The 54,181-nt window shown below is 43.9% G+C and overlaps 1 protein-coding gene across 1 annotated transcript; it reads right to left on the bottom strand.

Moving 5' to 3' along the window:
• Positions 1–24,992: 24,992 nt before the first annotated feature.
• HSD17B2 (hydroxysteroid 17-beta dehydrogenase 2) lies at positions 24,993–47,528 on the bottom strand. The gene is made up of 5 exons (XM_030582203.1): positions 47,216–47,528; positions 33,985–34,197; positions 32,808–32,993; positions 27,520–27,657; positions 24,993–26,096 (listed from the first exon to the last, which is right to left on the bottom strand). The coding sequence occupies exons 1-5, from the start codon at positions 47,526–47,528 to the stop codon at positions 25,738–25,740; spliced, it is 1,209 nt and encodes a 402-aa protein (XP_030438063.1). The 3' UTR covers positions 24,993–25,737.
• Positions 47,529–54,181: the final 6,653 nt, after the last annotated feature.

Below are 54,181 nucleotides of genomic sequence, written 5' to 3'. Positions count from 1 at the left end.
CCAGCTCTGTTTTCTGGAAAGTTGGTAGGACTCTGGTTCTTTTTGGAGTTGGGTCATTGCTGCTTGGGCATACATGCCTTTAAAGAATTCAGCCAACACTACTTGAGTTGATTACCGTGCAACTGTGTGTTTTGAATATGGCCAGTAATTATGTTGTGAGCATGGCTGTCACCAGGTCCCATGTGCGCCTCAGAAATACATGTTAAACCTGTAGGCTGAGGATACTCATCTATCTTGTTGATTTGTTCCCTTTTTTAACCTTTTCCTGTCCTTGAGAGTTCTTGAAAGAGCCTTGGGGCGCAGTAGCGATGTCACAGGGTGATATTTCCAAGTTGCTATTTGTGTTTCTTTTATAACCCTCCTTCTTGCGCTGATCACCAAGTCCTCACCCCCTCCCAGGGCATTAAGCTGTTACCAGAGGTCTTGGGGATAGGAGGTTTAAGGGATATTGGGCTCGTGCATGTGCATATGTTTCAAAGGAGACTAGAAAAGAGCAGACTTCCTGCATGAATTTTTGACAAGATTTTCTGTGATAAAAAAGATTTGGAAAATTGCTGAATTTTTTAAAGCTCCAATTAGTCTTCTAATTCGTCTTTGTCAGGCACCCAGCAGGATTCCACAGCTGCATGCATATATATTAAAGGACAATAATTACATCATATTTGCTCTACTTTGGAGCCTTTTCTTCATCATCTTTTAATTAAATTAGCCCATCAGGAACTTCTCCTTAGGGCTATGAATTGTGTTTCTGTTGGAAATTAAAAGCATGAAGATATTTTCTGAGATACAGAATCATCTAAATGAAGGACTGGAAGGGACCTCAGTAAGTCATCTGGTCTAATCCCCTGCACTGAGTCCGGACTAACTATTATCTAAACCATCCCTGACAGGTGTTTATCTAATCTGTTCTTAAAAGCCGCCAGTGATGGAGATTCACAACCTCCCTAGGTAATTTGTTCCAGTGTGCAACTACACCTACAACTAGGAAGTTTTTCCTAATTTCTTAAATCTCCCTTGCTGCAATTTAAGCCCATTGCTTCTTGTCCTGTCCTCAGTGGATAAGGAGGATAATGTATCGCTCTCCTCTTTATAATAATCTTTTACATACTTGAAGACGGTTACCGTGTCCCATCTCAGTCTTCTCTTCTCCAGACTCACTCAAACACACCCAGTTTTTTCAGCCATTCCTTAAAAGGACTTTTTTTTCTAGGCCTTTAATCATTTTTTGTGGCTCTTTTCTGTACTTTCTACAATTTGTCCACGTCTTTCCCAAAGTGTGGTGCTCAGAACTGGACACAAAGTACTCCAGTTGAGGCCTTATCAGTACTGAGCAAAGTGGGAGAATTACTTCTCATGTCTTGCTTACAAAACTTCCACTAATACATCCCATCAGTTTTACATTGTTGACTCATGTTTAGTGCATAATCCGCTCTACCCCTAGATCCTTTTATGCAGTACTCCTGCTTAAGCAATCGTGTCTCAGGGCTTGTCTACATCACAAAGTTGCAGCGCTGGTGAGGGGGTTACAGCGCTGCAACTTAGGAGGTGTACACATCTGCAGGGCATCACCAGCGCTGCAACTCCCTGTTTGCAGCGCTGGCCGTACTCCCGTTTTGTCTCGGGTGTAGAGGATCCAGCGCTGGTGATCCAGCACTGGTAATCAAGTGTAGACACTTACCAGCGCTTTTCTTGACCTCCGTGGAATAAGCAGGTATCCCAGCATACCTGAGGAAGCCTCTGGTAATCAAGCAGGTCTCCTTCCCCAGTTTGCTCTCGCGTTCCCCGAACCCCCGAGCAAGCAGGTCTCCTTCCCCGCGGTTTGCTCTCGCGTTCCCCGAACCCCCGAGCAAGCAGATCTCCTTCCCCGCGGTTTGCTCTCGCGTTCCCCGAATCCCCGAGCAAGCAGGTCTCCTTCCCTGCGGTTTGCAGGGGGGTTCGGGGAACGCGAGAGCAAACCGCGGCGAAGCTGGTCTCCTTCCCCGGTTTACTCTCGCGTTCCCCGAACCCCCGTGCAAGCAGATCTCCTTCCCTGCGGTTTGCAGGGGGGTTCGGGGAACGCGAGAGCAAACCGCGGCGAAGCTGGTCTCCTTCCCCGGTTTGCTCTCGCGTTCCCCGAACCTCCGTGCAAGCAGGTCTCCTTCCCTGCGGTTTGCTCTCGCGTTCCCCGAATCCCCGAGCAAGCAGGTCTCCTTCCCTGTGGTTTGCAGGGGGGTTCGGGGAACGCGAGAGCAAACCGCGGCGAAGCTGGTCTCCTTTCCCGGTTTGCTCTCGCGTTCCCCGAACCCCCGTGCAAGCAGGTCTCCTTCCCTGTGGTTTGCAGGGGGGTTCGGGGAACGCGAGAGCAAACCGCGGCGAAGCTGGTCTCCTTCCCCGGTTTGCTCTCGCGTTCCCCGAACCCCCGAGCAAGCAGGTCTCCTTCCCCGCGGTTTGCTCTCGCGTTCCCCGAATCCCCGAGCAAGCAGATCTCCTTCCCCGCGGTTTGCTCTCGCGTTCCCCGAACCCCCGTGCAAGCAGGTCTCCTTCCCTGTGGTTTGCAGGGGGGTTCGGGGAACGCGAGAGCAAACCGCGGCGAAGCTGGTCTCCTTCCCCGGTTTGCTCTCGCGTTCCCCGAACCCCCGAGCAAGCAGGTCTCCTTCCCCGCGGTTTGCTCTCGCGTTCCCCGAATCCCCGAGCAAGCAGATCTCCTTCCCCGCGGTTTGCTCTCGCGTTCCCCGAACCCCCGTGCAAGCAGGTCTCCTTCCCTGCGGTTTGCAGGGGGGTTCGGGGAACGCGAGAGCAAACTGCGGCGAAGCTGGTCTCCTTCCCCGGTTTGCTCTCGTGTTCCCCGAACCCCCCTTGAAGCCGCCCAACAGTGCTGCAGTGTGGCCACATCTAACACCACTTGCAGCGCTGGTTGCTGTAAGTGTGGCCACTCTGCAGCACTGGCCCTATACAGCTGTACTAATACAGCTGTAACAACCAGCGCTGCAAAATTGTAGATGTAGACATACCCTCATTTTGTACTTGCACAACTGAATATTCCTTCCTAAGTGTAGTACTTTGCATTTGTACTTATTGAATGTTATCCTACTTATTTCCAGGGCCACCCAGAGGATTCAGGGGCCCTGGGGCAAAGCAATTTCAGGGTCCCCTTTCATAAAAAAAAAGTTGCACTACTCTAGAATACTATATTCTCATGGGGGCCCCTGTGGGGCTGGAGCAAACTGCCCCACTTTCCCCCTCCCCCTGGCGGTCCTGGGAAAAATAAACATTTAAAAACCTTCCGCATCTCGGCACAAACCCAGTTTTTGAGAAAACTTCTTTTCAAGTCACCTTTACAAGGTATCACTGGTTCTCAGCATCAGCTAGTGCTAAAAGGCACTAAAGCTCATTAAAAGATTTGGACAAATATTTTCTGTCAAAACTTTTTTTGGATCAAAAACTAGGGGATTTTAAAAAGCAGAAAAAATCAAGGACAATGTCTGCTTTCCTTCAGTGGAAAAGCTGAAATTAGTCTGCCAAAACCTGAACATGGTTTGGGGTTTCAGAAGTGTGTGGACAAATATTTGCTGCTTGCTGTGTTTGATTGTTTAAAGAAACAATAAAAAAATTCTGCTTAAAAAAAATATCCAAAACTTTTGAACCACCTCAGCTTGTGACCAAATGCCTGAGCCATCCAGTCAGTGATTTTTCCAGGTTTCTGATACTCTACTGGCTTCGTTGACTCATATCTAGCTCCATAACTTTGGGTTCATTTAGGTTAGAACATAAGAATGGCCACACTGGATCAGACAAAAGGTCCATCCTGGCCAGTATCCTGTCTACTGACAGTGGCCAATGCCAAGTGCCCCAGAGAGAGTGAACCTAACAGGTAATGATCAAGTGATCTCTCTCTTGCCATCCATCTCCACCCTCTGACAGACAGAGGCTAGGGACACCATTCCTTACCTATCCTGACTAATAGCCACTAATGGACTTAACCACCATGAATTTATCTGTTTCCTAAAGACTGGCTCCATGGGGTCCCTCACAAACTAGAGATAGTTACTGTGGGTTTGTTTTTAGTATAGCTTATGTACATACTGCACGAACTGAGCATTTGAGTTTGTTTCAGAATCTGGGATGAGCCTATGTTGTGAAAACTGAAATGCTCAAAATAGCACATGCATGTGAACAGACACAGGGTGCTAAAATTAAATTAACCCAGGGGGTCTCAAACTGGGGGTTGGGACCCCTCAGAGGGTCATGAGGTTATTACTGGGGGTCATGAGCTGTCAACATCCAGCTCAAACCCCGCTTTGGCTCCAGCATTTATAATAGTGTTAAATATATAAAAAAGTGTTTTTAATTTACAAGGGGGGGGTCACGCTCAGAGGTTTGCTATGTGAAAGGGGTCACCAGTACAAAAGTTTGAGAATCACTGAATTAACCCCTCTGGAGCCTCGGGGAATGCGGGGGAGCAGGGGTCTCCCTTGGTAGGGTTGGGAAGGAGGTAGGTGGTATAGGATATTGCTCTTCTCACCCTTCCTCATGACGCTCTTGGCTCTATCACTGTTAATCTAAAGTGGCTAATTTGAAATGAAGCTACCATCCTCTGACATGAATCTCCCTATGGCACTGAAATTAAATGTAGACTATAATTTGGCATTTGAGAAGTGAAAGGGATGGTAGCCCTAAGGAAAAGGATAACAGCTTGACTCGTTGTGTTAAATAGCTGTCTGCAAGCCTCAAACTGCTGAATGAGCTTTAGGTTAGGAAAGGCTGTGCCTCCCCAAACAGCCTGGCCCTGCCCCCTTTCCGATCCCCACCCACTTCCTGCCCCCCGACTGCCTCCCTCAGAATCCCCGACCCATCCTGCTCCTTGTCCCCTGACTGCCCCCCCAAGACCCCCTCAACCACCAACCCCGGGAACCCACCCCCCACAAACCCCCTCTGCTCCCGGACTGCCCCAACCCCTATCCAACCCCCACCTAGTCCTGACAGACCTGCAGAATGCCCACGATCCAACTCTCCATTTCCCATCCCCTGACTGCCCCCCCCCAGAATCTCTGCCCCCTCCCTGGCCCCTGAGTGCCCCATATCCAACCCGGCCCCCGCCTGGCCCTCGTCCCCTACCATGCCGCTTACCCCCACCTCCCGGAGCCTCAGCGTGCCACGTCCAGCAGCAGCCCTGGACATTGCTGCAGCGGCCTACTCCGGTGGGACCTGAGGTCACGGCTGTGCCCCCTTACCATGCAGCTCCAAGCAAGAGGAGCTCAAGCCCCTGCCCAAGCCATGCCACTTTAGCGCTGTCCAGGGCTGCTCTTGGACGCGGCACGCTGAGGAGCCGGGGGATAGGGGAAGGCAGAGGCGGGGCCGGGCCAGGGCCGGGGCCGGGGATGGGGAGAGACTCTGAAATTTTTGTGGGGGCCCCTGTGGGGCCTGGGACCTGGGGCAAATTGCCCCACTTGCCCCCCCCAGGCAGCCCTGCTTATTTCAGACCATTTCTCCAGTTTGTCAAGATGATTTTGAATGCTAGTTCTGTCCTCCAAATAGCTTGCAATCTATCCCAGCTCAATATTGTCCACAAACTTTAGAAGTGTACTCTTTTCCATTATCCAAATCATTTATGAAGCTACTGAATAAAATTGGGCCCAGGACAGATCCCTGTGGGACCTCATTCAATATGCACTTCGAGCTTAACTGTGAACCATTAATAACTACTCTCTGACTACGGTTTTCCAAACAGTTGTACAGTCACCATATAGTAGGTTCATCTAGGCTATATTTCCCTAGTTTGCTTATGAGAAGGTCATGGGTGATAGCATCAAAAGGCTTACTTAGGTCAAGATATGTCACATTTACTGCTTCCTCTCCATCCACTAGGCTTGTTAAGTTGGTTTATCATGATTTGGTCTTGACAAACCATTGTTAACTCTTGCTTATCACCTTATTATCTTCTAGATCTTACTAACTAATCGTTCAAATATTTGCTCCACTATCTTTCCAGATAAATTAAACTAACTGGTCTATAAGTCTCTGGGTTGTCCTTATTCTTGTTTTTATAGATAGGTGCTATATTTGCCCTTTTCCAGTCCTCTGGAATCTCTCCCATCCTCCACAAGTTCTCAGAGGCAGGGCCGGTGCAACCATTTAGGTGACCTAGGCAGTCACCTAGGGCACTAGTATTTTGGAGGGGGATCATTTTCTTCAGCAGCGACAGCGGAGGCCAGATATTTGGCCGCCCTGGTTGCCGCCGGCATTTAGGTGGAGGGAGTTGGGGCAGAGGAGCACGGGGAGGCCGCCTGCAGCAAGTAAGAGGAGGGAGAAGCACTCAGGGGACCTCCCCGCCCCAGCTCACCCCTGCCCCATCTCCTCCCCAAGCACGCTGTGGCTGCTTCACTTCTCCCACTTCCCAGGCTTGTGGCGCCAATCAGCTTAGATGTAGCAAGCCTGGGAGGCGGGAGAAGTGAAGCAGCGATGGCGTGCTCGGGGTGGCGACGGAGCAGGGGTGAGCTGGTGCGGGCAGAGGTGCCTCAGGGCGGAAGAGGGGGGAGCTGCCATGGGGGGGCGCCTCAGGGCGGAGGAGGGGAGCTGCAGCGGGGAGGGGGCACCTCGGGGCAGGGGCTCGGGGACGGTGGAGGGCGCAAGGTGGAAGTTTTGCCTAGGACGCGAAACATCCTTGCACCAGTCCTGCTCAGAGATAATCACTAGTGACACAAAGATCTCTTCAGCCAGTTCCTTAAGTACCTGGAGACTCTCATTAATAACCAAACTTCTATACAAACGGACTTCACTAGAATAAGACAGGAGATCTACATTACTCACTTCACCTCTCTTCAAAGGAAAAAGGACTGTAAGCTGTCTAAACTCCTACCTGCCACATGGGGCCACAACAGTGGTACCCCTAACCCACCCAGCAATATCGTCAATCTATCCAACTACACACTCAGCCCAGAAGAAAAGTCTGTCCTATCTCGGGGACTCTCTTTCTGCCCTGCCACCCCCACCAACATGATACAGTTCTGTGGCGATCTGGAAGCCTACTTTCGCCGTCTCCGACTCAAAGAATACTTCCAGGACAACACTGAACAGTGCACTGATACACGGGTGCCCTCCCACCAACAGCACAAGAAAAAGAACTCCACATGGACTCCTCCTGAGGGTCGAAATGACAGCCTGGACCTATACATTGAATGCTTCCGCCGGCGTGCACAGGCAGAAATCGTGGAACAACAACATCGCTTGCCTCACAACCTAAGCCGTGCAGAACGCAATGCCATCCACAGCCTCAGAAACCACCCTGACATTATCATCAAAGAGGCTGATAAAGGAGGTGCTGTTGTCATCATGAACAGGTCTAACTATCAAAAGGAGGCAGCCAGACAACTCTCCAATACCAAATTCTACAGGCCACTTCCCTCAGATCCCACTGAGGAATACACTAAGAAACTACAGCAACTACTCAGGACACTCCCTACACTAACACCAGAAGAAATCAACATACCCCTAGAGCCCCGACCAGGGTTATTCTATCTACTACCCAAGATCCACAAACCCGGAAATCCTGGACGCCCCATCATCTCGGGCATTGGCACTCTCACTGAAGGACTGTCTGGATATATGGACTCTCTACTCAGACCCTATGCCACCAGCACTCCCAGCTATCTCCGTGACACCACTGATTTCCTGAGGAAACTACAATGCATTGGTGACCTCCCAGAAAACACCATCCTAGCCACCATGGATGTAGAGGCTCTCTACACAAACATCCCACACACAGATGGAATACAAGCTGTCAGGAACACCATCCCTGATGATGCCACAGCACAACTGGCTGCTGAGCTCTGTGCCTTTATACTTACACACAACTATTTCAAATTTAATGACAATATATATCTCCAGATCAGTGGCACTGCTATGGGCACCCGCATGGCCCCACAATATGCCAATATCTTCATGGCCGACCTGGAACAACGCTTCCTCAGCTCTCGTCCACTCACACCCCTTCTCTATCTACGCTACATTGATGACATCTTCATCATCTGGACCCATGGGAAGGAGACTCTGGAAAAATTCCACCATGATTTCAACAGCTTCCACCCCACCATCAACCTCAGCCTGGACCAATCTACACGAGAGGTCCACTTTCTTGACACCACGGTGCAAATAAGTGATGGTCACATTAACACCACCCTATATCGAAAACCCACCGACCGCTATGCCTACCTTCATGCCTCCAGCTTCCATCCCGGGCACATCACACGATCCATTGTCTACAGCCAAGCACTGAGGTACAACCGCATCTGCTCTAACCCCTCAGACAGAGACCAACACCTACAAAATCTCCACCAAGCATTCTCAAAACTACAATACCCGCATGAGGAAATAAGGAAACAGATCAACAGAGCCAGACGTGTACCCAGAAGCCTCCTACTGCAAGACAAACCCAAGAGAGAAACCAACAGGACTCCACTGGCCATCACATACAGCCCCCAGCTAAAACCCCTCCAACGCATCATCAAGGATTTACAACCCATCCTGGACAATGATCCCACACTTTCACAGGCCTTGGGTGGCAGGCCAATCCTTGCCCACAGACAACCTGCCAACCTGAAACATATTCTCACCAGTAACTGCACACCACACCATAATAACTCTAGCTCAGGAACCAATCCATGCAACAAACCTCGATGCCAACTCTGCCCACATATCTACACCAGCGACACCATCACAGGACCTAACCAGATCAGCCACACCATCACTGGTTCATTCACCTGCACATCCACCAATGTAATATACGCCATCATATGCCAGCAATGCCCCTCTGCTATGTACATCGGCCAAACTGGACAGTCTCTAAGGAAAAGGATAAATGGACACAAATCAGACATTAGGAATGGCAATATACAAAAACCTGTGGGAGAGCACTTCAACCTCCCTGGCCACACTATAGCAGACCTTAAGGTGGCCATCCTGCAGCAAAAAAACTTCAGGACCAGACTTCAAAGAGAAACTGCTGAGCTTCAGTTCATCTGCAAATTTGACACCATCAGCTCAGGATTGAACAAAGACTGTGAATGGCTTGCCAATTACAGAACCAGTTTCTCCTCTCTTGGTTTTCACACCTCAACTGCTAGAACAGGGCCTCATCCTCCCTGATTGAACTGACCTCGTTATCTCTAGCTTGCTTGCTAGCACACATATATATACCTGCCCCTGGATATTTCCATTACATGCATCTGAGGAAGTGGGTATTCACCCACGAAAGCTCATGCTCCAAAACGTCTGTTAGTCTATAAGGTGCCACAGGATTCTTTGCTGCTTTTACAGATCCAGACTAACACGGCTACCCTCTGATACTATTCCTTAAGTATGTATTTCATCAGGACCTGAAGGCTTTGCTTATCTAAATAATTCTTAACTTGTTCTTTCTCTATTTTAGGCTCAGGTCCTACTCCATCTACTCTGATGTTCACTGTCTTAGTTATCTGATCACTGCTAACTGTTTTTGGTGAAAACTGAAACAAAAAAGCAGCAAAGAATCTACATTGTAACTCTACTCAGGAACCAATCTATGCAACAAACCTCGATGCCAACTCTGCCCACATATCTACACCAGAGACACCATCACAGGACCTAACCAGATCAGCCACACCATCACCGGTTCATTCACCTGCACGTCCACCAATGTAATATACCCCATCATATGCCAGCAATGCCCCTCTGCTATGTACATCGGCCAAACTGGACAGTCGCTATGGAAAAGAATAAACGGACACAAATCAGATATTAGGAATGGCAATACACAAAAACCTATAGGAGAACACGTCAACCTCCCTGGCCACACTATAGCAGACCTTAAGGTGGCCATCCTGCAGCAAAAAAACTTCAGGACCAGACTTCAAAGAGAAACTGCTGAGCTTCAGTTCATCTGCAAATTTGACACCATCAGCTCAGGATTGAACAAAGACTGTGAATGGCTTGCCAATTACAGAACCAGTTTCTCCTCCCTTGGTTTTCACACCTCAACTGCTAGAACAGGGCCTCATCCTCCCTGATTGAACTACCTCATTATCTCTAGCTTGCCTGCATATATATACCTGCCCCTGGAAATTTCCTCTACATGTATCTGACTCAATGGGTATTCACCCACGAAAGCTCATGCTCCAAAACGTCTGTTAGTCTATAAGGTGCCACAGGATTCTTTGCTGCTTTTACAGATCCAGACTAACACGGCTACCCCTCTGATACTTGAAACAAAAAAGACATTGAATATTTTGGCCATTGCTGCATTTTCTGTTTTTGACTTTCCCGCCTCACTGAGTAAAGGGCCTATCCTGTCCTTGGTCCTCCTCTTTCTTCTAATGTATTTGCAAAATGTTTTCTCATATCCTTTATGTCCCTAGCTAATTTAATCTTGACTTGTGCCTTGGTCTTTCTAACTTTATCCCTGCACGTTGGTGTCTTTTTTTATATATTCATCTTTTGTAATGTCCACTTTTTGTATAATTCTTCTTGAGTTTCAGGTCCTTGTCAATCTCCTGTTTAAGCCAGGGGTGATTTCTTACCTTACTTCTTATCGTTCCTACACATTGGGATAGTTTGCCCGTGTGCTCTTAATAATGTCCCTTTAAAAAACTGCCAACTCTCCTAAACTGTTTTTCCCTTAGGCCTGTGTGCCATGGGATATTACCTACCAATTCGCTGAATTTACTAAAGTCGGCCTTCTTAGAGTCCACTGTATTTATTCTGCTGTCTTCCCTTCTACCAGTTCTTAGAACCAGGAACATGCTCACTTTCACCCAAGCTGTCTTCCATGTCCAAATTCTCTACCACTTCCTCCTTATTTGTCAGACCTAGGGCAGCCTGCCCTCATTCCTTTCTTCACCTACTGTAATAAAAAGTTGTCTCTAGTGCATACAATAACTAGCTGAGTAATCTATGCTCTGCTGTTTTATTTTCCCAACAGATGGCTGAGCAGTTGAAATCCCTCATCACTACCAAATCCTATGTTTTGGATGATTTTGTTGGTTGTTATAAAAGGCCTCAGCCACCTCTTCTTCCTGGTTAGGTAGTCTATAGTAGACTCCTACCATCACATCACCCTTGACTCAGGGCAACACAACTCCACACTAAAAACCAAGAAGACAGACCCAGCACCTTGACAGTACACTCACCTCCCTGCTGCATTGAGCAGAAGTTGGGCACGATAGAAACTCTGCACCAACAGGGTCAACTTATTCAGGGTTCCTGAGAGCCTGAGTATAATAACGCTATACCTTGAAGAAGCATGGTATTTGCTTTTAGTCATACTCCCAGCTGCTAGGGCAAGTTAATTTGCAAAACTTGTTGGAAAACTGACGTCATGAGGCTAAGTCTTCAGGAAGCACTCTGAAAATAAAATTGCCAGAGAATATAGCTACCTTCAACCTATTTTTGTCTTCACTTCCGCATGCAGTGTTCATTTAATCTAGCTTCAAATGCAGCGCATGCACACACACACACACACACGAATTCTTCAATGCCCTTTAACCCCCATCACCACCACCACTTAAAATTGCAATGCCTGAAATAACCACAAAAAGCATATTCCCCCCCCCCCCCCATCACCACCTAACAAGGGTCAGTCAGTCAGGACAAGCTGCCACTTGCTTTACATGGAATGCTAAGGTGATATAATCAATTAATTCCTAATGTTAGGGCTATAATAGGTCAGGTTACAATGTCCTAACATTATAAGGTGCTAAACAAGTTTATGGTGTTGCCAGGAAGCTATGGGAAAAAACCATTCTAGGTTAGCATGACATGGGGCATGAGGTGTGAACACTGCTAAGCAGGTTCAAACATATTGCAGAAATGTCTATTTTAAATGCCTTGTTATCTTTCATCATTAATCATTTCTGTGCTTTAAATTTGTTTTCTTTATGGTTTAATCCTTAGCTCCTTTTATTTTTGTTTCATCTTTCCCTGTTATTCCAAAGCAGGAAATGCATGCTTTTTAAACTGTGAGATTATAGGGCCAATTATCCTTGAAGGGTAGGTGGTTATGGTTTGGGGGGAACTTTACCACAGAAGAAATCACCTAAATACAACTTTGTTTTTGCCTGAAGAAAGATCCCATCATTAGTATGTCAGGAGCAATCTCCAACTCTGAACTAACTTTGCTGAGGCCAAAGCAGTGAATCCAGGTGGGAGAAGTAAAGATGAAGCGCAAAAGAGTTGGCCACAGAGTGGGAGGCTGGCAGACAATTTTGGCATACAAATGTATGTGAAATCGGGGTCCTAAGTTATGTGTGACTACGTATGTAAATACACCCAGTTAGCTGATTTTGGTGGTGACTGATTCTCCCAGCGGATGGCGATTCAATCTGGATAAATCTGTGCACAAAGAATCTAGCAATCTGGCACAAACAAGTTCTTTTATGAATCCAGGTAGCTGTTGACTGTAATAAATACTGTAAGGTCAAATGAGCCTTGTTCATAAACTTTCAACACTCTCACAACCAGCTGCAAGTGGGAAATGTAGAGTTGCACGTACATAAACAAAGACAAAGGTGAGTCGATGCCAATGAACAGGGCACTGGCCCAAGAACAGAGTGCTATCTCAGGGCACGTCTACACTACAGCCCGGATCAATGCGCTGAGATAGAGCCACCAGCGGTCGATTTAGCGGGTCTAGTAAAGACCCACCAAATCTACTGCAGATTGCTCTCCAGTTGACCCCTGTACTCTAGCCCCCTAGGGGAAGAGTAAGGTAAGGCGACAGGAGCCTTTTCTCCTGTTGACCCCCCCCATGTTGTAGACCCCACAGTAACTCGACCTAAGGCACGTCGACTCCAGTTAAGTTATTCACAAGCAAGTCACTTCGCAGCTCTGCTTCCCCTCCCACCTTTGTCTATCTTGTGTATTTTGACTGTAAAATCTTCAGGGGGAGAAGAGGCATCCCTTGTCCACTACCTAGCACAGCAGAGTCCTGAGATTGGTTGATTATGTTACATCTAATTCAGATAGGGCAAGAATATCCATCTGAAATGGGGTAAGAGAGTGGGGTTTTGGTAGAAGGGTTAGGCAAGTGGGGTGACCAGGTCGTATGTTACCCAAACTGTCTACTGAATGTGCAAATATCTAGTCACTTATAATTCATTGTTACGGTATGCTCGGAGGTCAGTAAGTATTGCAATTTTCAGCAACATTGAATCTGATCTGTGAAGCATCTGAGGCGTTGCTATGAAAATGATCCCAAAACCCTAAAAAAAAAAAACATACCGCTCAAATTGGGGAGGAGGGGGCATATAATTTATACTTGGTGGAAGTGAGAAGGCAGAGTGGAGAGTGGAGGCTGCCAGCTGAACATCCAGCTCTGAAGGCATTGTTTGAATCAATGCTTACTGCTTTTAATGTTTACTGAGCGTTGCATGTTGATTTTTTTAAAATTGGTATATGTGCTTCTGTGGCCTGAGTATGTATGTGTAAACTACTACAGACAGAAAAAAGGGGGCGCAATCAAATAAGTTTGTGAACCACTGGTTTAGCTGTGTGTGTGTGTGTGTGTGTGTGTGTGTGTGTGTGTGTGTGTGTGTGTGTGGACAGTACCTTCCCTGTTAAAGGGTCTTAAAGTGACCCCCTAACCTGTTTACATCGGCATGTTGAAGTGTCTGAGGAGAGGCAGCATTGCCTTGGGGTTCCAATCTGGGTCCATTCGACAGTGCAGCCATGATTTCAGGTGGGAGTGGACGGCAGCGGTTGCCTAGCACAGAACATTCTGCACAATGGACAGGGAGGGGAAAATATGGCCAAGCACACTAGGGCAAACATAGCTGCTTTTACAAGGCCATGTCAGTGTCTGAGAAGGGGAGAGCAGACCACTTGCCTTAAAAACTCAGATGAGAGCCCTACACACTGAAGTGACTGGAACTCAGTTCACTTGCTTTGCCATGGCTGGTTTACTGTGACCCTGTTCCTTAGGCGCTAAGCCTGCTCCACTTGCATCCTTCTCAGTTGGCGCGGAGACAAATATTTGGTTCTTATGTTCCTCCTTGGACTGTGTTCTCAATTGACCTGAAGGCTTACAGAGGCCTGTAAACTTGCTGAACTCAGATGCCTTGGGCATTAAAACTGCCTATGTTGCAGTTTGCATCATGATAATTTACCCTCATGAAGGAAGTAAATGCCAGAATCATTAACTTAGTTTATGATGACTTGTATAACATATTTGAAAACCACAATTACCCCACCATCGGAGAGATTAACTGTTTGCCTCCTTTCATAGCGTGACAGAGATGCTTGGTTTACGCATTGGGCCATGCTCAAAAAATTAAAGCATTACGTTTATTGCTACATTTGGAGCCCAATGTCCTCACGGTTTTCAGAACACAACTCTATATGAATAATAAGCAACTGTTATCTTCAGCATAAATGGCAAATGTAATGACCATTGAAATTTTGCCTACTTTGTTATCAACATTCCAGGCATAAGTAGATCAGCTGACAGTAAGTTTCTGGACTTGATTTTGCTTATCCTCTGATTGCTTCTGGGTGGTTGCATTGCTGGTTATCCTTTCATAAATTTTAAAGCCAGAAGGGACCTTTGTGGTCATCCCGTCTGACCTCCAGTATAACGAACAGGCCACAGAACTGCCCCAAAATAATTCCTAGAGCAGCTATTTTAGAAAAACATCCAATCCTGATTTAAAAATTGCCCATGATGAAGAACTCGCCACAACCCTTGGTTAATTGTTCTCATGGTTAATTATCCTCACTATTTAAAAATATACAACCCTGTTTCCAGTCTGAGTATGTCTAGCTGATTGGTTTATTTATTTATTTTTATTATTAATTTGCACTAAGCAAGAAGGCACCCATTCTGTAAAGCTTTGAATTTTTTCTGTACTGGAAATGGGGTTTAATTCAGAAGTGGATCAGTGGCCCTGATAGACCCTTACAGGTTGTTAGGCCACATTCCCATTTGCTGAGAGAGAGCTAAGGAGGTGTACTCTTTATCAGTTATAGTAAGAAAATATAAATAAGAATAAATGAAACTAAATAGATATATCGGATTAATTTATTTGTATATTTTCAATTGGCTTAGGGAAATTTATAACAGTGCAATGATCAAATGAAAGTTACAATTAAGATTCAATTACTAAATCAGGGAATTAACAATAACATGAAATAAGATCAACAATTGAGCAAGTCATCTACTCAGCACAATCAATTATCAGATTATGAGGTCAGTGTAATACATCATGAATGTCACAAAAACTAAACTAAAACAAACCACTCAAATAGACCTAGTCTCTTTCTCAACCCTGAAATGCCACTACACTCCTTTGGAGCACTGTAGCTTGATTGATGTACTTGTGTGCTCCTCTTCCAGCTAACTCCTCTTCTTTCAATACAATGGTGAGCAGCAATGCACAATTCCCCTTGCAGTGGGATTTGTTTAAACTTTAGGTTAGTAACTAATTAATGGTGCCATTTTTAATAGATGTACCCACATACTACTACTTAAACATTCATACATTAACACTTCAAAAAAGCTTAAATGAATCAATAAATTGGCAGATGTCACTGGACAAGTATATTAAAAAGAAAGAAACAAAAGGGAAAAAAAATTATCTAGAACAGAAAAAGGAACAGCTCTTCAGCTTGCTTGGTCGAAGTCAGATGACATCTCGCTTGATACCACAAGCTGTACGGCCTTCTGGTCTGTGACGGTCTGAATCTATTCTTTCCTTCGGGCTAGCAGGGCATCAGCCATCTTTCTTGTTGTCATGACAACTTGAGAGAAACACGCTTCTCCCATGTTTACTTTAACCTTTAGGGATGTGATTCGAACTGGTGGCACCCCATGGCACCTCCCAGGACTCCTTCCAGGTGATTCAGGGTACAACAGCTCTCATATCCTGACAATGTGGTCCAAGTCAAGCTTAATCTTCGGTCCATTTTAGAGCCTCCCTCTCAGATGGCAGTTCTTTTGTTCTAGACTGAAAACACATGCTTAATTTCAACATATAGCAGCATGAGCTCAACATGCCATGGGTTTATATCCCTCCTCTGGGTTAACAATTGAGGTGTGCCCATGACTTCTAATCATTAAAGCCATGGACTTGACTTATGACCTACAGCAAACTGTCATTGCTTCTATGCCATTCACACAAACATTCACTCAGCATGTTCTCAAAATACCTATTTTAGGGCTCCTTTTATAATCCTTTTCATCTAAATCCCATTTAAAATAAAGCAAATTTGTTTATACACACTCTAGGTCTTTATGCCTTACATGTCACAATCCCAAACAAGAGATGTGTCCTTCCATACAAACATAAGACTGGCATACTGGGTTAGACCAATAGTCCATCTAACCTAGTATTCTTCCTTTGGACAATGGCCTATGTCAGATGTTTCAGAGGGAATTTACAGAACAGACAATCATTGAGTGATCCATCCCCTGTTATCCACTCTTGGCCTCTGAGAGTCAGAAGCTAGGGACACCCAGAATGCAAGGCTGCATCCCTGATCATCTTGGCTAATAGCCATTGATGGATCTATCCTCTATGAACTTATCTAATTCTTCTTTGAACCCTGCTATAGCTTTGACCTTCACAACATCCCTGGGCAAAGAGTGCCACAGGTTGACTGTGCGTTGTGTAAAGAAGTACTTCTCTTTGTTTGTTTTAAACCTGCTATTAATTTAATGGGTGACCTCCTAGTTCCTACGTTATAAGAAGGGGTAAATAACACTTCCTTAATCAATTTCTCTACACCATTCATGATTTTATAGACCTCCAGCATATACCCACTTCTTAGTTATCTCTTTTCCAAGATGAATAGTCCCAGTCTTTTTAATCTCTCCTCATGTGGAGGCTGTCCCCTACCCCTAATAATTTTTCTCTGTACTTTTTCCAATTCTAAAATACGTATTTTGAGATGGGGTGACCAGAACTGCATGCACTAATCAAAGTGTGTGCATACCATGTATTTATAAAGTGGTATTAAGATATTTTCTGTCTTATCTAGTCCTTTCCTAATGGCTCCTAACATTCTGATGGCTTTTTTTGACTGCTACTGCCCATTCAGCGGATGTTTTCAGAGAACTATACAGTGACTCCAAGATCTCATTTTTGCATGGTAACAGCTAATTCAGAGCCCATCATTTTGTATGAACAGATGGGCTTATGTTTTCCAATGTGCACTACTTTGCATTTATCCAGAATGAAAAAAGATTCAAGTTTTCCATTTCCTTGCTGTGCAATGTATACAAAGGTGTGTATGCAGCTTTGTCATAACTTTAGTCCCAGATTTGGACCTTAGCGTCCAAAATATGGGAGTTAGCATGAAAACCTCCAAGCTTAGTTACCAGCTTGGACCTGGTACTTGCTGCCACCACCCAAAAAATTAGAGTGTTTTGGGGCACTCTGGTCCCCCTGGAAAACCTTCCCTGGGGACCCCAAGACCCAAATCCCTTGAGTCTCACAACAAAGGGAAATAATCCTTTTTCCCTTCCCCCCTCCAGGTGCTCCTGGAGAGATACACAGACACAAGCTCTGTGAATCCAAACAGAGTGACTCCCCCTCTCCGTTCCCAGTCCTGGAAACAAAAGCACTTTCCTCTTCACCAAGAGGGAATGCAAAATCAGGCTAGCAAATCCAACACACACAGATCTCCCCCTGATTTCTTCCTCCCACCAATTCCCTGGTGAGTACAGACTCAATTTCCCTGAAATTTCCCAGAAAAGAAAACTCCAACAGGTCTCAACAAGAAAGCTTTATATAAAAAAAAAAGAAAAAATACATACAAATGGTCTCTCTGTATTAAGGTGACACATACAGGGTCGATGCTTAAAAGAAATATGAATAAACAGCCTTATTCAAAAAGAATACAAATCAAAGCACTCCAGCACTTACTTATATTCATGCAAATACTAAGAAAAGAAACCATATAACTTACTATCTGATCTCTTTGTCCTTACACTTAGAAACAGAAGATTAGAAAGCAGAGACTACTTCTCCAAAGCTCAGAGAAAGCAGGCAGACAGACAAAGACCTCAGACACAAAATTCCCTCCACACAAAGTTGAAAAAATCCGGTTTCCTGATTGGTCCTCTGGTCAGGTGCTTCAGGTGAAAGAGACATTAACCCTTAGCTATCTGTTTATGACAAACTTAGCTCAGACCAAGTTTGCCTGAGCATTCCTAAAACAGTCTACTACAATTTATACAGTTTTTTACCTTACAGTTGGTGCCTTGTGTTGTTTCTGATATGTAGCTAGCTCTACCACCACCCGAAATGCAGCTCCAAATAGCGAAACAATGGTAGGCAGAGTTCTGGGCAATAGCCTCAAGACTCCCACACCTTTTTCCCAGACATTGTGTAGAAAATATTTACTTGGGTTATGAAATTATCCTTATTGTATGCAGATTAAATGAATGATTTTACAGATAAACTCTGCTTTAACAGAGCCACCATCCAATGATTAGGTCTTCTCTTGATTCAGTTATGTCCCTTTACAGCTATAACAACCATGGAATCTGAAGGTATCGGCGATAGCTACATAAAGTGTGATGTTTAGTTTGCAGATCTTGGCGGGGGATGACTTTCAAGCCTCAAACTTTCAGCACTGCATCATTGTGTGGTTTTTTTTTTTATAACCACACTTTTCGCCTAACAATGTTCAATTTTTGTTTCAGTGTATCCATCCAGCTGTGTAACGCTCTCCATATTTTAGAGGACATTTCACACTACAGTTTCACCCTAAACGTCTCTGTGAGATTATCCTGCCATTTTTTGCTGCCTTAAATGCCTTTTGAACTACCGTCAGCTGCAGTAACTCATGCAGAAAAGCTGTTTCCCATCGCTTTTGGCAACCAAGAAAGGTTTCATTCTATATATAGGAAAGTGCCATGTCCTTGGGGATATAGGCACTGCTTGGGACAAATCTATCCCTGATGCAAGTCTGTTGAATACAGCTGGGGATGAATTAGTCTCCTTTTGCTTGGTCACTGCCTGTCATTTTTTAAATTCCCTTCTAGCCAGCACTGCATGGCAGATCTAAGAGAACAACCAGTTTGGTTGACTCAAGAAGACAGAGACCTCAACTACCCTGGGAGTTGCTCCAATTCCAGCCTTCAATATAGCTGCACAAATACAAACACCAGTGTAGATGGGCACAGTTGCCATTTATATCAATGGGATTTATCCCCTTTTCAAGCAGAAGCAGCCTCTACTTATGCAAAGAGCAGCTTTGCCTGTCTACACTAGGGTCTGCCATGGTGGAGATACACAATTGACTAGCACCAGGGCAGACTTTTCATCTATGCAATTCCTAAGAAGGGTCCCACAGCTTGTCACACATCAGAATGACACACTGAAAAATTCTTAGAAACATATTTACATCATCTTGGTCAGGTCTGCAGCACATGGGTATATCCATGAGTTGAGTTTCACTATGTACCTTGTAAAATGTTGTTACTGCCATACGAAAGAAGAAGATTACATGAGGTTGATGATAGATAGATAGATAGATAATCTTCTTTCACATGGCTGGTGTAGCGCAGCAACTACAATTTCACCTGAAGTTGATGGTGCTAAGTGGCTACATCAGGACTAGCAGAATTTATTGCAGTGATGCCTCCTTCATATTTATACAATGGGCAGTAGGTAGCGATATGTTCAATGGTCTGTCATGGGGACCCACACGTGCACACCAGGGAGTCCTTGATTTTTCCATTTGAGCATTAGATATCTGCATCTACCATGGCTGGTTTGAATTCAGTTGAGAGTTGACCAAGATGACCATGGAAGGTCAAACCGAGGAACCTTCTGCATGGGATCTGGCACAAGGTGCTTGTTTTTTAAGTCTTGTTTAGCCCAATCTGTTTTCCAGGTCTCCTTTTGATCATAGCCTGATTGCATGAGGCTAAACAGATATTCCCAGGAAGGCTTGCAGGACTTAAGACATTGTGGGGGGCATTGTCAATGTCTTGGTGAATAGGAAGACATGTTTTCCTAGATTCACTGAGCATCGTGGAATCTCGCAGCAGTTTGGCATATCAGTGGGGGAGCGACGTTAGACAGGACAGGTAGCCATGGTGTTGGAGTCAACTTAAGGGGTTCCGTGATGCACTGCCTCACTGTATTTAGCTGTGTATCCACAAGTCATGTGTGGCTGCATCTGCACCATACCTGTGCACAATATTCAGCTACTGAATATTAAAATGCTATTGCAGATTTCCGCAACACTGATGCTAATGCACCCCAAGTAGTACCTGCTAGTTTCTGGATTCTGTTGGCTCTTGTTTTTGTCTTTGCAGCTACCTTCTCAAGATGATTATGGAAGGAGAGGGTGCAGTCGAGTTTCACTCTGAGCTACATTGGAATATAAGCGTGTTGAACATTTTTACCACAGAAAGCTACCTTCAGTGTGTTTTTGGCACTCTTATTATCAAGACAAAATGTGCTTACTATTGTTTTTCCAAGTTTTGGAAATGTAATATTATTACCTTTGAAATGTGATTCCCCCCCACACACACAAAACTGAGTCTGAAAGTGTTTGAGGTTGGATATGATTGTGACACCAAGCTGGGACAGGACATTGCTAGCACTTTAGAGGTCAGGATTAGAATTCAAAATGACCTTGACAAATGAGTCTGAAGTGTACAAGATGAAATGTTATAAAGACAAATGCAAAGTAGTATACTTAGAAAGGAAAAGTCAAACATACAAATATGTAACTAGCAAGGTGGTAGTACTGCTGAAAAGGCTCTAGGGGTTATAGTGGAGTCAATAATGTGATGCAGTTGCAACAAAGCCTAATATTCTGGGGTATATTAAGAGGATTGTCATTTGTAAGACACAAGAGGTAACTGTCCCACTCCACACAGTACGGGTAAGTCCTCAGCTTGAGTACTAGGTCCAGTCCAAGGGTCCACACTTTAAGATGTGGCCAAATTGGAGTGAGTCCAGAGAGGAACAAAATGATTAAAGGTTTTGGAAAAAATCTGACCTATGAGGAGAGGTTAAAAAAACTGGGCATGTTTAGTCTTGAGAAAAGAAGACCCTGATAACTCTTCAGACACGTTAAGGTCTTTTATAAAGAGGACAAAGACCTATTGGTCTCCATATCCACTGATAATAGGACAAGTAGTAAGCAACTTAAGCTGCAACAAGAGAGATTTAGATTAGATATTAACCTAGAAGCTGTATAATGATAAAAGAAAGTTAAACACTGGAACAGCTTCTTAAGGGAGGTTGTGGAATCCTCATCACTGGAGATTTTTCAAGAACAGGTTGGACAAACATTGGTCAGCAGTGGTGGATTAGTCACTGGGGCGACTGGCCCTGGACCCAAGGCCCCAGCCAACTGGGAAGCCCTGGAAAAAAAATCCACCGCCAGGTGGCAGAAGCCCAGAGCCCCAGCAACTGTGGCAGGGGAAATCCTCATGCTCTGATCCCCATCCCCAGCAGAAGTTGTGGGACAGGGGAAGCCCCTCCCCAGCTTCCTCCCCAACCGTGGGGTAGGGCAGAAGCCGTGGGATGGGGGAAGTTCCCCCCCAGTGGCCCCTGACCCTGTCCCTGGCAGAAGCTGCAAGGTGGCAGGGAAATCTCCACCAGCATAACCCCACCCTGGGAAGCCCCCTCATGGCCCTCATCCCCAGCAGACACCACAGGATGGGGAAGTCCCTCCCACCAGCAGTCCCCAACCCTGCCCCAGCAGATGCTGCAGGACAGGGAAGCCCCCTCATTGCCCCCCAACCCTGTCCCCAGCAGAAGCCCGGGGTGAGGGGAAGCCTCCAATGGCCTCCAACCCTGCCAGTGTCTCGACTTCATTCCCAGCAGAAGCCGCAGGGTGGCAGGAGACACACCCATGCCCAACCCCATCCCCGGCAGAAGCGCCAGGCAGGCAGAGCAGGAGAAGCCCCAGTACCTGGACCGCCGCTGTGGCCCTGGGACTGGAGGAGCGAGGAGCTCTTTCTCCTCTGTGTAGCCTGGTCTTCGGGCTGCAGGGGGGTGGGGGCATAAAGGAGCAAACGGGTTGTGCAGGTGCAGTAGGCAGGGGCAGAATGGGTGGAGCAGGAGCAGGCTCCTGGCGAAGAGACAGAAAGGGGTGCGGCTGTGGGCAGGGCCACAGGCGGAAGGGGTGGAACAGGAGCGGGACCACAAGCAGAAGGGGTGGGCGGCTAGGTCCCCTTCGTCTGTCTCTGCTATTCAGGGATGCCTAGGTTTATATATATACATGCCTAGGTTTACCTGGTCTTGCCTCAGAGCACAGGGAGTTGAAGTAGCAGCCCACTGGAGCTCCATTCCAGTCAAACATTTCTATGATTCTATGATTGAGGGTGACATTCTGGCCCCTCTGCAGCCATGGAAGTTTTTTCTATTGCCTTCAGTGAGGCCAGGAGTTCGCCCTGAAACTGCTTTCCAACCGTGGAAGAGACTGTGAGGGGCAGACCCTGAGCTGCTGGAAATCAGCAGAGCTGCACTGACCCAAGGCAACTTCCACATTAATCCAGTTTAAACTATAATAGACACGAGCAAGGCCCTAGGCATTCTTCCTAATTCACTGTTCCTTTGATAGGCTCCAAAGCTCAGTCATTTTTAAATACACTGTTGTCATGCAGACATACTGCGTATATGTGTGTTTGTTAGAACCAGCTTGAGTCAGTGGAACTGGTTAAATATCAGCAAAAATTAACAGGACCATTCTGGTTCGAATGCACCTGGTTCTCGCTGGTATGGAAGCAACACAAGAAAGGCCACCAAGCTTCTTTTACCAGTTCCAGACAGTGTCTTGAGGGCTGCAGGTTTCCCAGGAGTCTTAGAAGGATTTTATTTCAGTAATTAGTCAGGTGTTTCAAATGAATGCTTTCAGGACACTACCCAACTGAGTAAACAGTTGCATCCACAGAGTGTAATTATATATATATATATATATATAGCTTAAGGATGTGAACAGGAAGGAGTGTTACCAGACCATTGTTATCCTAATAGTTGGAAATTACTTGTTTACAAATGGTTTATTACACTAGAGGGCAGACAGCCAGATGAGTTTCTCAATACATAGACCCTGGGTGAAATCATGACACTATTGAAATCAGTGGGGGCTTGTGAATTCAGTGGAGGCAGGATTTCACCCATTGGGTTTGGTGTAGCTATGGTAGACTGCCCTGGAAAGTAAAAATCATCGTATGGCATGTTATTACTTACATTTCGGCTCTTTTACATATTTTTCCTCCAACCAATCTTGCAATTGGGAGAGTCAAGCTCCCTGTATTGGTTTCCTGTTTTATATTCTAGCTGTTTTTGCCTAGCCACAATTTAATCACAGAGCTCACTTTTGTGAGTCAAAGCATGGTCAAGATACTAGTCCTAGCAGCTATCACATTTTGCACTGGTGTCAGTCATATGGCTCTGAAGAATATTCAGACGTTTATAGATATTCAGAGCGTAGGGTGGCTTTTTATCAAACTGTGCCCTGAAGTTATTTGCAAGCTCCCATGCATGAGTGACCAGAAAAATGTCATTTCCATGTAGTAGAGATTGATTCTGCTAGTGATAATTGTGTGTAAATTAATTGCGTGACTATTCGCTGTTGTTATTCGCACCACAAAGATGAGAACATGGTGGCATGAGCCAGTTGAAGGCTGTCTTTTCAAGAATCTTCCTATGGCACTTGGTAATTCTAATTCTCATTTCTCTTTTACTGGTATTATATGATTAATCAGTTACTCATTTGTTTATCCATCATTTAGAGCTGCCCAAAGTTTGGCTGTTAGGCCTTGTCCATGTCTGAATACTCAGGCAAGGGTGTTGTAACTTACACAACCAAAATGATAATCTTAAGGATGGAAATGGTTGTTTAAAAGGCCAGCTACATAGCGAGTATGTTGGAAACAGCTCTAATGACAGAGTAAACCCAAATTTGGAAGTTCAGTGATTACCAATCAGTTGCAAAGCAGGAAACTGTAAGAGAAATCAGGCTGACTTCACACCTTTCTGACCCAAGTGTCTGGGAAGAAGACAGATTTCTAAAACAACACCGACTGGGCTATGTATTTGATTTAGTTATATCTTTCTGTTGTGACAGAAATGAGCCTAATCCAAAGTCCACTGAGATCAACTGACGTCTTCATGTTGGCTTCAATGGATCAAACCATATGTTTGATCTGTGGATCAAACCATGATCCCTTTAGGTATCAGCTGCTTCCTTTGCTTGGTGTTTGTCACCGCATTAACAATGAGATTAAATAGGCAAGAAGAGGGTTCTGGGCTGCAGTATTCCTCCCTCCCTCCCCCAAGCCCTAGTCTGTCATTTTTTTACTTTACTTCATGAGAATGTGCTGTTGATGGTACAGGCAGCTCCAGAGCCATGTGTTTATCAACAATGTCAAGTATAACCCTGTCCAGTTTGCTTCACTATACAACATGAAAATCCGCTCCAAAGGCCATCTATCCCACCCAGCTGTTTTTGGTCCTTCAGGGGGAAATAAAATCCTTAGGCCTGTCTGTAAAACAGCTAGCACACCACCCATGCTATGCAAATAAGTAATACCATGTATCACAATTGCAAACCTGAGATTAAATGTGTGTATGAATAAAGTCAAGTAACAGGGCAAAAGTAAAAACTATTGTAATTAGGATTGTGTTTAGAAGGCTTATGTGATGGGCTGGAAGCTACTTATCGTTGGTGCATGGGAGTTTTGAAAGAGCCTAACTGATTTATGTGCTACTGTTCCTAGGCGTGTTAGGTAATCAAATAATTTAGGAGCAAAAAGCCAATTGATTTTTCCCATGAATAACAGTCACATGTTTGATTTTCAACAGGACTTGTGCTTCTATGTGAGGTAGCAGCAGGTTTTTTAAAAGGTATTTAGGTGCCTAGGTTCTTTTTCCCAAAATATCTAATTGCCTAAAACTCATTGATTTAATTGAGTGTTGCATGCTGAGCTGCTTTTGACAATCTGACCAGGCACCTAAATACCTTTAAAAATGTGGCCCTTGGTCACATGTTGGACTTTCAGTAGGACTTACACTCTCAGGTCATTTATTGTCTTTTGAACATCCATGCATCAAGAAAGCACTTATGGGCCTGCTAAAAACAGCCTTGGCTCTAAAAGTTGTTATTCTTGCTTCATTACTTGGTGTTGTTCAGTGAAAATCAGCATCACACAGACACAGAGTCTTTTGAAAATCAAAAATCTCACTTGCCAGTGAACACATACAAATGTTGAAGGTGTTTTTAAGTCCTGACAGGGAAACAACATCTCCACTTTAATTTTTAGGCCTCGAAAACTTTTTCATACATGTTCTGAACCCAAAGAGAGATGTTTTAAAGTAAAACTTAATTTGACCATGATTGAGTTATCCCATATATGAGAAGCATTTGGTCCCCAAGTACTTAAATAAAATAACTTTCTTTAGCACTCAAATAAAATGAAGTCTTTTAAAACTTGCCAAGAAACTAGTCCTCAGCGAGTGCAGTTGATATCGCATAGTGTGGACCCCACGGTAAGTAGATCTAAGGACATCAACTTCAGCTATGTTATTCACATAGCTGAAGTTGCATAATTTAGATCAATCTCCCCCCGTAGTGTAGACAAGACCTAAAATATACAAAGCTTCAAGATTAACCTCAGCCCCAATTGCCCAGCAGCTGGAATGCAATTTGACGAGCAAAGGGGCCCCAGTAAATTGCAATGTAGCAAACGGTGTCTTCACACAAAACCTTTCCCTGTTCTCCTGGTGTAATTTAAAATGCTGACAGAATTCCACAATCTGCCTACGTGTTCTTGTTTTTGGCCTCTGATGCCCTTAAAGCGCTGGGTACACTTTTGTTACTTTGCAGCTTACCAATATACAAATCGTAAAGCCAGAGAGGAAAATAGCAAAAGATACAAAGAGTTAGGTAAGCACTTTTGCCTGGAGTGTATAAACCATGTGGACTCTTTGCCAATAAAGCATGGAGAACATCATCTAGTACTGGAGAGAGGTCAGGCTCAGAATGAACTGGCATGTGCAGGAGGAAATTTTTGAGTGCTTCAATGTAGTCTTCACCATAATCTTTCTTCACGTCTGGTGTGAGATTCTCCAGAAGATGCTTTTCTTGCTTAGCCCACAACTCAGATGTACCCTGTATGCCTGGAATAACAAAGTAAAGTCCTTGGGCTTTGTACATTAACTTGACAATCCAGTTCAACTGGTAAATAAGTACATTGGGTCTTTTTTCCTCCATATCTTGTTCTGCACATCTAAACTGCATTAAAAAGTTTCATTATTTGATGGTAAGCCCGAAGTTCTTAAAAATATAACAAAAGTATTGCTACGTTTCAGCTAGAACAGGACAGGACAGCCTACTCTAAAGTATGGATTGAGGGACTTCACTCCTTTTTCATCTTTGCTATCAAGCTTGTACTTTGCTACCGTAAAGCATATCTAAACACAAAGGAAGAGCGAGGAAATTTTAGAGCCCTGTCCCTTAAGAAAAATTCTCTCAGTAAGGCCATTCCAAGTTATTTTCCCTGGAACGTGTAACGGGGGTTTATAGATAAAGAAAATTCTCTTTGCTTTTTAATGTCTTTGTAAACACAATTTTTAGCGCTAATAAAAGGTGTTGGATAGATAGCACTGGAAACTCACCCCTTCCATTTTCATCACCAGAACAAGCACATCCACAGAGACTGGGAATGCGGGCGTCCTCATAATGCCCTTCTGCAGGCCCTCAACTGTGTTCTGTGGGGCCCATTCTCCAAGTACTTAAGCTAGCTAGCTAGATACCACTACTTCGGTCTCCACTGAATGCTTGAAATCTCTTCTGTGACTTGCAACTTTTGTGACATGGAAAGGAATTCTGTAGAACCCTGGTTTTCTTCTCTAACAGCATAGAGAGAAGAAGGATTTAGAGTTGAAAGAGCTATTGGAATGTGAGTAGTAGAGATTAAAAAGATAGGAGCCTCAGTTACACAGTAAAAATGAATAGCACCTTGAAACAATGCACCAGGCCACCCACTATGCAGATGAAACCCATTACACAGGAAAACTGTTTCATAAAGAGAATTAGAACAGTGTAGGATGCAATTTTACCTATTACTGGCCAGATTTGAAGTTCTTAATTAGTTCTTGTGGCTTCCTTAATCAAGTCAAACCCACACTGAAGTCTGCTTTTTATTTTTGGCAAGACAGGTAAAAGCAAAGAGAAGAAATGATTGCCTCCCCCATCAGGAATGACTGACAAACACTTAGACATGCCGCTGCTAGTCATTCACTACATTCTATTAATTGGGAAAGGCAAACTAAGGTTTTCAATCATCCCTTGATAAAATCATTGCCTAAAGGTTGGCTGCTTGGAAGCAAAAAAAATCACTCACTACCTATGTAGGGGGCGGTTGGTGGGGTATTTTTAATTCCCTTAAGAAAGCTGGATCTTAATCTGAGTAATGAAAGTGAAGGATGGGAAGTAACTGTAACTGCTGAGAATCATTCATGACTTTTACTTGAGGATGTTGGTCTACAGGGAATAATCTGAAGAAAGGAAGGAGAAGTAGCTGAAATGTCAAATACCTACATGTTTTGAAGCCGGCTGGATGAACTGCAGCAACTTTAATTCCCCATTTGGCAAGCTCCTGCCTCATTACTCCAGAAAACATGGACAGAGCTGCTTTTGATGCACCATATGCAGCAAACCTTGTCATCGGAATGCCTCCTACAGGAGCAATATAAACCATGATAAAGTTTGACTCCAGTGCTTTCTGGGCAACTGAAACTTTATTTCAGTAATATAAAAGAATGATTATAGCATAACCCAAAATTATGCAGCTCTCACTGAGGTTAAAGACAAGACGTCCTGGGACTCATTTTTTTCTGGCACAAAAAAAAAATCTCACATCAGCAGTAGCTCAAAGCAGCTGCAATCAGAGTCACACCTGGCCATCAGTCATTTTTAAACATAGGGAGAGTAAATTGTATTGCATTTTGGGATAACATCTAGAGAATCACAATTGCGGTTATGTTCAGAAAGGGAAATCACACAGATAACATGTTAGATAGTGTTAATAATTAAGCAATGGTGTTTTGTTCTGTTGTTTTTTATGGGTGAATAAAGGCAGAGGATTTGAAGTCCCTGTCAGTTACACAGTCTCAATTCTAGTCTTAGGCCATGTCTACACCACAGAATTATGACGACTTAACTTACGTCAGCATATAGCTACCACAGTTACTAAATCGCTTGTACATGTCCACATTTGGCTCCTTATGTCAGCAATGCATGTCCTCAACATGAGCACTTGTATCAATTATAGTGTCAGTGTGTGAGGCAGTGTGGGATGGCTCCCGGAGGCCAGTAACAGTGAATGTAAGCAACACAGCGTCTACACTGACACTGCATCATCCTAGTTACTTTGACCATATCTCTATACTGCTCTGCGAGGTGGTGTTACTAAATCGGCTTAGAGAAGCACTGACATCATCAGGAGTCAGATTTAACTGAAGACACTTCAACAGGTAGGTCAACGCAAGGCAGCTTATGGCAACCTGACCATGTAGTATAGACCAGGCCTTATAAAGCCACCTCATATACTGGCTGTAGGTTCTCCATCTGTTTTTAACACCTGCTTGAAAAAGGTGAGACTGGAGCTAGAAGAAATCTATTAGGCCAAACCAAACTTCGTCCAACTAAAAACCACATCAGTAAGGTGCTGAGAGCCCAAAGGTCACAATTATGTTGTATAAAAGGGAACAGATATAACAGAAGCAAAATCACAGGTCCCAGAATGCATTGCTCTATTTCAATCCAACTAGCCTTCCTTAGGTTCAAGAAAATGCAACAGCATACTGCATAATGGAAGAGCTGGAAAACAACAAGAATTTTCTTGAAAAACTCCAAAAGCAATAAGAAATTTTCATTTTTAACAAAATTAGGGGGAGGTTCCAGTTTTTCAGAACTTTTAGTTTTTGAAAACTGAAAAATTTTAGAAAACTAAATTTTTCTGTGAAAATTTTCCTTTTGACAGAAAATTTTCAACCAACTCTCGCATGGAACTTAAGTCTCCAAAGGCCATGATTTTACAGCGAAGAAGACAATGGCTGCAGGAGAGTATAGAACCCCCTGTGTCAGATCAGAATACTCTTCCAAAAGGTCATCAAGCCCAACCCCCTGCTGCACCCACGGTTAGTCTCACTGGTACTTGCAGTACATGCTCAAAATAAGACACACATAATGAAATGCATTGTTATTGTCGAAGAAAAACTTAGTTCTCGCTTTTTGTTTGGGTGCAGCAGAGTCAGATACTTTATTCTGTTTAGCAGCTACAACAGGGAGTGCACTAGGACATAGGGTCTCCCCTTCCTAGACAGATCTCTCAACAGGTAAACAATTACAACAAGCAGATTTACTATAAACCACCTAGTCATCTACTCAGTTTCTTACTGCAATGACCAAAGACACAGGTTAGCCTCAAATACAAGCTGAGAGTCCTTGTTTGTAAAACAGTCCAGTCAATTACTTATTGTCATCTGTATAATGTAATTGAGATTAACTCCTTCTTCCTTAAACCGACAACATTCCTTTCCTTTGAGGTCAGTCTAATCTTAACTCTAGTTAAAGTACACCCTTCCCCAAACCAAGCACAGGCAAGGACAGACTGCTTAATTCGACTTCCCTAACTGTTCTGCTAATGTTTTACTAAAAGAATGCACACCCCTTTAATATAGCATACATTTACCAGAACTGGTCAGGGTATAAATGCAGCCATGTAAATATTTATAAGTAAAGCATGTGTGACCAAAAGCACCCCTGAATTATTGCTCCTGTTTCCAGGCGATCACCCAAATTAGAAAAGTCAGTTTTAAAATGCTCAATACACTGTTTCCTTCACTGTAAAATTATAAGATCTCACATATATGAAAACAACACCTGGAGATAAGTCCATCATTGCACAGAAATGTGACTTTTTTCATTGGTTTGCTGAGAGAGTACTTAATTTTTGGGTAACTAAGTTAGGTGGAGCCACACACACACAAAAGGGTGAAATCCTGGATCCATCAAAATCAATGGCAAAATTCTCATTAACTGCCATAGGGCCAGGATTTCACCCAGAGTATGGGCACCTGAGTTTGCTTGTCCCGGACAGAGCCAATGAGAATTTGCCATATACACTTGTGGGAGCCAGCTAGTTGAAATACAGATCCCTTATTATGTCACATCATCTCCAAATTTAAATCAATGTGTTTAAAACTTGCATAAGCCAACAGTCATTGCTCAAACTAGTGAGGTGGATGATGGCCGCATGTGGGTTCTCAAGTACCACTTACATGCAAAAATTTGGCTCTTCGGTAACAAATAACCGTGCCTACAAAAATGTATTTGCAAACATGGAGGCTGGGATAAAAATACATCCCTCAACGTGAAGTGAAATCTTTTCTATTTAAAAAAAAATAGATATTTCAGGCTGGAAATTGTTAACAGGCTGTTCTGCATGAGTGGACTTCAATACTGTCACACACGGAACCCTCCTGAATGGACACTTATCAGTTGTGTTGTGTTTGGGGACCACCTCATTGGACCCACTGTGTTCTTTAAACCCAATGTGTCTAAACTAATTCAGAGGGTTCCTCAGAAGGATTGGGATGACACTCCCTTTCCACAGGGAATAGAGTTGCTTTTATCTAATGAAGACTGAAATATAGAAGAGAAGCTAGAAATGACAACAACACCAAATGATGTTTTTCCTTACCAGGGGACAATATACTGAACTACCTTTTCAAGTTCCCAAATATAATTCCAGGGGACTGCGTGTGGCTGGGGTTCCTAGGCACACTCCTGGGCAGATCTTCTGTCTAGCAGCCTTTTCAGAGAGCTGGGAAACTGCAGTCCAGTTGCCTAGTCCCTGAGGCTAATGCTGACCTCTCAGAGTTCTCCGTAGCTTAATACACTGTGACAAAGTTCCTCTTCTACCTTGGTGGGTCCTGCGCTTATTGGCAGATTTGCTCACCTCAGTGATCTTCCCCACAGTCTGGATCAACTCCTCCTGTGTCTGATCAGGAGTTGGGAGGTTTGGGGGGAACCCAGGCCCACCCTCTACTCCAGGTTCCAGCCCAGGGCCCTGTGGATTGCAGCTGTCTATAGTGCCTCCTGTAACAGCTGCATGACAGCTACAACTCCCTGGGCTACTTCCCTATGGTCTCCTCCAAACACCTTCTTTATCCTCACCACAGGACCTTCCTCCTGGTGTCTGATAACACTTGTACTCCTTAGTCCTCCAACAGCACAGCCTCTCACTCTCAGCTCCTTGTGCCTCTTGCTCCCAGCTGCTCACATGCACTTCCTCTCCTCTGGTTCCTCCTCACCTGACTGGAGTGAGCTCCTTTTTAAACCCAGGTGCCCTGATTAGCCTGCCTTGATTGGCTGCAGGTGTTCTAATCAGCCTGGCTGCCTTAATTGGTTCTAGCAGGTTCCTGATTACTCTAGTGCAGCCCCTGCTCTGGTCACTCAGTGACCAGTATATTTGCCCTCTACCAGACTCCTGTACCCCACTGATCTGAGTCTGTCACATACACCCTATCCCAGAACTCCACCTATGGGGGCACTCGGGGTCTAACTGTTCAGTGGCACACAAGTGAAAGCCAACAGACACACACACTCTGCACCTGACTGTAAACACACGTACTCTTTATTTAACAAGAGGGGTACACAGATCTAGACAAAAATCATAAATATCCCAATACACATTTCCCTATGTCAGTTTCCTCACCACCCTGGAGAGTTCTTTGGATTTGGTGCCCAGGATCCTTTCTCTACAGAATCATGGCTCTGCTCTCCCTCTCCCTTTCCAGGTCAGCTAGTTTTCAAGGACCGTGGTTGGTCCCAATATTAGACAGAAACTCCCCAATACGAAAGCTTCTCCCTCGCTCCTGCCCAAAGCTTCCTGATGTGTTGCTCTGTGAGTCCCTCATGTTTATATGTGCCATGGGGCACAGGCGCCAACTTTTGTTGGCGCTGGTAGGTGCTTGTGCCCCCTGCCCCGCCCTAACTCTGCCCCCTCACTGCCCCATTGGATCCCTCCCCAAATCCCTGCCCTGGCCCCACCTCTTCCCCAAGCACACCGCATTCCTCCTCCCCCGCCCTATCCCTCCCAGACTTGCCGCGCGAAACAGCTGTTTCGCGGGGCAAGCGCCGTGAGGGACGGGGGAGAAGCAGGACATGGCAGCCCGCTCAGGGGAGGAGGTGGAGGTGGAGGTGAGCTGGGGTGGGGGAGCGGGGTAGGGAGCTGCCGGTGAGTGCTCTGCACCCACCATATTTTCCCTGTGGGCGCTCCAGCCCCGGAGCACCCATGGAGTTGGCACCTATGCCATGGGGTGCTGGAACAATTTTTAGGGGTGCTAAGAGCCATTGAACTAAACTGTAAACCCTGCATATGATAGAAACCACCTCAAGCCAGGAGGTCCTGCAGCACCCCCTTGCATCCCTAGTTCCAGCACCTACATTTGCGCCCCTACCAACACCTGGTTTCTTTGTTCTCCTGTTGGGGATTTTCCACCTATCACGTCCAGATCTAGGCTTGCTACATTATTATATTTGTTTCTATGGAACAAGGTTAATTTCTCTATGATGCTACTGTTTTTATCCCTATAAAACTCTTCTTCTTCATTAGGGGTTGGTTACTGGAGGTAGTCACTGGACAAAATACATGTTTTATTACAGAGGCCTATAGATAATGAAATAATAAGCAGATGTGGACTTCTGAGAATTAGCAAACAGAGATGTATTGACTAAAACCTTGTTCAATAGTTACATCAGGTAAATTCTAAATAATTATTGGTACAGCACCATCAACTCAGAACTTCAGTTTAACTCACCTGCCATACTAGAGATATTAATTAGCCTGCCTTTGGATTTCCGAAGTAACGGTAAGAACATTTTGGTCGTCTCTACATGCCCAAAGAAATTCACATCCATACACTGCTTGTAAACACTCATGGGCAGCAGCTCACCATCTGCAGGAAACCCCAGGATCCCAGCATTGTTGACGACACCCCATAACCCTGAGGAAGAGAAGGAAATGTACGCTGCTGTTACAGAGTCCCCGCTGCCAAAGAAGGTTAAGTACATATAATTTCCCTAACAAAGAGAAAGCATGACTTCTAGTCTGAATGGCCCAGCCAAAAACAAAGTTAGGATGCCGTGTAATTGTAGGTACATACAGGGGTGAAAGTAAAATTGAAAACTTACCAGTACGGGGGCTGACTTCCCCCGGAAGGGGCGGGGCCTCAGGCAGAAGGGGCGGGGCTGGAGGTCAGCATCCCCCAGCCAGCCCTTCCAAATTGCCTGGCCCGCACCCCCGGGGCTCTAGTGGTGATTTAAAGGGCCTGGGGCTCTGGCCATTGCTGCCGCTACCGCAGCAGCGTCCAGAGCCACAGGCTCTTTTAAATCGGCAGCCCTGAGGCAGCTGCTCCTTTTCTCCCTCCTCCCCTGTTGGCAGCCTGAGGGGGGCAAAAGGGGCAGCGATGATAAAGCACTGATGCAGCTGCGCTTTAAGCAGGATCCTTTGCTGCAGCAGCACTTTAACATCGCTGTCCCTTTTGTGCTCCCCCGTTGGCAGCCCTGCCGCTAAGGACCCGGCAGGGCTGCCGATGGGGGGTGCACAAGAGGCAGCGCTTTAAAGTAAGGAAGTAGGGGCGGTACTGGCAGCCGGTACTGGCAGCCACTTTTTACCGGTATGCCATATCGGCCCGTAACACCTTACTTTCACCCCTGGGTACATGTGCCCACATTGCACCTTTCCTCCTCTCGGCCCACTAGCCACCTGTAACTAGTGTCATTTGATAAGGATCCTGTTTTTGGAGTGCTCCATAAAGCAAAAGTCTCATCTGTATAGCAATATAAATATCCTTAGCGGTACAGAGGTGGGGTGGGAAATGCAGAACACACGCACGCGCGCGCACACACATGGACACATTTTCAAACAGTGATGCAATGGAAGCTCCTTGCAAGAGGATATGCACACCACCCCACCAAATGTCACAGAAACCATACCTGTATTTTGCACCATCTCTGAAATTTTAAGATAGGCTTCCTTAATTTGTGCAGAACTGGTTATATCCATCTGTAGGACACACAGTCTCTGGGAACAGCTTCTTTTTAATTCTTCAGCCCCAGATCCGTTTTTATTTAAGACTCCAGCAAATACAACAAATCCTAAATTATCAAGGTACTTCGCCAATGCATGTCCAAACCCGGAATCACTCCCTGAAAGCACCAAGATGAGAAAGACACCTTAGGCAAAATAAAATACAAAAACTTCTTCCTAAACAGCTGTAAGAATGTTTGTTGCTGCTGTTAGTTTTTGGTTCCCTGAGTGTTCCGGAAAAATAATTGTTTTGAGTTGATCTGAAATAATTTTTTTTTAAATTTTCATTGAACCAAAACATTAAAAAACATTTGTCTGAGTCAAATGAAACATTTTGTTCGACCCTAAAAGAAACATTTGGTTTTGTTTGAGGTATTGTTTTTAATCTTTCAAAATAAAATTAAGATCAAATGAAGCAAATTTCAAAGTGAAACATTTCATATTGGGTTTTTAATTATTATTGTTTGGTTTTTACCATAAAACAATCAGTGAATTTGATACAAATTACTGACATATTTTGGGTCAACTCAAATCTGCGTGGTTTGGGGAAAAAGTTGACTGAAAACTTTCACCCAGCTCTTCATCATCTATTAAGAGTGATATGATACTGTAAAATGACTGCTGGGAAAACCATACATACATGCACATAACCAAATGGAGGCCGGGTAAAGGATCCTTAGAAATTTGGCCCCTTAGTGCATCGGTGTTTAACATGTAAGATAAGTAGGGCTGGCAGAATTCAATATTTTTTTTTTTATAATTTTGATGGGTAACAGATGTTTATTTCTAAGCATTTTTTTAGATTTTGAGTCTGTGTAAGGTCTCACAGTCGCAGGAAATTCTGTGGCTCGGAGAATTATTTAATGACAGTGTCCACAGAGATTCAAAAAGCTAAACCTTATAACCTTTCAAATGCAAACTGTCAACATCACATGTCAAAATATACGAAGCAATTATCCTTCAAGCAAACTCTAAGTTCTCAAGCAGCATTTTTCATACTTTACCTCTCTGCAGATTGTGGTTATTGATGAAAGTATTCTTCGTTGGTTTGTGTGTGTGCTGCGACATTGACATTTAATTACATTTATTGATAAAAATCTAATCTACTGAAGCCAATCTGGGAGATTTTAGGCCGCTAAAAGTCTGGCAGTGCAGCAGAGCTAAGACAGGCTTACTACATGCCTTGGCTATGTGCCACTCCCAGAAGCGTCCGGCATGTCCAGCTGCGGCTTCAAGGTGGAGGCAGGGCCGGGGGGGTCTATGTGTGCTGCCCCTACCCCGAGCACTGATTCAGCATCTCCCATTGGCCAGGAATGGGGAACCGCAGCCAATCAGAGCTGCGGAGGCGGTTCCTGCAGTAGGGGTGGCAGGTTTGTATAATTTTTGGTGGTGCCCAGAATGGGTCCAAGTCCCACCCCCCACACACACATCTGCCTAAGGCTCTGGGATGAAGTTTTGGGTGCAGGAGGGGTACGGGCTCTGGGATGGAGTTTGGATACTGGGTGCAGGGGGTGGGGGAGGGAATGTGGGGTGCAGGCTCCGGGAGGCAGTTTGGGTGCAGGAGGATAAGTGCTGCCCTAAAATCTGTAAGGGAAGACACTGCCCTCCTTCTGGAGATCATGCTTCAAGATACGACCGAATGGAGTACTCAGCACAGGTAGGAAAATAGGTAACAGGCTAATCCCACAGCAATTTCCCATCCTGAGTCTATGGAGATTGAGCAGCCAGAGGAGCAGTAGCCTTGGCAAGGGCCACCACACCATGGCAAGCCACTTGGATAGAGGAGCTGGTGAGGACAGCCTCCTTCAATGACACTGACCTCCTTGTAGACAGACTCACTAAAAACCTGTCTGCAGAAATTGTATCCGGGAGAGAGGGAACTCAGGAGAACACATCAACTGCACACAAAGTTCCTGCATGGAGACATAACAACCACCACCACCACCCCAAGAGAGAAGCCAGGAGAAGGAACATCAGTCACGGCTACAACCTAGCAGCAGCATCCAGGATCCAGAAGCGCTAGAGGTCAAACTGCCCTAAGACTACGAGAGAAATCCTTGATGGGCCCAGATCCTGCTGCGCAATCCTGCCAGAGAGACTATTCTTGTACTTCAAGGGGGTGTTTGACCGTGTAGCTCAGAATGATGCGCAGCGTCCAGAGTGTCTTCACCCTCTATCCCGCGTTGACTGTGCAGAGGACCTGGAACAAGACTTTACTTCATGGGAAGTAGAGGCCAGACTTACAAAGACCAAAAACACAGCCCCAGGAAAAGGTGGCAATTGCTAGAACATCCTGAAAAAATGAGACCTTGGCTGCCTGGTATTAACTGCACTTTTCAACAAATGGAAACAGTTCTGCCTTACTCCCAGCTCCTGGAAGAAATCTATGATGGGGCTCATCTCATAGATTTGTAGATTTAAGGTCAGCAGGGACCATTATGGTCATCTAATATGACCTTCTGCACAATGCAGGCCACAGAATCTCACCCACCCACACGTGTAACAAATCCCTAACCTATGTCTGAGTTACTGAAGTCCTCAAATCTTGGTTTAAAGACCTCAAAGGGCAGAGAATCCTCCAGCAAGTGACCCGTGCCCCATGCTGCAGAGGAAGGCGAAAAACCTCCAGGGCCTCTGCCAGTCTTCCCTGGAGGAAAATTCCTTCCCAACCCCAAATATGGCGATCAGTTAAACCCTGAGCATGTGGGCAAAACTCACCAGCCAGACACCCAGGAAAGAATTCTCTGTAGTAACTCAGATCCCACCCCATCTAACATCCCATCACAGACCATTGGGCATATTTACCTGCTAATAATCAAAGATCAATTAATTGCCAAAATTAGGCTATCCCATCATACCATCCTCTCCATAAACTTATCAAGCTTAGTCTTGAAGCCAGATATGTCTTTTGCCCCCCACTACTCCCCTTGGAAGGCTGTTCCAGAACTTCACTCCTCAGATGGTTAGAAACCTTCATCTAATGTCAAGTCTAAACTTCCTAGTGTCCAGTTTATATCTATTCATTCTTGTGTCCACATTGGTACTAAGCTTAAATAATTCCTCTCCTTCCCTGATATTTATCCCTCCGATATAGTTATGAAGAACAATCATATCTCCCCTCAGCCTTCTTTTGGTTAGGCTAAAAAAGTCAAGTTCTTTCAGTCTCCTTTCTTAAGATAGGTTTTCCATTCCTCGGATCATCCTAGAAGTCCTTCTCTGTACCTATTCTAGTTTGCATTCATCCTTCTTAAACATGGGAGACCAGAACTGCATAGAGTATTCCAGATGAGGTCTCATCAGTGCCTTGTATAATGGTACTAACACCTCCTTATCTTTACTGGAAATACCTCATCTGATGCATTCTAAAACTGCATTAGCTTTTTTAACGGCCATATCACATTGGCAGCTCATAGTCATCCTGCGATCAACCAATACTCCAAGATCCTTCTCCTCCTCTGTTACTTCCAACTGATGTGTCCCCAATTTATAACCAAAATTCTTGTTATTAATCCTTAAATGCATGACCTTGCACTTTTCACTATTAAATTTCATCCTATTACTATTACTCCAGCTTACAAAGTCATCCAGATCTTCCTGTATGATATCCTGGTCCTTCTCTGTGTTAGCAATACTTCCCAGCTTTGTGTCATCTGCAAACTTTATTAGCACATTCCCACTTTTTGTGCCAAGGTCAGTAATAAAAAGATTAAATAAGATTGGTCCCAAAACCGATCCCTGAGGAACTCCACTAGTAACCTCCTTCCAGCCTGACAGTTCACTTTTCAGTGTGACCCATTGTAGTCTCCCCTTTAACCAGTTCCTTATCCACCTTTCAATTTTCATATTGATCCTCATCTTTTCCAATTTAACTAATAATTCCCCATGTGGAACCGTATCAAATGCCTTACTGAAATCAAGGTAAATTAGATCCACTGCATTTCCTTTGTCTAAAAAATGTGTTACCTTCTCAAAGAAGGAGATCAGGTTGGTTTGGCATGATCTCCTTTTGTAAAACCATGTTGCATTTTGTCCCAATTACCATTGACTTCAATATCCTTAACTACTTTCTCCTTCAAATTTTTTTCCAAGACCTTGCATACTACAGATGTCAAACTAACAGGCTTATAGTTACCAGGATCGGTTTTTTTCCCTTTCTTAAAAATGGGAACTATGTTAGCAATTCTCCAATCATATGGTACAACCGCTGAGTTTACTGATTAAAAATTCTTGCAATTTCATGTGCCAGTTCCTTTAATATTCTTGGATGAAGATTATCTGGGCCCCCTGATTTAGTCCCATTAAGCTGTTTGAGTTTGGCTTCTACCTCGGATGTGGTAATTTCTACCTCCATATCCTCATTTCCATTTGTCATCCTACCATTATCCCTAAGCTCCTCATTAGCTCATTAAAGACTCAGGCAAAATATTTGTTTAGATATTGGGCCATGCCTAGATTATCCTTAACCTCCATTCCATCCTCAGTGTTTAGCGGTCCCACTTCTTCTTTCTTTGTTTTCTTCTACAAGAAAGGCGAGCAAGATGACCCCAGCAACTGGAGACCCATCTCTCTCTGCTCCACCATGTACAAGCTTTATGCCAACTGCCTCGCAGGTAGGATCACAGACTGGTCAGTGAACGGAGGAGCCATCAGCTCCATCCAGAAAGGCTTCATGTCATGTGAAGGCTGCTACAAACACAACTTTGTCCTTCAGACTGCCATCCACACAGCCAGGAGGGCACAGAGGCAATGTGCCATAGCGTGGCTCAACCTGGCTAATGCTTTTGGATCAATGACCTACCAGCACATTTTTGTCATGCTGTGAGAGTTCGGGATGCCTGAAAACCTTCTCCAACTGATTGGGGAACTTTATGAAGGTTGCACCACCACCATCCACTCCATCGAAGGACAGATGCCTGAAATTCCTATCCATAGTGGCGTGAAGCAAGGTTGTCCCCTCAACCACATCGTTTTCAACTTAGCCATGGAGTCACTCATTCAAGCCATCTCCAGCGGGCTAGGCGGTTTCCACCTATATGGCAACAGCGTGAATATCCTGGCCTACGCAGACAATCTGGTCCTGATTGCAGACAACCCTGAGTATCTCCAACAAATGCTCGACATCACCAGCCAGGCTGCCAACTGAATGGGACTCCACTTCAGTGCTAGAGAGTGTGCATCCCTGCATATCGACAGCAGTAGAAGGGACTCAGTCCAAGCAATGTCTTTTCAGATCCAGGGTGAACCTATGATCTTCCTTGAGGCCAGGCAAGCATACCAACATCTCTGCACCAGCCATCAGGCAGCTGGCGAAGAAGTGAATGTTTCTTCCCCAGAAAGCCAGCAATGAACTGGTGTACATCTCGCACAGGCAGGGCGGTGCCATCCCTCGAATGGGTGATCTGTGCAATGTTGCAGTGATCACTTATGCTTTACGCCTTCTGACATGCCTGGACACCATGGTGAGGAACATCACAGAAAGTGCTATGCGGGAAATCATCAAAAAGCCAATCGCCAGGACCCCCTCCAATCAAGATGTTGCCACTTACCTGAACAGCTGGCTGGAAGGCGAATTTGGAAGAGACAGGGGAGACTCTGCTTCACTCTAGACTTGTGCCCACAACACTACGCAATAACTGGAGAATCATATCGGCTGCCGCTGGATGTGGTATGAGGAACACCAGGAGTTGGGAGTCCTGGTGCCACAGGTGAAGAACACGAAACACACAGTCCTCACTCCGAAAGCTAGAACCATGCTGGAGAGGACCCTGAAGGATGCCATCTGCTGCCAGTATATGGAAAATCTGAAGCGGAAGCCAGACCAGGGCAAGGCATTCAAGGTGATGTGCAAGTGGGACGCCAGCAACCACTTCCTCCCTGGGGGCAGCTTCACCCAATTTGCTGACTTCAGGTTAATTCATAGGACCCATCTTAACTGTGTTCCACTGAACAGAGCTGTCCGGCATGGGAATTGGGACAAGCAATGTAGGAAGTGTGGCTACGCCAACGAGACACTACCCCACGTCCTGTGTAGTGGCAAGCCCCATTCCAGAGCCTGGCAGCCACAACACAATGCCATCCAAGATTGCCTGGTCAGATCCTCCCACCACCTATAGGAAAGGTTGCCATGAACTCCACCATCCCCGGAACCAACTACCAACTGCAACCGACATCATCATCACCAATGAGAACCGGAAGAAGATCATCATGGTGGACGTCACAGTGCCCTTCAAGAACAGGTCCCCAGCCTTCCACAATGCCCGAGCTCGAGAGGTGGAGAAATACGCCCTTCTGGCCGACACCTTGAGAGCTAGGGGTCGCCAAGTTCAGACACACACGCTGATTGTCAGAGCCTTGGGTGCATGAGACCCCAGTAACAAGCAAGTGTTACGAGAATGCGGAATTGGTCAACGCTACTCTCAGCTGATGCGGCAGCTCATGGTGTCAGATGCCATCAGATGAGCAAGGGACACCTACATAGAACACATCACTGGACATTGACAATACCAGGAGGGATGAGCTGGAGTGCCAACGAGAAGTGCAGTAAGGAAAGTAAGTGAAAGACTTCCCTGATAAATGGTATTTCCTAAATGGACAACCTACCCTAATTCTCAATTACTGAGGGACAATCTCCACTCATTGATATATTTTGCTTTCAACAACCAATTTTCTGTACAACTTTAAATGAGTGATGTACCCAGATACTTGGATGCTAATATCTAAACTAAATTCTTAAATGTATTCACCTAAATGAGGGTTATTGCTGATTATGTACTCTATGTATCATATGACTTAAAAAAAAATCTCTGTATTTGTGGATAATCTAAACACTATACACAGATGTACAGACATCCTTTTCTCGACTTATGTATTACATAATTTTTTTAACATTAGCTTTAATAAAGTTTTTAAATCTGTTCTCAGACATGCCAGAACAATGCATTCTTTGGATTCCCTCTAGGCAAACATGGAAAAGGCTGCATACGTCGCTAAGACCAAACAGGGTTTTTCTTGTTTCCATTTGTTGAAGTAAAATCCCATTTCTGTGCTGAATGCTCCACCTGCCCTCTCCTCTGCCCTGCCTGTTAAGTGAGAACATACAGTACAAAGATCTGTGATTAACTCAATTGTTAGCTAAGGTTTACAGCACAGCCTTAAGGAGGGAAAGGGTGAAGTGTTGGGGAAAGCGGACAGATTTAGCAATGACAGGGAGGAAAGGCAACATTTCTTTCACTTGATTGTTAGGCACCTCTCTCTCTTCCAACCAAGCTTCCAGCCAATCCACTTCCGTCCCTTACAAACCTGATTTGGGGCCAGCTCTGCTCTCAGTGAAGTCAAGGCACATTCCTCTTTTGAGATGGCTGCATTGCAGTACAGGAGGAAGTGATCTTTGTGCAAATTTTGTATTTCAGTTTAAGGTTTTGTAAAATTCTTTTTCTGGGTCTTTGGGATGGACGATGATAAACATGTAACATATAGATTTCAGAGTGGCATTGGCACCCTGTCATCAGGATTGTCTGGCTATGTAGACTCTCTCCTCAGGCCCTACGCTACCAGCACTCCCAGCTATCTTTGAGACATCACTGACTTCCTGAGGAAACTACAATCCGTTGGTGTTTTCTGGAAGATCACCATCCTCGCCACTATGGATGTAGAAGCTCTCTACACCATCATTCCACACAAAGATGGACTACAAGCCATCAGGAACAGTATCCTCAATAATGTCATGGCAAACCTGGTGTCTGAACTTTGTGACTTTGTCCTCACCCACAACTGTTTCAGATTTGGGGACAATTTATACCTTCAAGTCAGTGGGACTGCTATGGGTACCCGCATGACCCAACGATATGCCAACATTTTTATGGCTGACTTAGAACAATGCTTCCTCAGCTCTCGTCCCCCAACACCCCTACTCTACTTGCACTACATTGATGACATCTTCATCATCTGGACCCATGGGAAAGAGGTCCTTGAGGAATTCCACCAGAATTTCAACAATTTCCACCCCACTATCAACTTCAGCCTGGACCAGTCCACACAAGAGATCCACTTCCTAGACACTACAGTGCAAATAAGCAATGGTCACATAAACACCATCCTATACTGGAAACCTACTGACCACTATACTTGCCTACATGCTTCAAGTTTTCATTCAGACCACAACACAAGATCCATTGCCTACAGCCAAGCTCTAAGACACAACCGCATTTGCTCCAGTTCCTCAGATGGAGACAAACACCTACAGGATCTCTATCAAGCATTCTTAAAACTACCATACCCACCTGCTGAAGTGAAGAAACAGATTGACAGAGCCAGAAGGGTACCCAGAAGTCACCTACTACAGCACAGGCCCAACAAAGAAAGTAACAGAATGCCACTAGCTGTCACCTATAGCCCCAACTAAAATCTCTCTAGAGCATCATCAAGGCTCTATAACCTATCCTGAAGGACGATCTCTCACTCTCATAGACCCTGGGAGACAGGCCAATCCTCACTTACAGACAGCCCCCCAATCTGAAGCAAACACTAACCCAGGAACCAATCCCTAACAGACCCCGCTGCCAACTCTGTCGGCATATCTATTCAAGGGACACCATCGTAGGACCTAACCACATCAGCCACACCATCAGGGGCTCATTCACCTGCACATCTACCAATGTGATATATGTCATCATGTACCAGCAATGCCCCTCTGCCATGTACATTGGCCAAACTGGACAGTCTCTACGCAAAAGAATAAATGGACACAAATCAGACATCAAGAATTATAACATTAAAAAAACAGTAGGAGAACATTTCAATCTCCCTGGACACTCAATAACAGACTTAAAAGTGGCAATTCTTCAACAAAAAAACTTCAAAAACAGACTCAAATGAGAAACTACAGAACTGGAATTAATCTGCAAACTGGACACCATCAAATTAGACCTGAATAAAGACTGAGAGTGAATGAGTCACTACAAAAACTAACTTCCTCCTGCTGATATTCACACTTTCTTGTCAACTGTTTGAAATGGGCCACCTTGATTACACTGACCACATTAGCATTACAAAAGTGATTTTTCTCTCCCTTGGTATTCACTTCTTCTTGTCAACTGTTGAGAATAGCCCACTTCCACCTTAACTGAGTTGGCTCGTTAGCTCTGACCCCCCACTTGGTAAGGCAACTCCCATCTTTTCATGTGCTGTGTATTTCTACCTGCCTACTGTATTTTCCACATGATGCATCTGATGAAGTGGGTTTCAGCCCACAAAAGCTTATGCCCAAATAAATTTGTTAGTCTCTAAGGTGCCACAAAGACTCCTCAATAGTATAGCTTGTTCTTCATTCAGTGCAGCAGTGCCTGTGAATGCTCCCAGCATAAGGTAAAGCTCTTGTCTTTACATGCAATCACACAAATACTTTTGCACACGAGCAACTGCACTTAGGTGAGCACTCTTGTGACTCCATTGATCCACATATTTCTATGAATCCTGCCTGCAGGAGTGAGCTCGGTGAGTGTATTTAAATGGAAACTCTTAGGAACACACAGTATTTTGCCAGTTTCACAGGAAACCCGTTCTATAGCTTGAAGGACTCCCAGACCCAAATACATGCCACAGTTCTCTGAAATGAGTGACCGAGACTCAAATGCTATAAAATAGCTGAGAGGATGCTATGGACTAGCTGAGGAAGAGAAAGCTTTACATTCTGTGGGATGAATTTCTTCAGTACACGCAACCGTTTTCCTCCATATGGCTTCATGAGTCAGCATGTTTGATGTCAACTGGAGGGTTAATGGTACTAATAGTCAGATTAATGGTAGATTCTTCATCTCTTGATGTCTTCACATAAGGACAGGACGATGTCTTTCTGGAAGATGTGCTTTAGCCAAGCCCAAGTTATTGGGCCCAAACAGGAGCATGTGGGTGAAATTCTATGGCCTGTGGAGATCAGATTATATGATCTAATGGTCCCTTCTGGCCTTAAAATCGATGACCGAATCCATAAAGAAAGACACAAAAGTGCTTTGACTTCAGTGGGAGCAAGGCTGGCCCTGTATGGGACCGAGGTGGATTGGTTGGAAGCTTGGTTGGAAAAGAGAGAGGTGCCTAACAATCAGGTGAAAGGAATGTTGCCTTTCCTCCTTGTCATTGCTAAACCTGTCCGCTTTCCCCAACACTTCACCCTTTCCCTCCTTAAGGCTGTGCTGTAAACCTTAGCTAACAATTGAGTTAATTACAGATCTTTGTACTGTATGTTCTCACTTAACAGGCAGGGCAGAGGAGAGGGCAGGTGGAGCATTCAGCACAGAAATGGGATTCACTTCAACAAATGGAAACAAGAAAAACCCTGTTTGGTCTTAGAGTACGTCTTCACTACCGGCCGTATAGGCGGATAGCAATCGATTTCTCGGGGATCGATATATCGCGTCTCATCTAGAGGCGATATATCGATCCCCGAACGCACTCCTGTCGACTCTGGAACTCCACCAACGCGAATGGCGGTAGCAGAGTCGACAGGGGGAGTCGCAGATGTCGATCCCGTGCCGTGAGGACGGTAGGTAACTCGATCTAAGATACTTCGACTTCAGCTACATTATTCACTTAGCTGAAGTTGCATCCCTTAGATCGATCCCCTCCCTAGTGTAGACCAGCCCTTAGTGACATAGGCAGCCTCTTTCATGTTTGCCTAGAGGGAATTCCAAGAATGCATTGTTCTGGCATGTCAGAGAACAGATTTAAAAACTTCATTAAAGCTAATGTTAAAAAATTATGTAATATATAGGTCGAGAAAAGAATGTCTGACATCTGGGTATAGTGCTTAGATTATCCACAAATACAGAGTTTGTTTTTAAAAGTCATATGATACATAGTGTACATAGGAATGTAACAGTGTACAGCAGGGGCTGGCAACCTTTCTGAAGTGGTGTGCCGAGTCTTCCTTTATTCACTCTAATGTAAGGTTTTGTGTGCCAGTATTACATTTTAACGTTTTTAGAATATCTCTTTCTATAAGTCTAGAATATATAACTAAACTATTGTTGTATGTAAAGTAAATAAGGTTTTTAAAATATTTAAGAAACTTTATTTAAAATTAAATTAAAATGCAGAGCCCCCCGGACCAGTGGCCAGGACCCGGGCAGTGTGAGTGCCACTGAAAATCAGCTTGTGTGCCACCTTCGGCACGGGTGCCATAGGTTGCCTACCCCTGGTGTACAGCAACATTCCACAACAATTCACGGGCAAAAGTGAAGAGAAATACAGCCTGTTATTAAAGCTCTCCCTCTGGCCTTGTCTGTACCGGAGAAAGCAACATTGAAATTGTCTGGACAGCACCTTGCATCTACACACAAAATTGCTTCAGTCACTGGGGAGGCAACAATTGGTGCAGCTTAACACAGAAATGTGGGGGGGATAAGCCCTGCTTTCAAGTGATCGTGTGCCAGTCGGCATTGGAGAACCTCCTCCTAGGTCAAAGAGGACAGCCTATACCAGGGATAGGCAACCTATGGCACGCATGCCAAACGTGGCACGCGAGCTGATTTTCAGTGGCACTCACACTGCCAAGGTCCTGGCCACCAGTCCAGAGGGCTCTGCATTTTAATTTAATTTTAAATGAAGCTTCTTAAATATTTTAAAAACCTTATTTATTTTATATACAACAATAGTTTAGTTATATATTATAGACTCATAGAAAAAGACCTTCTAAAAATGTTAAAATGTATGACTAGCACACAAAACCTTAAATTAGAGTGAATAAATTAAGACTTGGCACACCACTTCTGAAAGGTTGCCAACCCCTGGCCTATACCTTTATTGGTTTAGGGCAGCCCTAGGGTTGATGCAAAAGCAAATCTTAAACCAACTGAAGGTGGCCTGGAACTTGATTCAATGCAATATAATCAGCTGAAGCACAACAGATTAATCCACACAATCTGGTGTAGATAAACCCTGAGAAACTGATGGGTTTTCAACAAAGAATGAGAAAATCTAAATGTCTTGCAAAAGGTATTAGAAAGAAAGAAAAGAGAAAAGAAACTCTCCAGAGCCCGGAGTGTAAACCTAGAGTATTGCTACAGATAATCAATTCAAGTTTGTGCATTCATTCACAATCATGTATTCCCTATTCACTCACTGCTCACATCCATCCTCATTCCATACACCACTACACATGAACCATGACTGGACGCAGCAGACAGAACTTGGCTGAGCTACAAGAAAAGATGTGACCTTTCTGCTGATGTGGTTTTATCATTTGTCTTTTTTTCATCTCAGAAATAACACTTGTCAATCCAAACTAAATTACTTTCCAAGTTTCTGTATAAACTCTTAGCCAAACAAATCAGCTTTACAGCTCAGATTCAATCCACCCTTTCACGCACAAAAAAGAGAAGGAGAAGAAAAATAAATAAATCTAAGGCTACTAAGGCAAAGGAGCAGCAGGAGATTGCTCCAGACAAAACAGCAGATTGAAATATTTAAATGACAAAATAAAAACACTTAACCAAAAAGCAGATGAGTAACATGTCGCAACTAGTTCACCATGAGCAAAGCTCATTAGTAATGTTATAAATATGAACTTCCATTGTTAGGAAAATCTCTCATTCGTTAATAATTTCACAGAGAGGGACAGACACTGTACACACTGTGTGTATTATTTTACTGTATTGAATTGGATATTCTTTGAGACTATGTATTGTTTAAATGTATAAGTCAAAAATAATTGTATATGTGTGCATAGTTTAATAAAAACATTCTCCAGAAGTAAACAAAGGCATTGCATTCTGGTAACATTTAAAATGCATTTACTCATTACAATCTTATTTCTAAAAGATTAAAAATCATAAGCAACATAATATGTATTTCACTAATAAATATGAGTTAAAGAAACTAGCAGTGCATCTTGAAAATCTATCTGTAAAATTTCTTTTCAAGAAACAAAGCCACTAAAAATAATAAAATAAGCACAAAGAATGTTTTCCTACATGATTTCAGAACATTTAATTACCTGGAAAAAGAATTCTGGGAAAATTAATAAAAAGAGTAAAAAGAATACAAGATATTTAGTAAATAACCTTTAAGATTATACAAATTTGTACAGCATATCTGTTTCATGGGGCAGATTTGACTTCCCAAACTTTGCATATTCCCTCTTACCTGTGATCAATACAGCTTTGTTGTCCACAGGTAACATTGTCTGAACTGATAAGTAAATGTTACAGATGAGACATGCCATAGAGAACAGGATTAAGCCTATGTAACTTTTCAGCATGACAAAACAGAGTATTTCCAATAAAAACAGCAGGAGGAGACCACGGGCAGATATACATCTTTTCTCCACCTGGTTCTTCTTGGCTTTGTAAAAGGTGATTATTCCAAATGCTGCAGTCATACCCAAGCAGAGCAAGACAGAAGGGTCAGCTGTAGAGATGTAAGTGTCCATTCTCCTAGAGAGAAGGCAGAACCTCATGCACTAACAGACAACAGTCTAGCAAGGTGTTGCTAAAGGCAGAGTGAGTTTTATATGAACTGGCTGAGGGGGTGGGGCAGGGAAAGGGGAATTGGTTTAGGATCCCGAAGTAAGAAAGAAATATTGCAAAATGTAAGACTGGTTTATGTGAATCGCTTCAGGTACCGGTATAAATACTAGAACACTTCTCCTTCTCACCTCTTATTTTTATTGCCTTTCAGCTCCACTTTGATACACTGGTTGGATAATGATTGACAGAGTCATGAATGAACATGAAGTAGCAAGCCCTGGCCTAGGGCAAAATGTAACTTTGACATGTCTGACACACTTAAATGGTGTTTCACTAAATAGAAAAAGGATTTCTACTATAGTTAAAACCAGGAGTGTCCTTCCTATGAATTTGGGAGCCTGACTTCAGTGGATTTTACTTCTGATTTACACCGGCATATGTTGAGAATCAGGCCTGTAGTGTTTACTCTCTCTAATTCAAAAATACACAGCTGTCATTGCACTAATGTTATCTTAATATTTTCTATGTTCCCATCATGCTATCATCACCCACTTTATCTCAAGGAAACACCAAAGCTAAACAAGATTGCCTTTCCTGGATTTAATGTGTTCCTTTGGATATTGACACATTCCATACCCGTATTCATATGATCACCCTGTTTTTGGCTGATTGAAATTGGAGGGGGTTTGCCTCATGTTTCTGAGAATATGATTCCAAATGAGCACTAGTCAACTAACTTCAGACCAAACCTTGGACTGAACTTTAAAAGTTATGTTAAGCAAGTTTTGGCAGGTGCATGCTGTTCAAAATTGTGTTCAGCATCATGAAGGTGTCAGACAGTTAATAAATTAGATAAGAAATATTTAACATCTATGCTGGGGTACCTTGAAGGTCTTTTTAAATTTAAAAAAAAGTGTATGCTAAAACAGAATTAACTAAAATGATTGAAACATCTCTTAAACCTGTATCTACATATTAACACTTTTAAAATCCTATTGGTCAATCATGTTATAAACAGGGATTACCCCAAGGACCTGCTAACATGATTTGAAAGGTGTTAAATTTGTGTCTACTACAAGTGCTAAGTGGTGTTTCAATCTTGCAGTTAATTTGATTTTAAGATGCACTTCTTTTTCTAGTCTAGACAGAGTCTGAGAGATTACTGGGTATTAAAGTACAGCTTGGTGGCATTTGAATCCAAGAAAAGATACAAGTAATTTTTCTCCATTCAGGACTTTAGTTTTAGGAGATGATATTTCTATTTGTCATAAATTCTTTTAAAAGCTAATAAAAATGTTGATGTATGGCTATTATCTAGTGTATGTTTCAGATGAGGTCACTATTCCTTAGAAGACCATGAGCCTAAAGGTTTGTTTTTAATTCATAACCAACCATACTAACTTATGTTAATTTACTTTGAACCCTATGTCAAAACAGAAAAAATTCAGGATTATAAATATCTAACTAAAAGTTTCATAAGTAAACAGGTATTTACAGAATAATTCAAATACAATCTGCTACTGTACACTTACTCAATCCAGAAAAACCTCTAGACAAAGGTATGACATTCAAGTAAAATAGCACTTTAGAAATAAATTAAAATGGAAATTAATAATAATAAAGGAACTCAGCAATTCAGGAAGTCACAGACAAGAGGTTTTTAAGTATGAAAACTGATCTTGGAATCAAATTAAGACTTGGGTACTTGACTTACTCTCTTTGAAGCTCCGTGGAGAGGTTCTTGGCCAAACACTTTCTCCTGGAAAATAAAAACCAGCATGAAATCAGATGGATTTTTTTCCCCACCAAATGTATTATTAACCAAGTCTGTAAAAATATATCTGTGAGCAAATATATTCATGAGTGGGAGAAAATATTAAATCATTTACTAGTTTGGGTTTACTAGTTGAGGGAAACAGTAACTGATTATGCTAGATACAAGAAGGCATAATTACCACTTCTTAAAATCAAAGATAATCTGTCTTTGGTCTACAAGAGCCTGATTTTGAGTCAGGCCTTCCCACACCTTCTAGCTGTGCATGTACAACTTTACATTTGGGTGGAATAACACCTTTGTGAACAGCTGAAAGACAGTAACTCCTATGTGCACAAAACCCATTTGGGCAGATAGATTTTGCACATAAAATGTCAATCTACCTCTCACACCAGTGTTAAGATCAGTCCTTTGGCCCATATTCAGCAACATATTTAAGCATGTGCTTAGCTTTAAGCACGTGAGTAGCCTCACTGAAGTCACTGAGACTACTCGTGCTTAAAGTTAAGTATGCGCTTAAGCACTTGGCTGAATAGAAGCCCCTGTGCACACAGGGGTTAGTGTATTGAAAGAACAGGAATAAAGTTGAACATATACAAGGAGTAGACAAGACCTGAAAATACACAACCTTGAGTCTCCTTTTTCTAATGGCTAATATGTACTTATGGGAAATAACTCCCATGGTACCAGGTATCAATACATTAGAAGGCCAAGAACTACATGTTACTAGTCTATCAGCTCAAGAAAAAAAAAAAGTCTCTTTGGTCGGTTATGTAAGTCTTTTAAATTTTCATTCTGAAAGATTTTGGCCTCAGAAATGCATTCTCAGACTTTACATTGCTAAGTGGACAGTAAACTCCTGGAGATCACTTCACAGTTAATACGTGGTAACCCTTGAAGCAGGGGGAAGGGGAAAGTAGCAGTGGGAGGGAAGGACTGAATTCCAACCAGCTGCAGCTAGTGCTGGTGAGACCAACCTGCAACAGCTGGGAGTCCACGAGCAGCAGCCCTGAGCCGGAATGGGAGTGGAAGTGGCTTCAGCAGCAGACAGAAATGTGCAAGGAGCTCTGTGGCATGGGCTAGAAAACAATCAGTAGTCAGGGCGTTAGCACGAGACAGAGGCAGCTTGCGTGACCGGAGCAGCTCCTATTTTGAAGACAGAAGGAATAGGTCCAAACGGACAGCATGGGCTGAGGGAGAGAGGAAAGAAGGCGGGGACTGGAGACTTAGAAAGGCTTTAACTCACATCCGCCTAAAAGGCCTGCAGCCACAAGGCTCTGCAAACAGAAGCTTCCACTGCAGCGTAGCACAATAATAAGAATAAATTGTAGTAATAGGCACTTCTATGCCAAAGCTCTTGAGAGGATCTACATACTCAGTCCCAGCCTGGGTTTCTGGCCAGGAATCAAGCTCAATTGCTGCATGGCAGGAATTGGGCTCACTGTCTATCTGATTGGCAGCAGGATCCTGACTCCTGAGTCCCAAAGAGATCCTGGCTGGTCTTCCTTGGACAGGGAGAGAGAGGAGTGAGAGCAGGCAGCAGGGACCAAACCTTCCTGGGTTGGGTGGTTGTCTAATTGTGCAAAATCTGGTCTAGCGCCTCAAAAAACGAACAAGTCACTTTTTCCTGGGTTAAATGAAAGTCCTTCTGAGATGTTTGCTCTTTATCTTGCACAGTTTGGTGTCTTGGTTGTGGGCCCTTGTGGTCATCTGCTTAGCAATGTCCACGAAAAGATCTTTATTCCAATGGCTGGTTACAGGAGCTTCTGCACCAATGCTTCTCCCCAGATAGTGACGAGATTCAGAGTCTGAGCACAGCTCCAAGCAGCTGCTCAGCACAAGTTGTAGGGCTTTTGGAGTTATATCACAGTAATGCTGATATACGCAAATCCTGGCCTTGTACCAGTTTTTAAACGGGGGTAGAGACAGCAGGTCAATTTGACACCAGAGCAGGAAAAAGCAGACAGGTCACTAACAGTTGCCCGCAAAGCAGTGTGGCATAGCAGTTGGAAGACTGCCAAAGTAGTGAGCAGCAATATTGCATGCACACATACAATGGACCAAACTAATTCACAGCAAAGTTATGGCTTGTCTACACTGCCCTACAATTCAGACTACAAGGATATGAGTAGCTGTGCTTACCAAAATGCTGCATTGTAACTAGCAGGAGTGGTCATTGTGGGTGCAACCTAAAAGCTTTCTATTTTGTGTTAATGTAGTCCTCTTCAACCAGGACTATATTAATGCAAACTAGGAACCTTTTAGTTCACATCTGCGGCATCCATATGGAGGAGTTGTAGGGACAGTGTAGACACAGCTTTAGTTCACCTTGAAAGAAGACTCGAGGGTTCCCAATAAATACAGAGTTAGTGTGCTATATTGAATGGTGCTGTGTGCATGCAAATGTTTTCAAATCGGTTTAATATGACTTAATCTGGTTTAAAAGCCCCTCATGTAGACAAGCTCCCAGTTTAAGAGTAAGACAGTCTAAGCAGTACTCGTCGATGGTCTTAATTTTTAAAAAATGTTTCTAGGGAAAAGGTTGAGTCACAGGCCCATTGGGAGTACCCATGTGTATATATATTACTGGAACAAGCAGTGTTTTATTTTTTACCAGAACCACAGATAAAAAGGCTCTCTAATTTAGGTTCATAAAAAAGAGTGGAGGTGAAGTTTAAAGACTGGTAGGCAGTTAAGAAAACCTGGCATATGAGAGCTCTTCCTAACTAGTAAAACCATGTGATAGAAAACGTGAAAAGAAAACAACCTGTGAATATACAAACTGAAAAAATGTCTATGTCTAAAAACACAGTAAATGACCGGTGCTCCCAAGAAAACCCTGTTGGGCAATATCCCATGGGTGAAACCAAATGGCTTAGCCTTAGCCCAGGGGCTCTCAACCTTTTCCTTTCTGAGCCCCCCTCCCAACATGCTATGAAAATTCCATGGCCAGCCAGTGCCACAACTGTTTTTCTGCATATAAAAGCCAGGACCAGCATTAGGGTGTAGCAAGCGGGGCAATTGCCTGGGACCCCCACACCACAGGGGTCCCCAACAAAGCTAAGTTGCTCAGGCTTCAGCCCCAGGTGGCAGGGCTGGGAGCCCTGGGCTTCAGACAGCTTTCTGCACTGGGTCCCAGCAAATCTAACACTGGCCCTGCTTGGCACTCCCCCTGAAACCTCCTCACAGTCCCCCAGGGGGCCCCAGATCCTGGTTGAGAACCGCTGCCTTAGCCCATATTGTTCCAGACTTACAAGCTATCCAGAGGGTTGACGATCACAATCCTGGGAGAACTAGGCCTAACTACAAAGCCAATGGTGCAGTTTTTCAGCTGAAGCCCTAGAAAGGGAGGTGGATTGCTAGATGGGCCTGAGAGAGATTCTGGTAAAACCTCTTTCAAAATTGTTTCATGGATTTGAACTTTTAGGAATTATTTATCTCCATTTGATTGAGTTTTCCTCCAGGGTACTCAACTTTCTAAGGACACATCCATTTAGTCATCAGGCTTTGAATCCTTTTTAGAGGGGCTGTGAAGCATGCACTGAGGGATTGACTGGCACATGGTCAAGTACTTTCCATTTGTACCAGATTAAATGTTATAACTAACATGTTAACTGCTAGTAGCCCATTTTCAGGCCCACGTTATTACTTGCTGAGAGCTAGTCCATTAGCCCTGCCTGTTTGCCCACTCCCTCTGGATTCTCCTTTACCTGAAGAGTCTTTATGGACAGAGTTTGAATCTCTTATTTTTGTTCTTCTGGGAGATTAATGTCCAAGTGGGTTCTGAGGATAAGGAAATCTTTAATCTTCCCTCCCACTGAGTAAATGGGGTTTACTCACCTTCACTTCCCCTTTGCTATTTCAAGGACAATTTTAAATAGATTTTGGATGGAGTTTTGAATGGTAGAGGTGGTGATTATTTGGAGGGTCATTTTAAAGCTCTTCTAGAGGGGCCATGGGATTGATTAATATCACAGTTGCAATTTTAAATTGGTCTTGTTTCTCAGGTGCTTTAGTGGTTTTTAAACTGGACAGCAATCATCAACTCCTAAGTAAATTTCTGCCCTCTGGCTAATTTTTCCCCAGACGAATTTTGGCTGATTGCATCTAAACTCCTGATTTTTGAAGCTATAAATTTGAAGCAAATTGAGAGGAATCCATTAATTGACTAAAATCAGAAAGAATTTATATCCAGTGATTTGTTAGTTTTGAAAAACCAGCTTTTGGACCTTAGTGATCCATCACAAGCCCTCCAAAGTATTGACTGAGATTATATTAAAACAAAAACAGGGTAATCTGACCACCTAAAAGAGAGATCTTCATCTTTCAAAAGATTTTTTTAAAATCCTGTTTTATTCAACTTGCTTCAGTCGTAAGAAACACCTTCAGTAGCAATGGCTGTCTGAAATAATAGTTCCCCTAATCTTATTAAGAAATTTGGTCTCCTTAAGAGGGAATATAAAAAAATTTCTGAATTAGAAAAAGTTGGATAATCAAAGAGCCCATTGAAGGAATTTCAACTCATGGCCAGAGGAAAAGATTCATCTGTATTTTGGACATTGGTGGCAACTACCTATGATACATGTAACTAGCTATGATTATAGTAACTAAAGAAGCCCTTATCCTCAACATGATTGGAAGGGATATTTTTTTGCCTTTCATGATACCCCATCTATCGACCATATGATACAGTCTAACTTCATGGACCCCACTTGTTGTCCCTTTCCAGAAAGACCCCAAGGCAAGTAAGAGTTTTGAGAAACCAATCACATCATAATAAAACTCCTCGGGGGGATTTTATCTCCACAGAAGTTTATGGGGACAATTTTGATCGGAGGGCCTCATTGTTAACAAAATTATTTACTAATA

This window comes from Gopherus evgoodei, chromosome 12, assembly GCF_007399415.2.
Source record: "Gopherus evgoodei ecotype Sinaloan lineage chromosome 12, rGopEvg1_v1.p, whole genome shotgun sequence".
NCBI lineage: Eukaryota > Metazoa > Chordata > Testudines > Testudinidae > Gopherus > Gopherus evgoodei.
The sequence above is the reverse complement of the archived record's forward strand: the minus strand, read 5'-3'. Positions and strand labels throughout refer to the sequence as shown.

What these genes read in the sequence shown, in the direction of transcription:
- HSD17B2 (XM_030582203.1), bottom strand. Translation starts at nt 47,528, where the DNA reads ATGAGGTTCTGCCTTCTCTCTAGGAGAATGGACACTTACATCTCTACA. An exon ending in CAAAGCTGTATTGATCACAG is followed by an intron (nt 34,198 to 47,215) that starts GTAAGAGGGAAT and finishes TGGTGCTTTCAG; the next exon opens with GGAGTGATTCCGGGTTTGGA. An exon ending in TCCAGCCGGCTTCAAAACAT is followed by an intron (nt 26,097 to 27,519) that starts GTAGGTATTTGA and finishes TTGTTATTCCAG; the next exon opens with GCATACAGGGTACATCTGAG.